Source organism: Narcine bancroftii, chromosome 5, assembly GCF_036971445.1.
Source record: "Narcine bancroftii isolate sNarBan1 chromosome 5, sNarBan1.hap1, whole genome shotgun sequence".
Taxonomy (NCBI): Eukaryota; Metazoa; Chordata; class Chondrichthyes; order Torpediniformes; family Narcinidae; genus Narcine; species Narcine bancroftii.
In genome coordinates, this window is record NC_091473.1 from 198,443,329 (window position 1) to 198,505,626 (window position 62,298).

At 47.2% G+C, this 62,298-nt stretch overlaps 1 protein-coding gene across 1 annotated transcript; it reads right to left on the minus strand.

Annotated features, from left to right (window-relative positions):
- Positions 1 to 23,577: 23,577 nt before the first annotated feature.
- LOC138765447 (polysialoglycoprotein-like) lies at positions 23,578 to 60,457 on the minus strand. Its single transcript, XM_069942487.1, has 7 exons — positions 60,280 to 60,457; positions 57,575 to 58,938; positions 52,015 to 52,088; positions 47,461 to 47,597; positions 46,773 to 46,915; positions 45,508 to 45,660; positions 23,578 to 26,112 (listed from the first exon to the last, which is right to left on the minus strand). Exons 1-7 carry the CDS (start codon positions 60,455 to 60,457, stop codon positions 26,056 to 26,058), a joined length of 2,106 nt encoding a protein of 701 aa, XP_069798588.1. The 3' UTR covers positions 23,578 to 26,055.
- Positions 60,458 to 62,298: the final 1,841 nt, after the last annotated feature.

Sequence of the window (62,298 nt, forward strand, 5' to 3'; positions counted from 1 at the left end):
TGTTTCCTGCTTTTTCTTTTCAATGGAAGTTGCAGGATGTGGCCAATGCTGGCAAAACCAGCAGTTATTTCCTATTCTTGCAAAATCAGGGAAGGGCTTGCAGAATCGTTGAGGACCCCTTCCACCCTGCACGCAGCATCATCCAGCTGCTCCTGTCGGGGAAGAGATACAGCAGGATCAGAGCCAGCACCACCACGGGCAGTGAGAATGCTGAACAACTCTATTCTAATATTAAAAAGATATTTATTTTAATGTATGTACATATGTAGTGTGATTTCTGTGGTTTGTACCGTGGACTGGAGAATGCTGTTTTCTGGGGTTGCACTGGTACAAAAGGGTGACAAATAAACGAACTTGAACATGATTCTCAAACCAGTCCATGTTGTCGGGAAGAGAATTGTGGGATTTAGTTCCAGTGATAATAACTTTTGTATTTCCATGTCAGAATACCAGGATGTGGCCTGGCTTGAAGAACGTGTCTTACAAGGCAAGGTTAGTAGAGCTGGGACTTTTCTCTTTGGAGCGGAAAATGATGAGAGGTCACTTAATAGAGTTCTACAGGATTCTGAGAGGCATAGATAAGGTAGGCAACCTGTTTCCCAGAGGAAGTCTGCACACGGTGAGGGGAGGGAAGTTTAGGAGAGGTGTCAGGGGTAAGTGTTTTAACACAGGGAGTTGTGGGGGCCTGGAATGCATTGCCAGGGATGGTGATGGAGGCTGGAACAATGGGGGCATTTAAGAGACTTTTAGACAGGAACATGGATGGAAGAAAAAATGGAGAGTGTTGGGTGTGAGGTGGGGAAGAGTTGAGTAGGCCAGCACAACATTATGGGCTGGAGGGCCAGTACTGTTCTGGAATAGTATATGATTTAGACGTTGCTGCCCTCCACTTTCTTAGTGATTTATAATTTCATTTATAAAAGCCACTTACCTGTAAAGAGTTTATTGGCTGTCATGCCATTTGGGTCATACTGAGGTTATGAATGGTGCTGAACAAATGACTTGGGGATCTGAGTTACAAGGAAAGGTTGGCAAAACACAGGATTCTGTTGACACCCTGGTTAAGTAAAAAAACACAAATATACTGGAGAATTGGAGCAGGTCAAACAGTGCCTTTATGTAGCAAAGGTGAAGATACATCACCAATGTTTCGGGCTGGAGCCCTTCATCAAGGTGTGGGGGAACATGAGAGATATCCGAACTAAAGGGGGAAGGAGGAGGGGGGCTAGAGAGGGTGGGAGATGGTAGGTGGGAGGGCGGGGAAAGATTGTAGGGGGGGGGGAGGAGTCTCTGACTTTATTCCCTGGAGCGTGGAAGAATGAGGGGAGATTTGATAGAGGTATTTAAAATTATGAGGGTGTGGTGCGCTGTTAGACAGAATCAGACTCACACTAGGTAAAGACTGTACAACAGGCTTTAATCCACAAAGACTTCCACAGAGCCATACTGGCTGTGGCTGCAGCAACTCTGGAGGCCGGTGCAGGCTTATATCCTGGAGGGTGATTGACACCCAACCGGGTGGGGCTTGATCCATTCAGGCCGACTGATTGACAGCTGGCCAGATGTTGTCCTGTCCCCTCACACTCCTGCAGGTACAGAGGTTGCCCCCTGCAGTAGGCCAGTGGTGTACCACCACAATCACCCCCTTCTTTAAAATTGTCCCGGGGTGGGGGGGGCAGTAACAAAGAATCGCACCCATTATGTACATACAATATTTACAGATTGAGACGATTCAGCGGCCATCGGAATCTCTGTGACCATCGTAGGACTGGCTCCTGGTCACTGGTCAGAGGGGAAGTGGGGGGGCTGGCAGCAGGGGTGTGTGTGGCTGGTATGGTGCCGTGCGGAGGGGTGGCCAGGGTCGACGTATGCAGGTCGTATTGGATGGGTGGGGGGCGGGTTCGTCTCCTAAGGCTGAAGTGGGCCCCTGGTGGTCAAGAAGGCCCTGCGTGCCCCATAGCTGTATGGGGATGGGGGTGTATGCCTGGTCAGCGTTATCCTGGGTTGGAGGGTGGCGTGGTGTGGTGGGTGCTCCTGCTGGTGCCAGGTCCCTGGTTGAGACGGTGTCCTCCCTGCCACTGCCAAACCTAACATAAGTGTAGTTATGGTTTGCATGAAGGAGGAAAACCTGCTCCACCAGGGCTTCGGACTTGTGTGTCCGTACATGTTTATGCAGAAGCACTGGTCACGGGGATGTGAGCCCTGCTGGGAGGGTCATTCCAGTCGCCGACCTCCTGGGGAATGAGAACAGACGTTCGTGAGGGGTCTTGTTGGTAGCTGTGCACAGCAGTACCTGAATGGCATGGAGCGCCTTGGGCAGGGTGTTCTGCCAGTACTCAACAGCCCACCCTTTTGACCTGAGAGCCAGGAGGACTGCCTTCAAGACCACCCCATTCTTGCATTCCACTTGCCCGTTGCCTCTCGGGTTATAGCTTGTCGTGCAACTGGTCGTGATGCCCCTTGCTATCAAGTACTGGCGCAGCTTGTCGCTCATGAAACTAGACCCCCGGTCGCTATGGATGAAGGCAGGGAAGCCAAATATGGTGAAAATCTGCCCCAAGACCCTGATGACAGTGGCCATGGAGGTGTCCGGTCAAGGGATGGCGAAAGGGAAGCGTAAGTACTCATCCACTACTGTGAAAAAGTTGATGTTTCGGTTCGTGGGAGGCAGGGGCCCTTTGAAGGCTTCGACATGCAGGGCTGCTGCTTCCAGGGTTTGGACCACTTCCACAGTCCTGGTTAGGGCATAGATGTTATCTTCCAGCAGCTTCTGCCAGATGGCCCTCGAGCGTAGCCCTCAGACGAAGGCGTCCCAGATCAACCTCTTGACCTCCTCTACACCTACCCTGGGTTCAGCCAGACACTGTCGGGCCAACTCTCGCCAGTGTCCCAGGTAAGACTCAGCCGTCTCCCCAGGTTGCTGGGCTCGGGTATTGAGGAGGTACCTTGTGCAGACCACATTCATGGGGAACTTAAACATAGAAGATAGGAGCAGGAGTAGGTCATTCGGCCCTTCGAGCCTGCTCCGCCATTCAATGAGATCATGGCTGATCTTAAAGTTCAGTACCCTGTCCCCACCTTCTCTCCATAACCCCTAATTCCCTTATACTGAAGAAATATATCTAATTCCCTCTTAAATATATTCAATGAACCTGCCTCTACTGCTCTCTGTGGCAATGAATTCCACAGAAATTTCTCCTAATCTCGGTCCTAAATGGTTTGCCTATTATCCTCGAACCATGGCCTGGGTTCTGGACTCCCCCACCATTGGAAACATCCCTTCCGCATCCATTCTGTCCAGTCCTGTCAGAATTTTATGTCTCTATGAGATCCCTTCTCAATCATCTAAACTCCAGCGAGTACAATCCCAATTTGCGCAATCTTTCCTCATAAGTCATTCCTGCCATTCCAGGTATCAGCCTGGTGAATCGCCTCTGCACTCCCTCCATTGCAAGAACATCCTTCCTTAGATAAGGTGACCAAAACTGCACACAATACTCCAGGTGGGGTCTCACCAAGGCCCTGTACAGCTGCAGTAAGGTATCCTTATTCTTATACTCGAACCATCTTGATATGAAGGCCATTTTAACCTTTTTAACCTTTTTGCCTTTTTAATCGCCTTCAGTGACTGGTGCACAAGAACCCCAGGTCTCTCTGCACTTCCCCATCTCTTAATCTATTGCCATTCAAATAGTAATCTGCCCTCTGGTTTGTATTACCAAAGTGGATAACCTCACATTTATCCACATTGTAGTGCATTTGCCATGTATCTGCCCAGTCCCCCAATTTATCCAAATCACACTGGAGCTTCCTGACCCCCTCTTCCGTGCACACAACCCCTCCTAGCTTAGTGTCATCTGCAAATTTGGAGATATTACATCCAATCCCCTCATCCAGATCATTAATGTAAATTGTGAACAGCTGGGGTCCCAGTACAGATCCCTGTGGCACCCCACTGGTCACCGCCTGCCACTCAGAAAACGAGCCATTTATCCCAACACTCTGTCTTCTGTCTGCCAGCCAGTTCTCAATCCACACCAATACCTTGCCCACCAATCCCATGAGCCTTGATTTTGCATGCCAATCGTTTATGTGGGACCTTATCGAAGGCCTTTTGGAAGTCCAGGTATATCACATTCACTGGCCCCATTTATTTTACTTGTCACCATCTCAAAGAATTCCAATAGATTTGTCAAGCACGATTTACCTTTTGTAAATCCATGTTGACTCTGTCCGATCCCTTCTCTGCTAGTAATATGCTCCGCTATCACATTCTTATATTTTGTACAAGTTCTCGAGAGTGTCCATTGCGCTCTTGTTTGTGGAGCAGCCTTTGGTTAGCTGGAAGGCACGGGGACCCAGCTTTGACTGGAGTAGGACCAACCTCTTCCCATTGGAGTCCAGGATGTCGCCTTCGTGTGCCTCAACCACGTGCTGGCCGATCTCAAAGTGCGTCTGGGCTTCCGGGTGGCGTGAGTCGACCTCGAGGCTCCCTACACTCAGGAGTTTTTCCATGGCAGCCATGGGAAAATTTTATGGATTAAATTTTGGTGCGCCGTTAGCCAGAATCAGACACACACAAGGGAAAGACTATACAACAGGCTTTAATCCACAAAGACTTCCATAGAGCCAGGCTGGCTGTAGCTGCAGTAACTCTGAGTGAAGCCTCGGGGGCCAGCACAGGGTTATATCCCGGAGGATGATTGACACCCGACTGGGTGGGGCTTGATCCCTTCAGGCCGACTGATTGACAGCCGGCCAGGTGTGGTCCTGTCCCCTTACACTCCTGCAGGTAAGAGGTTGCCCCCTGCAGTAGGCTGGTGGTGTACCACCACAGAGGGGTACAGACAGAGTAAATGTAAATAGGATTTTCCCACTGAGGGTAGGTGAGATACAAACTAGAGGGCATGGATTAAGGGTTAAAGGGGAAAAGTTTAGGGGATCTTCTTCACACAGAGAGTGGTGGGAGTGTGGAATGACATGCCAGCTGAACTGGTGAATGCCGGCTCAATTTTAACATTTAAGAAGAACATGGATGGGAGGGGTATGAACCAGGTGCAGGCCAGTGGGACCAGGCAGAATAATAGTTTGGTACAGACTAGAGGGGGTGAAGAGCCTGTTTTCTGTGCTGTAATGTTCTGAGTTTCTCTTTATTGGCAGAATGGTTCAATTTCACACGGAAGGTACAGCATTCCAACAACCAAAGTTCCCTGAGTCCTTGGTTTCTGTTTTCCTCCAAGCGTGTGGTATCAAGACAACCACTGAAGCTCAGGAGGGCAGACGATCAGGCCTCTTGTCAAATGCATGGATGCAATAGAAGTCAAACTTGTTTCTGCTTCCCCGTGATGTAAAACATGTTAACACAAAGTATAATGAAGATGCCTTGGAGAAAAAAATACTGAAAGCTATAGAAGAGAAAAGAAATTGATTGAAAATGCCAGAGGAACTCAGCTGGTCTTGCAGCATCCATAGGAGGTAAAGATGTGTTTCCAATGGTTCGGGCTTGAGTTTCTCTTGCTGCTTGCCATCTGCACTCCCCACCTCTCTGAGGCTCCATGACCATTTCTTTATTCTCTCTGTATTGCACAGCCAGTTTATTTACATTAATTATATTCTTACTGTTCCTTACTTGTTTACGTGCACATTGTGTACAGTTTTCTTTCCCCAGTACTAATGGGTAGTAATTCTGCCGCGCCCTCAAGGAAAAGAATCTCAGGGTTGTATGTGAGAAGAAATCTGAAATCTGAATCTGAATATAGGTGCCCAGGCTCACAGCTGCATGTCCTTCCTGGCCTTGAAGAAGGGCTTAGGCCCAAAATATCAATATATATCTTTACCTCCAATGGACACTACGAGATTGACTGAGTTCTGTATTTTTAAAAGAAAATGTTTGACCAGAAATGTGTTCTGTAGTAGTAGAAACAAATCTTTGGTGGTCGTTTAATAATGTTATGGTTCTGGACATACAGAGAGGTTTAAAAGCCTGATAGCTGTTGGAAAGAAAGAGCTCTTGACCTAGAAGCCTTCCTGTTCAACCAGGACATTACCCACCATGAACCTTACCATATAACCATATAACCACTTACAGCACAGAACAGGCCAGTTCGGTCCTACTAGTCCATGCCGTAGCAAATCCCCACCCTCCTAGACCCACTGACCAGTATCCAGTATATACCCCTCTAGTCCCCTCCTATCCATGTAACGATCCAGTCTTTCCTTAAATGTAACCAATGATCCCGCCTCGACCACGTCTGCCGGAAGCTCATTCCACATCCCCACCACCCTCTGCGTAAAGAAATTTCCCCTCATGTTCCCCTTATAATTTTCCCCCTTCAATCTTAAACCATGTCCTCTAGTTTGAATCTCCCCCTTTCTTAATTGAAAAAGCCTATCCACATTTACTCTGTCTGTCCCTTTTAAAATCTTAAACACCTCTATCAAGTCCCCTCTCAATCTTCTACGCTCCAGAGAAAAAAGCCCCAGTCTGCACAACCTTTCCCTGTAACTCAGACCCTGAAATCCTGTCAACATTCTCGTGAACCTTCTCTGCACGCTCTCTATTTTGTTTATATCTTTCCTATAATTTGGTGACCAAAACTGTACACAGTACTCCAAATTTGGCCTCACCAATGTCTTGTACAATTTCATCATAACCTCCCTACTCTTGAATTCAATACTCCGATTTATGAAGGCCAACATTCCAAATGCCTTCTTCACCACACCATCTACCTGAGTATCAGCCTTGAGGGTACTATTTACCATAACTCCTAAATCCCTTTGTTGCTCTGCACTCCTCAATTGTCTACCATTCAATGTATATGACCTATTTAAATTTGCCTTTCCAAAATGCAGCACCTCACATTTATCTGTATTAAATTCCATCAGCCATTTCTCAGCCCACACCTCCAGCCTTCCTAAATCACCTTTTAATCTATGGTAATCTACCTCACTGTCCACAACACCACCAATCTTTGTGTCATCCGCAAACTTCCTTATCTAATTCTCTACCCCTACATCCAGATCGTTAATATATATAACAAATAATAGTGGACCCAGGACCAAACCCTGAGGAACTCCACTAGTCATCGGCCTCCAATTGGACAAACAATTATCTACCACTACTCTCTGACACCTTCCATCCAACCACTGCTGAATCCATTTCACTACCTCCTTATTTATACCTAATGCCTCCACCTTTTTTCCTAACCTCCTGTGGGGAACTTTGTCAAAAGCTTTACTAAAGTCCAAATAGACAACATCCACAGCTTTCCCTTCATCAACCTTTTTTGTAACCCCCTTGAAGAACTCAATCAGGTTTGTCAAGCATGATCTACCCCTGACAAAACCATGCTGATTACTCCCTATCAATCCTTGTACCTCCAAAAATTTGTAAATAGCACCCTCAGAACACTTTCCATCAACTTGCCCACCACAGACGTCAGACTTACAGGCCTATAATTCCCAGGTTTGCATTTGGACCCTTTCTTAAACAGAGGAACCACATGCGCCACCCTCCAATCCTTTGGTACCACCCCCATGGCCAGTGACGTCCTAAATATCTCTGTTAATGGCCCCACTAACTGTCCACTAGCCTCCCTGAGTGTCCTAGGGAATATTTTGTCTGGTCCGGGAGATTTATCCACCTTTATCTTTTTTAACACAGCCATCACTACCTCCTTGGTTATCCTTATATGCTTCATGACCTCCCCACTATTTTTCTTTACTTCAACTGGTTCAACATTTTTTTCCCTAGTGAATACCGAGGCAAAGAAATCATTCAAAATTTCCCCCATTTCCTCAGACTTCTCACTCAGCCTACCCTCGCTATCTAGAAGGGGTTCAATTTTACTTTTAATGTACTTATAGAAACCCTTTGGATTTATTTCTACTCTGTCAGCCAAAGCCTCTTCATGCCTTTTTTTGGCCTTTCTAATTTCTTTCTTAAGATTCCTTCTACACTCCTTGTAGTCCTCCTTCAACTTCTCAGCTCCCTGCTCTTTATACCTCTTGTACACCTCCCTTTTTCTCCTAACCAAATTTCCAATATTCCTCGAAAACCAAGCCTCCCTATGACTTCCAGCCTTTCCTTTGATCCAGACTGGGACATAACTACTCTGTACCCTCAAAATTTCTTTTTTGAATATCCTCCATTTTTCATTAACATCCTTACCTGAAAATATCCTGTCCCACTCAATTCTCCCCAAATCCCTTCTTATTCCTACGAAATTTGCTCTTTTCCAATCCAGAACCTCAACTTTAGGCCTCTCCTTGCTCTTCCTTAAAACTACCCTAAAACTAACAGAATTATGGTCACTAGACCCAATTGGTTCTCCAACATTAATGTCCGCTTCCTGACCTAGCTCGTTCCCTAACAGGAGATCCAGTATTATACCATCCCGAGTCGGTTCTTCTACTAACTGATTTAGAAAACAATCCTGAACACATTTAACGAACTCCAGCCCATCCAGCCCTCTAACCAAATGGGTATCCCAATCAATGTGTGGGAAATTAAAATCTCCCATGATCACTACCCTATGATTTTCACACATATACATTATCTCCCTACAAATTTGTTCCTCTAATTCCCTTGGCCCATTTGGTGGTCTGTAATACACCCCTATTAGCACCCTCTTGCCTCCTCCACCCCTCAATTCCACCCAAACAGCCTCACTAGTCGATCCCTCCTTACCATCCTGCCACCTCACGGCAGTAATGACCTCCCTAACAAGCAGAGCAACTCCTCCTCCTTTTTTTTACCCCCTGATCTATCACATCTAAAACAAATGTATCCCGGAACATTAAGTTGCCAGTCCTGCCCCTCCTGTAGCCAGGTCTCACTAATTGCCACAATATCGTGACCCCAAGTATCTATCCATGCTCTCAGCTCATCTACCTTGTTCACTATGCTTCTTGCATTAAAATATATGCATCTCAGAGAATGACCCTCACATATATTCTCTTTTTTACCTTCTACCCTAATCTCCATCCTACCTTCGTTATCTTTTTTATTCCTAGCTAGGTGGCCATACTCCCTGGACACTGCTCTCACCCTCTGTTCCCCACCCCCCTGCCAAACTAGTTTAAACCTACCCCCACAGCTCTAGCAAATCTACTTGCCAGCACATTGGTCCCCCTCCAGTTCAAGTGGAGTCCGTCCCTCTTGTACAGGTCCGACCTTCCCCAGAAGAGATCCCAATGATCCAGAAATCTTATCCCTTGCCCCCTGCACCATCTCTTTAGCCACGCATTCATCCTCCACATCCTCCTATTTCTACCCTCACTAGCTCGTGGCACGGGCAGCAATCCAGAGGTTACTACCTTGGAGGTCCTGTTTTTTAACTTTGTACCTAATTCTACATAATCCTGTTTCAGGACCTCATCCCCACTTCTAACTAAGTAATTGGTCCCCACATGGACCATCTGGCTGTTCTCCTTCCCCTTGCAGAATGCTATGTACTCGATCAGAGATATCCCTGACCCTGGCACCAGGGAGGCAACAGACCAACCTGGATCCCCTATCTCGTCGCACAAACCTCCTATCTGTCCCTCTGTCTAATGAGTCCCCAACTACAAGAATCCTATTCTTATCCTTCTTTCCCTTCTGAACCTCAGGGGCAGCCCCTGCGCCAGATACCTGACCCCCACGACTCGTCCCTGATAGGCTGTTCCCCCCAACAGTATCCAAAGCCGAATACATGTTGCTGAGGGGCACTTCCACAGGGGTACTCTGCACTGGCGCTCTCCCTCCTTTCCTCACAGTCACCCAATTCCCTGACTCCTGCCTTCTAGGGGTGATTGTTGTCCTGTAACTCCTCTCTACCCTATGATTTTCACACATATACATTATCTCCCTACAAATTTGTTCCTCTAATTCCCTTGGCCCATTTGGTGGTCTGTAATACACCCCTATTAGCACCCTCTTGCCTCCTCCACCCCTCAATTCCACCCAAACAGCCTCACTAGTCGATCCTCTGCTTCCCTTATGATCCTCAGTTCATCCAATTGCAGCTCAAGCTCCCTAACATGGTCACTCATGATATGCAATTGGATGCACCTTTTGCAGGTGTAGTCATCAGGAACAGCTGTGCAGTCTCTGACTTCCCACATCCCACAATTGGAGCACTTAACTACCCCAACTGACTCCATTTCCTCCTTTCTTACTATAATACCCTTTACTAATAAGCTCCTTCTTAGTCCCTGCTCACCGAAGTCCCTCGAACCAAAGTCCCCACTCCTTCACTGGGCCACTCACTCCCTGCGCCGCTCCTCGCTGGCCGCTCCCCCCTTTTCTACTCTTTTTATTTGCCCCTTACCAATGAACCCCAATTAACGTTGTCTCTGCATTGTCTGCGGTGGAGTGGAGAATGCAGATGTGTGGAGAAGGATGCAAGGGATCCTTGTCATGGTTCATCCTCAGCAGCAGCTCCGATCTACAGACCGTTACCAGGGACACACACAGAGTCCAGCATCCAGAACTGCCGGAAGACCATCGACTCAGTGAAAGGCACCCTTTGGGCTGCCCGAAAGCTGTTGGTCTTTCAGCGTGTGGAGATGCCGGTGCAGGAGTACTGGTGACTGGCACATTCCAGGCTGCAGGAGTACATGCTGAGGGACTCACTGAGGCTTGGCACAGACAATGCGAGGGTGCTGTGGGAAAGGACCACCATATAGAGTCCTTCCATCACCAGGCATTGAGGGGCTGAGACCGAGGGGAAGCCCCTCAAACAACAGAGAGGGGAGTAATGACAAGGTGCCACAGTGGTGGTAATGGGGTAAATAGGAATGGATGGATAATGTCCAAGGATGGAAACATATGGATACGACACTATGGGTGGGAAGAGACTTGGAACCTTGAGGAAAGGTTCAGGCCCAAAATGAAAGTAATATATCTTTACCTCCAATGGACACTGAGAGACCAACTAACTTCCTCCAGCAGTTCTGTGCTTTTATTGGAGACCTTGAATGGTTCTCGTTTTGTAAATAATTTATTGTGAATAAAACCTAATTTGGGTGAAATAAAAGGTTTCTGCCTGAAGGGTGCAGTGAGAAAAGAATGTGGCCAGGGTGATGGGGGTCTTTTCTAACGTTGGTTGGCTGTTTACTTGAGGCAATGCCTCAGATGGGCATCTTCGAAGGATCGGAGGAGGGTGCTCCTGAAGGACCCAGTTGCATCGAACACTTTCTATGTCTGTCTGCCTTCCTGGGCATTTGAGTTTCCAAAACAATTAATTCCATGTCCTCGTCTCTCTCCGAATGTCTCTGGGCAGCACGGTCAGCGTAGCAGGTTACGCAATGCTATTGCAGTGTCAGTGACCCTGGTTCGAATCCGACACTGTCTGTAAGGAGTTTGGACATGGGTTCCTCTGGGGATTCCGATTTCCTCCCACCCTTCAAAATGTTGGTGGATGTAGGTTAATTGGGTGGCACAGACCAAATGGGCCTGTTACCGTGCTGTTTGTCTAAATTTAAATTTTTTTTAAAATGTTGACACCTTTCAGCAGACATGAGGAGAAAAAGCAATTAAACCTAAACTTAGTATTTACAGTATGAAAACTTTTGTCAGCTGTAAAATTTGTTTAATTTTTAGATTCCTATGTGGAGGATGACCCTACAGGACGTTGACCAGGGCAGCAGACCAGTGAGGGGCTCAGCGGCTGAAAGGACACACAGGGTCTGCTTGTGGTAAAGGTCAGACACACCTATTGGCCGGTTGTACCTGTGGCCCCTCCCCACAGGCTCCTGTATAAAGGTGACTGCTCCACAGCCCCCTGCAGCTCAGTGCAGGACAGTTGAACAGTAGGGATGTGCTATGTCCTCAAGTGAATAAAAGCCTATTGGTTTCTCCACAATAGTCTTTCGAGTGATTGATGGGGCACCATTTTAATTCACTTGAAGTTTTCTACAATGAAGCAGATCCTCAATCCAGAAAAGCTGGAAATCGACCCTGAATCACCTGAGGTGTCTCCCAGCTTCGAACTTTGGCTGTGCTGTTTTGAAGCATTCCTGCAGGCCCCCTCCACCTTTGTGTGATTGCAGTCCCGGGTCGACACCCTGGTGAACTCCATGATCAGGGATGCCACATCGTACCAGGAAGCCATGGACACCCTCAAAGGGCAATACCTGCGTAAAATCAATGTTGTCTATGCGAGACACCTTCTAGTGACCAGGAAGCAACAACCAGGTTAATCAAACGCCGAATATCTTCAGGCCCCTGTGAGCACTCGGCAGGGCCTGTGAATGCAAAGCCGTATCTGTTGTGGAGTATACAGAGGACCTGATACAGGACACCTATGTCACGGGGATCAGGTTGAACTTACGTCCTGGAGCAAGGGAAACTCAGTCTGCGGAGAGCAGTCGAGCTGGCAGGTTCGCTGGAGCTGGCTTTCCAGAACATGGAGGCTGACTTGACCGACAACGTGGCTGCCTCATGGTCACCCTGGTTGCAGCCATCCTGGGACATGCCACCACCCCTCTGCTCCACTAACGACCAGACTACAGCAGCAGTGCTCCGCGAAACCCTACCAACACTCTCGACCAGCTGTGGTGAAGACCCGACCACAGCTGTGGTGTTCCGGGAACCCCCAAAGTGCTACTTCTGTGGTCTGGGCAAGCATCAGTGGAAACGCTGCTAGCGAAGGATTTGACCTGCTCCAGCTGTGGACAAAAGGGCCACTACGCCAAAGTGTGCAAGTCCAAACCCCTTCCTAGCAGCACCACATGTGGATCATGGGGGCCATCTTCCGCAACACTGCTATCACCCAGATCCAGCAGCACCATGTACGATCCATGGGGGCCGCCATCTTGGATTCCATCTTCAAGATCAAGCAGCACCATGTGCGATCCATGGGGGCTGCCATCTTGGATGCCATCTTCAGGATCCAGTAGCACCACGTGCGGGCCCTGGGGGCCGCCATCTTTGACGCTGCCATCTTCTACTGCAGCGAGGTGCAACGACTCAACTCTAGCCTCCATAACCCTCAACCAGGACAGTCTGCACCAACTCGCCAGGTCGATGATGGACATCAAGGTAAACGGCCACATGAAGAGTTTCTTGTTCGATAGCGGGAACACGGAGAGTTTTATACACCCAGACACAGTGCGGAACCTCTCCCTCACGGTACTGCAGGTGAACCAGAAGGTCTCCTTGGCATCCAAGTTGTATCCAGCAAGCGTTCAGGGTTTCTGTATTGTGACTTTAATGGTGTGGGCTACTGTGTATGACAACTTTCGGCTGATGGTAATGTCGCAGCTCTGCTCTGCTGTACTGTTGGTGCTTGATTTTTAAAAGGGTGACGATAGCATTCGATGGGCCCCATCCACCCCTCACCATTCATAACCAGAAATTCGATAGCCAGCCCCCTGCCATTCACGTCCACCAACCAAACCACTCATCATGCATAACTTGCGGGCTCTCTACAATTAAAGTCCCCCATCTGTCGCTATTCATCAATCTCACCCCTGACTGCAAACCCGTCACAGTCTAAAAGGAGACTGTACAGCATCGGGGACAGGGCCTTCATTTGGGCAGAGGTACAGCGCTTACTTAAGGAAGGGGTTATTGAAGCCAGCACCAGCCCTTGGAGAGCACAGGTAGTGGTAGTGAAGAACAGGGCAAAGAATAGAATGGTCATCGACTACAGTCAGCCCATCAGCCAGTAGATATACTCAATTGGACGTATACCCCCTTCCGCGAATCGCCGATATGGTCAACCAAATTGCCCAGTATCAGGTCTTCTTGACCATTGATCTTAAGTCAGTATATCATCAGATACCCATCCGCCCAGGTTCTTTTTTTTTTTGAAAATTTTATTTAAGAATTTTACAAAATATTACAAAAAAAAGAAAATACAAGATACAAATACAGATATATAAAAGAAGGAAAGCAATAAAAAAATTACTGATAATGATAATAACCCCCACCCAACCCCCCTCCCTCCTTCTACTAACTACATCATCTTGACTCCCTCCCTCACCCCTCGGAGCCTTAAAATAAATCATACATTTTAAATTAATTTATCAACATGTCAACTCGTTACGTAACTCTTACTTAAGATCAATAATCATACAATCCAAATATAAACTCCACATTTTAATAAAGAAAGAATAATTATTTTGCAAATTATAAGTTATTTTTTTCCAAATATAAACACGATGGCAATTCATTATGCCATCTTTGTATATTCAATTCCACATCATTTTTTCAAGTTATTGCTATACATTTTCTTGCAACCGCTAACCTTACCGCAGAAATGCCAATTGTGGTTTATCAACCAACCCCAAGGCCCCAAACAGCATTTATATATCCCAGTAAACACTGCAAATCAATTGTAAATAAATCTCTCAAGAATTTAATAACTTTTTCCCAAAAAGGTTTAACTTTCATACGTGTCCATACACGATGCACAAAAATACCTGTCTTTTCTCCGCATCTAAAGCACAAATCTGTTGGTCTAAATCCATATTTCTTCAACTTCTCAGGAGTCAAATATAATTGATAAATAAAATTATAATTATCCACCCAGGTTCTGACACCTGGTTTCTCTGAGCCAGTCTCCAGCAACCCATGTGGGTCCTTTCTCTGCAAGGCACCATCAGCCTGCAGCCCGCGTGGGTTCCTCAACCACCGTGTCCCTCGCTGGTACTCTGCCATTGTAACCATACTGTAGGGTCGGGCCCTTGCTGTACTGTCCCATTCTGTTCCCATTTGCCCATTTCCCTTATCTAGATTCATGTAGCATCTTCCAGCGTCTCACTGCCCTGCCCTCTCCCCCGCTGAATTCATCTTTCTATCTGTCCTGTTCAGCCTTTATCTCCTGTGAGGTCCACACCCCCAACAAGCTCCATCTTTCCTCCCTCATTCCTACTTTTAGCCTTGATGTTACCCTCCTCTTCTGCCTCTTATTTTCTTATCTTTTTCCAGCTATAGCCCCCACACACACCAGCTTCTGTCTATAAACTCCCTCCCCTCACAGCTTCCTCCACCTACCTTCATCCACCTCACCTCATCAAGTCTATTGTCACCTAATTGCACAAGAACAACCCGACGAAACAGTGTTTAAATTTTAATTTCTGGCCCATGAGCCCGTGCTGTCCAATGACACTCAATTAACCTACACCCCCGCTACGTTTTTGAAGGGTGGGAAGAAACCAGAGCCCCCGGGGAAAACCCATGCAGACACAGGGAGAATGTACCAACTCCTTACAGACAATGTGGGATCGGTTACTGGCGCTGTAACAGTGTTGTGTTAACCACTATGTCAACCATTCTCTGACCCTTGGTGCAAGACATGCAGACGTACAACCAGATATTACATACACATACATAAAAAATACATATGCTGGACAAGAATTCATCTGTACAAATAAATAAATATTATTTTGTACATATAAGAGTCTAAGGGTGAGTGTCAGCAGTTCCTTTGGAAGTTCAACATTCTCAATGCCCGTGGGAAGAAGCTGTTCCTCAGCTTGGTGGTGCTGGCTCTGATCCTCCTGGGTCTCTTCCGCGACGGTGTGCAGGGTGGAAGGGGTCCTCAGTGATTTTGCACACCCTCTTCAGATGATGATCCTTATAGATCACGTCATTGGAGTCGAGGAGAGGCTGTAGTCCTGTGGATTGACCTCCGATCCTTTCCTCTGTAGCAACTGTACCGCTCTGCGATGCAGCCAGCCTGGACACTCTTGATAAAACTCTCGTGGAAGGTTCCACCCATCTCCCACCAACCCTCGTCTCACCTCTTCCCCTCACCTCTTTACACTGGCCATCTTGCCTCTACACTTCCAGTTCCAATACAGAGACTTGAGGCCGAAGCACCAAACATCTATTTGCTTCCACACGTGCTACTTGAAATTTGACTTCTCCAGTTTCCATTAGCCATAGCCCTCCCCCCTTCTTTCCCTATTTCTCCTTTCCTCTCATGCTCTCTCTCTCTCTCCTTTCCCCTCTGCCTCCTTTCCTCCAGATCTGCATTCACAGAGCCACCCCCCTCCTCCTATCAATTCTCACTTTTCCTCTCCATATCCAATTAACAGCTTTTGTCTGTTGTTCTGCACTCCTCCCCCACCCATTCTTCCCTTCTCTTCCCCCCCCCCCCCCCCACCACACCCCGGTCTTTTAATTCAGCTGCTCCTATTGGGGAAGAGAGAGAGGAGGATCAAAGCCAGCACAGCTTCTTCCCTCAGGCAGCGAGAATGTGGAACGACTGAGAAACTGCTCTACAAACCCACCAAATCTCTAATATTTGTTTAACAATGGAGAATATCAAATATTTATAATAATTGATTGGGTTTAAGAATGGCGTCAATGACCAGGATTAAGAACGATTGAGCACATGATTTGAATAGATAATTCTCGGACGAGGATTGGGACACAACTCTTAACCCTAATCCAATGCACGGCATTGTTTGTTGCAATTTAGGGTGGTGCACAGAAAATACGTGTCTAAAGTTAAATTATCTCATTTTTATCCTGATATAGATCCACTATGTGATAAGTGTAAAATTTTTGAAGCTTCATTGCTTTGGGAGTGTCTGAACTGTTTTTGGAAAGGTATTTTCCAAACTTTATCTACAATTCTTAAGACTAAATTAGAACCTTGCCCTTTGATTACTTTATTTGTTGTTTCTCTAGAAGAGGATATATCTCTGTCCTCAACCTATAAGAGAATCCTCGCTTTTGCTTTGTTGACAGCAATTCTAATGAAGTGGGAAGATGATGTTTCACCCACTCACATGAAATCACGCCTTATTTAAGTTCGGAAAAAATAAGATCTACTATTAACAATGCAAAGTGTGAATTTGATAAGATGTGGGGCCCAGTCATGGATTATTCTCACCATCGGAGGGTTGAAGTGGTGTGGATGCTCTGGGCATTCCCTGCCTGGTGTCTGGGGGCCGATATTAGATTCATATTTACAATATATACAGATCACCTTGTTCAGAGGGTGAGGGGAGATTAGTCGGCAGAAAAAAAATCATTTTATTATTGACAAATAAGCAAAGGGGCTTCAGATCACAGATCATATCACAGAACAGCATTATCACGTGATCGGAGAAGAATAAAATAAGGGAATTTTATGCCTATTATTTGTATAATTTTTGTATTCAAAAAATTTCGAACAATTAGGTTAAGATCTTTAACAAAATTTTGAGGTAATTGATATTCATTTCAATTCAATTCACTCCACCTATTAAAGTTATAGGTAAATCATTCCACCTATTTAAATCATCTTTAATTTTACTAAGTAGCAGTAAATAATTCAATTTATATAAATTGTCTAAATTTTTATCAATTTTAATACCTAAATATTTAATCAGAATTTGTGTCCACTTAAATTGAACAATTTGTTTAGATTGACCATAATCCCCCTCAACGAATGACCCCATTTCTGTTTTCAATATTATTTTTGGGCACAGTATGAATTTTGATTTAATTGTTTAATTTACTATAATTATAGAATTTGATGTCCTGAATGAAATAAGTTTTGTAATAATGCTTCCTAATTTACAATTGATATGTGATATGTCTAAAATATGGTTTGATTTTTGTTATCATTAGTTTACATTGTGTAAAGGGTTTTTTGTTAAACTCAATAAACATATTTCAAAAAGAAAAAAGAAATCAATATTTATTTATTTTTGTACATATGTACAGCTGAAACTCTGTACACACCAGTCTTAATATCTTTGCTGGTCCATTTGTGTCTGACTGTCCTCTGCTGCTTCCACGTGTCCGACTGACCCTGAGAGGGGTCGGCTCGAGTCTATAGACAGGTCAGTGATTGACAGCTGGCCAGGTGTGGCCAGCCTCCCAGGTTGCCTACCTGCAGGTGCAGTGGTTTCCCCCTGCAGAAGGTTGGGAGGAATGCGGCCAGTGTAGTGGATATATCATCACAGATTGGTAAACTAAAAATGCTGGGCAGATGAATTTGCTGATTAATGGGCAGTGTGGACACTGCAACTGAATAAGGCAATGGGAAACCCCTTCAATGTTTTCCCCCTTGTATAGTCATGAACTCAACATGACTGCACCGAAGGAGGAGAGGCAACAACTACAATTCGGAGGGTCAGGGATTGTCACGGATGGAGAGACATGATCACCCACACCAAACGGAAAGGCACCTGAATGATGTATTGTATGTTTCTACGTGTGTTTGCATGCTGTTTCTTAAACTTAAATATATCTTTACCTCCCATGGACACTGCGAGACCAGTTCAGTTCTTCCAGCATTTCTGTGTTTTTAAATTTAAATGTTTGGATTTAGACATAAAGCATGGTAACAAGCCACTTTGGCCCATGCGTCCGTGCCAGCCAAATACACCCAGTTAACCTACAACCTCTGGTACGTTTGGAACATTAGGAGGAAACTGGAGCACCTGGATAAAATCCCACGCAGACACGGGGAAACGTACAAACTCCTTACAGACAATGCAGGATTCAAACCCCGGTCCCGGCTGCTGGTGTTGTAAAGGCGTTGTGCCGCCCACTACAATCACAGTGAACTAGAGTTTACTATAATCACAAGGCCCTTTTACACTGTCCTTGAAAGATGGTAATTAACAGCTTTTAAACTGCTTCACTTACCTGTGTGAACGCAACAAGCACGGGAAGGGGGGGGATCATTTTCATCCCGGTAATTACCCGACAAGTTTGTAGTTACAGAGCCCACATTTCACATCGGCTCCAGTGTAAAAGGCTGACCCGCCTTCCCGGGGCACCAATCCTGTTACGCTGCAGGACGCACCTCCTTTGCTGGATCCCTATGTAAAAGGTCGGTGGTTCAGTGTGAACGCTCCAATCCAACCCAACCTGGCTTTATACACGGGTCCTTGACACACCAGTTTAGTGGGATCTCTGTGTAGAAAGGCCTAAAGTGTCTGAAAACTCTTGTGTTTCACTCCTGTTGAATTTCTCCCCTAGATTGTGTTTTGCTTCTGGTCTAGGTTGAGAGGTGTGTTCGGATTGTTAACAATGCTTCCCAAACAGGCTCAGGAAGACATGATGAGAGAATACCACGCTTGTTTTCGATTTCTGCTCAGGAATTCTCAAACCAATGTGATTCCAGAGTTTTTACCTCTCTCCACCCCTTCCCTCTCCGTTCACAGAGCCATCACCCTCCCCCTGTTTGCTGGTGTGCCCTCCCTCCCGTATCCACCTATGACCTCCTGCCTGTGGACCTGAACTCCTCCCCCTGCACCTCCCCCACCATTTGGTTTGGACGCCTGCCCACATTTGACTCAGACCTTGATGAAGGGTTCAAGCCTGAAACATTGGTTATCTTTCTTTATCTTTGCTCTATATATAGAAACTATGCTGTTTCCCCAGCCATGTGTTTCAATTTAATTTGTAGGTTTCTGGAGCTTTGGGGGCCGACGGATCGAACAGGAGTCTGTGCGGCTGCGGAGGGCGAATCCAAGGACACTCAGTGTCTCTGAAGGGACCCTCTTTTGCTTCTCTTTCTCCTATTGTTAGGAATTGAAAGGGTTCTGCGGTCCAATATTGCTCCCTGTATCAGAAAGCCATATGCAAATATAGTTCACCTTTAAATGTCAACACATTTGTGTGAAGTGCCAGGCAACACTACTGGCAAGTCTGAGGTCTCGGTGCCAGAAGACTCACCCCACCAGGTTCAGGAATGGCTGCTACCCCTCCACCATCAGACTCCACAATTACAAACTCAATTACAAGCTTTATGTTCCTGTTAGGTTAAAAGGAGGGGCAAAAGGTTTGAGAGAGCCGTGGTTTTCAAGGAATATTGGAAACTTGGTTCGAAGAAAAAGGGAGGCGTACATTAGATATAAGAAGCATGGAGTTAAGGAGATGTTTGAAAGATACATTGAATGTAAGAGGAATCTTAAGAGAGGAATTAGGAAAGCTAAAAGAAGGTACGAGAAAACTATGGCAAGCAGGGTGAAAACTAATCCAAAAGAGTTCTACAAATATGTTAATGGTAAGAGGAAAGCTAGAGACAAAATTGGTCCCTTAGAAAATCAGAGTGGAAAACTGTGTGTGGAGCCTAGAGAAATGGGGTAGATATTGAACAGTTTCTTTTCTTCGGTATTCACTAAGGAGGATATTGGGAGATGTGGGATAAAAAAAGCAAAGTGGGTAAATATGGGGAATATAGAGATTACAAAAGGTGTAGTTTTAAGGCTTTTGAAGAATATAAAGGTGGATAAGTCTCCGGGACCAGACGGGATCTTCCCCAGGACATTGAGAGAAGTGAAGGAGGAAATAGCAGAGGCTCTGGCGGTAATTTTCCAAATGTCATTAGATATGGGGATAGTGCCGGAGGATTGGCGCATTGCGCATGTGGTTCCGTTATTTAAAAAGGGTTCAAGGAGGAAGCCTGGCAACTATCGGCCTGTAAGTTTGACGTCTGTGGTAGGTAAATTAATGGAGAAAATTCTTAGAGATAGTACTTATAAACATCTGGATAGACAGGGTCTGATCAGGATTTGTGGGAGGAAGGTCATGTTTGACCAATCTGATTGAATTTTTTGAAGAGGTGACTAGGAATGTGGATGAGGGTAGCACAGTGGATGTTGTCTATATGGACTTCAGTAAGGCCTTCGATAAGGTACCACATGGAAGGTTAGTTAGGAAGGTGCAGTCTTTAGGTATAAATTTTAAGATAGTCAAATGGATTGAACATTGGCTGAATGGGAGAGGCCAGAGAGTGGTAGTGGATAATTGTCTGTCAGGTTGGAGGCCGGTGACCAGTGGTGTGCCTCAAGGATCTGTATTGGGCCCATTGTTGTTCGTTATATACATTAATGATCTAGATGATGGGGTGGTGAATTGGATTAGTAAATATGCAGACGATACTAAGATAGGTGGAATAGTGGATAATGAAGAAGGTTTTCAAGGATTGCAGAGGGATTTGGGCTGCTTAGAAAAGTGGGCTGAAAAATGGCAGATGGAATTTAATGCTGATAAGTGTGAGGTGCTTCATTTTGGTAAGAAGAATCAGAATAGGACATATGTGGTAAATGGGAGAGCATTGAGGAATACAGAAGAGCAGAAAGATTTAGGAGTAACGGTACATCGTTCCCTGAAGGTAGAAACTCACGTGAATAGGGTGGTGAAGAAGGCTTTTAGTATGCTGGCCTTTATCAATCATTGCATGGAATATAGGAGTTGGGAGGTGATGTTGAGATTGTATAAGACGTTGGTGCGGCCTAATTTGGAGTTCTGTGTGCAGTTCTGGTCGCCTAATTATAGGAAGGATATAAACAGAGTGGAGAGAGTGCAGAGAAGGTTTACCAGAATGTTGCCTGGGTTTAAGCATCTGGAGTATGGGGAGAGATTGGACAGATTGGGTCTTTATTCTTTGGAGCGTAGAAGGTTGAGAGGGGATTTAATAGAAGTATTTAAGATTATGAAAGGGATAGACAGAATGGATGTGGATAGACTATTTCTGTTAAGAGGAGGAAAGATTAAAACAAGAGGACATGAGTTAAGAATTAAGGGGGAGAGGTTTAGAGGTAACATGAGGGGGAACTTCTTTACTCAGAGAGTGGTAGCTGTGTGGAATCATCTTCCGGGAGAAATAGTGGCGGCGGAGTCAATTGTATTATTTAAGAAAAGGTTGGACAGGTATATGGATGAGAAGAAGATGGAGGGTTATGGGCATTGTGCAGGGAGGTGGGACTAGAAAGGGGTGTTTGGTTCGGTGCGGACTAGAAGGGCCTAATGGCCTGTTTCCGTGCTGTAATTGTTATGTTATGTTATGTTAATCTGGGACTCTGACTTTATCGGTTTTCTTTTTATTCTCCCTGTATTGCACAGTGAGTTTCTGTATGTTCATTTCCTGTTTACACATTGTATGCTATGTACAGTTTATTTTTTTGCACTACCGATCAGTGGTCATTCAAGGAATCTCAGGGTTGTATGTGATGTCACGTATGTACTCGACAACAAATCTGAAATCTTTGTCTGCCGTATAGCAGGCAGAAGGCAGTTTCATGAAATATTACACATTCCGTACTATTATATGACCATAAAGGAATCCTGATCTTGATTTGGCAACAGTGAGTCAGAACACTATGCAACATGGAAACAATACCATTAGCCCCACCTCTCCATGTCAACACATCTCCTCAGCTGGTCCCACCTGGCTGCATTTGGCCCATAGCACTTTAAACCTTTCCTATCCACGTACCTATCCAAATGCAGACCATTCCATATAAACCTATATAAACCCACACAATATAACAAACCTTCCTTTCCACATGCCCCTAACCCTCTTTTTTTCTTGCATCCACGTGCCTGGGGTAGAAAACGATATGGACTGGGTGCAGGTCAGTGAGACCAGGCAGAATATTAGTTCAGCAGAGACGAGAAGGGGCAAAGGTTTGCTGTTGATTTCTATGATTTGATGTGAAATACTCCTGATGGAGTGAGACAATGAGTAAATTTCATGGTCCAAAGCAGGTTATCTTCCTTCCCATCCTTCTCTCCCCCTCTCATTCTCCCTCCCTACCTCCTACCCCTCTCTCTCCCTCCCCCTCTACCCACTCTCTATCACCCACACTTTCTTTTACCCTCCCACTCTACCCCCTCCCCTCACTCTCCCCTTTTTCTCCACCCCCTATCCCTCTCTATCCCCTCCCCTCCATCTCTCTCCCCTCGCACTTTCCCCTCCCCCTCTCGTCCCTCTCTCCCTCCGCTGTCTTTCCCCTCCCCCTCTCTACCTGTCCCTCTCTACCCCTACCCCTCTATCTCCCCCTCCCCCACTCTCCACCTCTAACCCCTCCCCACTTTCCATCCCTTCCCCCTCCTTTTCTACCCCTTTCCTTTCTTGACCCCCTATATCTCCTCCCTCCCTCTATACCCCCTAGCCCTCTCCCCTTCCCTCTCTAACCCCTCCCCATCTCTCTACACCCTCCCTCTTTACCCACCTCTCCCTCGCTCTACCCCTAAATCTATGGCCTCCCTCCCTGTCTACCCCCTCCTCCATTCTCTCTCCAAATCTCGAACCTCCCCCTCGCTCTATACCCCTCCCCCACTCTATACCTCATCCCCCACTCTCTCTATACTCCCTCTCAATCCCCTCCTCCACTCTCCCCAATCTCTACTCCTTCCCTCCTCTCCCCCTCCCTCTACCCCTCTATCTCCCCCCCTCTCCCTCCAACTCTAGCCCCTCCCCCTTTCTCCCTACCCCCTCCACCTCTCCTCATTCTCTACCCCCCCTCCCCATTCTCTCTACCCCTCCCTCTCCAACTCTAGCCCCTCTCTCTTTCTCCCTACCCCCTCCACCTCTCCTCATTCTCTACTCTCTACCCCCTCTCCCCTATTCTCTCTACCCTCACCCTCTACCCTTTCCCCATTCTCTCTCCCCCCTCTCCCCATTCTCTCTACCCCTCCCTCTCTTCCCCTCTCCCCATTCTCTTCCCCTCTCTACCCTCTCCCCATTCTCACTTCCCCTCTACCCCCTCCCCCCTCTCTACCCTCTCCCCATTCTCTCTCCCCCTCCACCCATCTACTCTCTTCCCCCCCCCCCCCCCAAATTGTAAAGAAAGGGAAAATTCATTACAACAATGTGCCAGATGCAACTTCAGGGACCTTGAAACCAATTTACAATATTTATTTATTTTAGATGATTTTCAAGTACAGATTATACCAACATATTTAACATTTTCTTAGCTTATATAAATTTGACAATTTTCCAAAAGGCTTGTACAATGCACATGAGATGTTTAAGACAATTATTTCAATGAAACAGAATTTTAATACAAAAACATGGATTTGCTTTAAATATAGTTTGTAATCCTCAAAAGGGAAGTGGAGCTGTATTCAGCCAGGTTATAAATATTGTAATGAGCAGGTGAATATTTATTTGAGGTAAGTGGGGGGGGTTAAGAGCAGAGATATACAATAAATAGGTTCCCGCACAATCGTTTCACTGTTACCAATAACATGAGGATTTCAAACAAAACAAATTTACAACTCAGCCCTGAAATCACAATGTTAAATCCCATTCCTTTCCAAATAACAAAGTCTTAGCTGATTAATTGAGTTAGTGCTGACCATTTATTTCATGAATTTGGTTTCAATAAATCGGTCTAGATCACAGAGTTTTGTGGTGTCAATCTCTTTTCTGATTGGAAGTCAAGCGGACATTTGAAAATGCTGATGTCAGCATAACCTAATTTGTGCATCTCCAATGAAAAGATCATGAACAATAATGATCCAGAATATTTCCTTCCTAGAAAGGTCTCTACCCAAGTTGGGACATTGACCATACCCAATGGAAAACAAGGATATCCCAATGAAGGACACCAATTGGGAGCCGACAGTGTCCAATCACTGGAATTGGTTAAGGTTTGGAGGCTATTCCTTGGCCCACCCTTTCTCACAATTAAAGGCTTCAGACAACAAAGGATCCTCACAAAGTGAATCGTAATCTTTATAATCAATGGGCAAAAATGGAAATGAAACAAAGTCATTTAAAAAATATTGAGCATAAACCACAATGGGTTTTTACAGCCCCAACCTTTGAAAAGCTCCATCATTCAACTCGTTTTACAGCCCACAGAAGATTGCGGAGAAAAATAATTGGTTGGTCCGGAGCTCAGCTATCCTGAAGGCAACAATAAAAGTTTCATTTGAACAAGTGGCGGATTATGCATGCACTTAAAATTTGGCACCTAGCATTCAAGTTTTGGGCTCAGGGATGGATAGTTTTCATTCACCTTCCTCTTCCTCCTGTCCCCCAGGATCAGTAGTTGGCCAGGAACAATGACAATGTGCAAAACTGAGAGAGCATTTCCAAACTGTCCTCCGTGTTTTACATTCCATTCAACGAGAAGTGTTTCAAAATAGAATGGGCAATGTATGGGGGAATTTTCTCTTGGAGAATATCTTTTCCCACTTTGCAAGTCAAATAACCTCAGAATGTCGTCTCAGAGGTGGAATTCGGGGCAATAGGACAACCAGGTGAGGAACACATCAGAGGCAATGAACATGCCGCACAAACCAACTCCTTCCTACGCTGTAAACCTGCAACGTACCCAAAGGATTTGTTTATGTATTTCCATTTGTAACTTGGTATGTGGTGGACTGGCTCTTCACAAAATCAATCGTGTGCCATAGAGGGCTTCTGTTCCCTTTCTTAAAATTTAAGGGATGGAGAATTATGGATTTCAAATTTTCCATAAACAATTTGTAATGGATGGACTGGGAGCCTGCCTAAATCAATGGTCTGGAGAATTCCGCGACTGAATTGGATGCTGAGGCTCATGCTGCAGTCTGCGACTTGAAGGATACCATGTGAGCTTGTTCACCCTCAGGCACACTATGAAAATAGCTTCCATGCTGCAGAACTGGGCAAAGACTCCCAACTTGAAGCAATTAGGTGACAAAGCTACCCTAGATAGAGATAGAGAGAAAAAAAAAATCACAACTCTTGTAAAAAGCTTCGACTCAGTCTGGGCATGTGGCCTTCCTTCCTGCTGCAGAGAGCCAATCCGATATTTCAGAAGCTCCCTCGTCTGAGAAGCATACTCCTTTCCTGCCACGCAGTCTGCACAGGAGCCAATGATCTGTATTCAACGCTGTGGTGTTTGTGAACTGGGATTGTTCCTGTACAGCGAGTGAGCCTTCCACAATACTTGCAACTCACACAAGCCATCGTGATCTTTGGATGGTATCGTTGACACCATGGAGCCTGGGGATTTATAAGCTCTCCCACACCGCCATATTCATTCTGAAGTAGAAATCAGGACATTCTCACCCTTCCACCTCTAAGTGATCGTACAGTATATACTCTCATTGTCTCCCATCCCGTCACAGAAAAGGCCCCACTCTCTCTCCTTAAAAACCCCCCATATTTAGTTAAAACAGGAACGTGCAATACATTTCACCATGCATCCTCCACACTCGTGGCTCTATATAACTCAAACCTCATCACAGGCAGAGGAGGAAATCCAACTATCCTTTGTAAAGACATCTTAGAAAGTTTTTGTAAAAGATAACATAATGGGTATAAAATCAAGTTTCATCACTGCCCACTTCTGGTCTGAGTCGGAGGCAGCTTCCCACGTCCAGATCACTCACAAGTTGTCGGACTCCGCAGCATGGTTGGTGTAGGAATACATGTTCTTACCATTCTGAGATACCAAAAGTAAATGACATCATGTTACACAATGCACAGTAAAACCTTGCTTGCAACATTAAATCACAGCCACCGCCCTCCGTCTCCCCATCTGATTTCATTCCTGGCAAGTGAAACGCTTCAGGATTTTGGACAGGATATTTATCAAATACAGTAAAACCCCAGGTATCCAGCATCTACAGGGATTGGCGAGTTTTCCAGTTGGTTGAGGCTCACTCTTACAATGCCCTGCATTAGGAATAAACAGTTTAAAAGACAAAGGTACTAAACTATCCTTTCACTGAACAAATTTCACTTGCATGAATATATAAACCTTGAAGCATTTCCTTTATTTTCAGTCACCTTCTTTAGAAACATTTACCCTTCGCTGCATCCTCCCCCTGCAAGGATCCACCCGAAAAAACAAACAATAACATCATCGTTAACCCCCACACCCCCCCCAAGTTTACAGATAAAGCCTTTATAATATACTAATAAAGACTTACTGAGCAGGGATAAGGAGACCCTTTAAGAGAGTCCCCCCATCCCCTCCCCCCCCCCACCACATCGACCAGCTCTTCATCCTGGGCGACGCCATTTTATACAAATACAACTTTATTCAAACAGCTGCTATGAGCAAAACCCATCCAAGGCCTTTCGCTGGCTGAACCTTCACCAAAGGTTTATGTGTTACTACAGAGAACACTCACAATTTACACGAGTCATTTTTACACCAATTCATCCTTTAGTACATTCAACCAGGGGGGGGGGGGAGGGGGGAGAGTTCAGAGCAGGGGGTCGTTAAAAATCCCAATTCCATCTGTTGTGAAGCAGGAATCAGGGAAAGCAAATCCCCACAAACTGGATCAGCAGGTTTGAAGGTGACACAAAGATTGGAGAGCCAGGGGTTTCAAAGCTTGCAGAGGGATGGAGAGCAGCTGGAAAAATGGGCAGCAAATGGCTGATGGAATTTAATGCAGACAAGTGTGAGAGCTGCATTTCGGAAGGACAAACCAATATAGGACACTGAGGAGTGTGGCAGAACAGAGGGATCTGGTGAAACCGGTGGACAGGGTTGTGAAGAGAGCTTTGGCCTTCATAAATCAAAGTGTTGAGTTTAGGAGTTGGGATGTTAGGGTAAAGTTGTATAAATCATTGGTGAGGCCAAATCTGGAGCATTGTGTGCAGTTTTGGTCACCTAACTACAGGAAAGATATCATTAAGATGGAAAGAGTGCAGAGAATATTGACTAGGATGTTGCCCGGACTTGAACTGAGTTACAGGGAAAGGTTAAACAGGTTAGGACTTTATTCACTGGAGCGTAGAAGAATGAGGGGAGATTTGATAGATAGTAAATGTAGTGTAACAGAGTATATAGAGGTGTTTGGGAGATAAATTGGGAAATGTTTGTTAGAGCAGGTCACACACAAACACTTTAAAACAGAATTTTTGCAGGAGCTTTTGCAAAAGGCTCAGACACATGATGGGCTGTTATTTGCAAAAGGCAACAAATGTAACAACAGGCAGTAGCAGCTTTGTCTGGAAAAGAGCATTTACCGTCTGGAAGGTCATGATCTTTGCAGGCAGAGCAGGAAAAAAACAGGCTTTGCTCTCAGAGTGGGAGGGAGTGAGAGAAAGAAGGACACACACAGACATCAGTTCCAGAGGGATGAGCTGGCAAGCTTTGGAAGACGGCCTGGTCAAAGGAGAGGACTGGCTGTCCGGTGTTTCCCTTGGAATAGGAGAAACAGAAAGGAACTCTGTGGTGACCTGAAAGAAAGAGGTTATCATCTGGAGAACCCTGAAGGGGGCAAGTTTCGTCAGCAAGACACCAGAGTGGTTGATTAAAAAGGAATCAGTTGTGGATGTCCTGGAACAAGGAAAACTCTCTCTGAAAACCAACAAGAACCCTCTTGAGTGGTAACCATTTACCTGTTAAGCACCAAAGCCTGGTGAACTTTATTAATGCTAACTTCTGTGCACAGTACAAGAATTGCCTGCAACCAGTGAGATTGGACTGTGAACCAAAAACTTTGCTGAACTTTGCACATTACACACACCTGAGCTTAGAATTAGAAAGGGGTTAAGTAGGCTGTGAGTTAATAGAAATAAGTTAAAGTTTGATTCTATTTTCATGTTCAAAGATAATTAAAAGCAACTTTTGTTTAAGTAACTCTTTGTCATGGTGCAGATCTATTACTGCTGGGTTTTGGGGTCCTCTGGACTCGTAACAGTAGGTCAGCTTTTTCCACTGAGGGGAGGTGAGATACAAACCAGAGAACATGGGTTGAGGGTGAAAGGGGAACAGAGGGTGGTGGGGGTGTGGAATGAGTTTCCAGCTGAAGCAGTGAATGCCGGCTCGTTCAACATTGAAGAATTTGGACAGGAACATGGAAGGGCCAAAAGGCCTGTTTTAGGTGCTGTAATGTTCTATGGTTCTTAATGAAAGGACTACGTACAACTGACACCTCACGATAAGACACAAATTGTGGATTTATCACACATGCACTTCCATCTGTTTTTCTTAAATACCTTGCTACATTCAAATGGAAGTAGCTGTACAACAATGTATGTCTGGGACGGTGGAAATTTTGGACAGTCTTCAACATCTCACTCCGGCAGGGCATGGCACCCACCTGTTTTGAACAGGTGTAAATCGTACAGGTGCCTAAGTAGAGTGCGGTTACCTGCCTAAATGACTATCGACCAGTAGCACTCACATTACAGTGATGAAGCGATGAACAGTGATGAAAGGCTGGTGTTGAAGCCTGCCAGCTCCTGTCTGAGCAGTGACGTGGATCTGTTCCAGTTCCAGTTTGCCTATCATAGCAACAGGTCTATCACTGGCCCTACACAAAGCCCTGGAATAACTGGGCAGCAAGATGCACACATCAGTTTGCTCTTTATCAACTACAGTTCAGCATTTGGCCCACAAGTCTGTGCTGCTCAGTCACACCCAATTGACCTACAACCGCCCCCCACCCCCCCCACACCCTGGTACGTTTGGAGGGTGGCAAGAAACCCAAACCCTGCAGACACAGAGGGAACGTGCAAACTCCTTACAGACAATGCGGGATTCTAACTCCAGTCCCGATCGCTGGCGCTGTAGCACAGTTGCGCTAACCATACTGCCCGTGGTGCTGTGGCGCAACGCGGCTACACCACCAACCATCGGGACCAGGGTTCGAATCCAGACAGTGAGTGTGAGGTTGTTGTTGGTGCACCGTTCAGCCAAGTTTTCAATCTTCCTCCTGTACACTGACTCATCCCCTTACTTATAACAACCCACTAGCCTGGTATCGGCAGCAAATTGGAAGATGGCGTTATTGTCGTACCAAGTAACACAGTCATAGATGTAAAGAGAGTAGAGCAGGGGGCTGAGAACACGGTACTGATGGAGATTGTGGTCTGGAGGTGAGGAAATCAAGGATCCAGTTACACAATGGGGTGTTGAGTCCCAGGCCCTGGAGTTTGCTAATCAGTTTTATGGGGACGATGGTGTTAAAGGCACTGTTCCCATTACTGTGCTGAATGTCTACATTTAACCGCCACGCTGTTTACATTTCTTTATTTGTTTACATTTGTATGTTCAGTACAGTTCTGTTTTTCACTACCAATAAGTGGTAACTCTGCCTGGCCCGCAGAAAAAAAGAATCTCAGGCTTGTATGTGATGTCATGAACATACTCTGACAATAAATCTGAATGAGTAAAAATTAGACATTTAATCAGTGTTTCACATTAATTTGCAAGACGAGAATCAGTTCGACACGGTTAGAAAAAGTGAGAACGGAGTCTCTTCAGCCTTGAATGTGCATTCACACTAACCCTGCATTAGATTCAACATTGTTTTGTCACATAATAGAACAGAACATGCAATATTGCACAAAATTTCCTTCTACCTGCCATAACGCAAACAAAAGAATCATAATGAGCTTTGCCCGACGCCCCCAACAACAGGAGAAAGAGAAGCCAAAGAGAGTCTCATCAGAGTCATGGAGTATCTGTGGATTTGCCTCCAGCCCGCCCACAGCCACACAGACTCCTATTTGATCCATCAGCCACCCGAGCTCCAGATCCAAACCTCCAATACGATCAGGAAGTCTCCAGCCATTCGGGAGCTCTTTTTGCCCTCAGCCCCCTCTCAAATCCCAGTTCTGATGCCTGGTTCCCATGAGCCAGTTTCCAGCAGCCCATGTGGGTCCTTCCACAAGTTGCCCGCAGCCCTTCAACCCTGACGTTGTGCCTTCTTGTTCTACATTCTCCCACCGTGGGAAACAACCTTTCAACATTTTACATCCCTCATTTCTCCAGAATCTCCACCATAACCCACCAGTGGCTGATTGCAGCAGGAAACTAACTCACTAGCCCACATACATTCATGGAAGCGACCTCAGTGAACCGATTTCAGGCAGGGAAGGGAACTAAGGGATATGGGGAAAAGGCAGGTCGGTGGAGATGAGCTGATCATCAGATCAGCCATGATCACATTGAATGGTGAAGCAGGCTTGATGGGCCGAATGACCGACTCCTGCTCCTGTTTCTGATGTTCTTAATGAGGGAGGAAACCAGAGCACGTGGAGGGAATCCACACACTCATGGAACATATACACACTCAACAATAAGTGGCGCTGGAGTACATGGATGGGATGGGTGTTGAGGGCTATGGTCCAGCTAAAAGAGAGGGGTCCGTAAAATCTGTGAGGACCCCTACCACCCCATCTGAGATACAGGAGGAACAGCTTCTTCCTATGGCCAGTGACTGCCTGGACCGCTGAAAAAACTCCCCGTTTGATGAGACTGTTGATTAATAATATTTGTAGACATGGACCGTACTTGTTGTGATGTTGTGATGTCTGTACACTGTGGACTGAAGAATGTTGTTTCGTCGGGTTGACCTCACCCAATTGGATGATAAATGAACTTGCACCTCATTGGGACCAGGCAGAATATTAGTTTGGCATCGATTAGATGGGCTGAGGGGCCTGGTTCTGTGCTGTCGACTTCTGTGGAGGTCAGGATGGAACGCGTCTTTGGCGCTGCAAGGTGACGACCCGACCACGTACTCTCAAGGCCAACAATTCAATCCAGTCGGAGAAAGCTGAGGTTAGATTGTTTTTTTTCCCTTTAATTACCAGCTTTTAAAATCAAGGCAAAATCTCAACGGGAGTTGCCCTTGGCTACCAGGACACACTGCAATCACTGCTGTTCAAGGTTCCTTTGACGTAAGCACAACATTTGCTTTCCTTTGTTTGTCCAGTAAAGCCGATCACCTGGTGCTCCTGTCAAGGAGAGGGAGAGTCCCTTCAGAGGGAGTCAGAGGCATAGAGAAGGTTCCTTTGGATGCTGCCACCTCCTCCGATCTCCTGCGCGCCCGTAACCTTCACAGCCTCACGTCCTGGCGCCTGCCCCCCATTTTCCACACCTTGCAGGGTGCAAGCCAAAAACGTCAGTTACGTATCTGTGCTCTATAAAGTGCACCATGTGACCTGCTGACCACGTCAACCACGGTGTCTCAGACTCTCTCCTGTTTACACCCTCATGGCCTCCGTCTGGTTGGTTTTAGGGGTGAACCAGAACTGGAAGCATCCAAGTGCCCCTCCTCAGCCCGAATCCATACTCCTGAGGTGATGAAGAAGCTGTTAACAGCCAAAGCCCTTCGGGAAGTCTGCCCACCATCAGCAGCTTCACGACTCCCCAACCCGATGCTTGTTTTCAGCCCGTAAAAGAGAAGCCAAAGAGAGTCCGTATAGAGACTCCCGTAGGACCAAAATCAAAATGGGCCATTCAGCCCATCGAGTCTACTCTGCCATTCAATCATGAGCCGATCCATCTCCCTGCTCAGCCCCACTGCCCGGCCTTCTCCCCGTAACCCCTGATCCCCTGGCTAATCAAACACCTGTCCATCTCTGCCTTAAATACACCCAATGACTTGGCAACTGTCTGCAGTAACAAGTTCAACAGATTCACCAGGCTTCAGCTGCAGAAATTCCTCCTCTGTTCTAATCGGTCGCCCTTCAATCCTGAAGTTGTGCCCTCTTGTCCTAGACTCTCCCAACGTGGGAAGCAACCTTTCTACAACTACTGTGTCCATGCCTTTCAACATTCAAAATGCTTCAATGAGATTCCCCCTCATTCTCCGAAATTCAAATTCCAAGAGCTGTCAAATGCTCCTCATGTGACAACCCATTCACTCCTGGGATCATCCTTGTGAACCTCCCCTGAACCCTCCCCAACATCAGCACATCCTTTCTTTAATGAGAAGCCCAAAACAGCTCGCAATTCCTCACGTGAGGTCTCACCAGGGCCTTATAAAGCCTCAACATCACATCCCTGCTCCTATACTCTGTTCCCCTTGAAATGAACGCCAGTATTGTATTTTCCTTCATCACCACCGACTCAACCTGCACGTTTACCTTCAGGCCGTCCTGCATGAGGACTCCCAGCTCCACCTGCAGCTGGGGATTTTCAATTTTTAAATTTAAATGTAGACCACAGCAGAGTAACAGGCCCTCCCAGGCCACGAGCCCGTGCTGCCCAACCACACCCAATTGGCCTACAACCCCCAGATCATTTTGAAGGGTGGGAGGAAACTGGAGCTCCTGGGGAATACCCAGGCAGACATGGGGAGAATGTACTACCCGGGTCGCTGGTGCTGGAACATTTTCCCTTCTAGAAGATAGTCTGCCTGTTTATCTTGTCCAGCAAAGAAGCCTTGGTCCAGACGTTGGGCAGATAACCTGGAGGTCGGGTGGGGGGCGGGGGCTACATCATCTCCCCTCACCTTTCTCCCCGTTTCCAGTGTCCGCTGTTGTTTCCAGTGACCCCTCGTGAAATGCTGCCCCTGTGCCCAGACACTGCCACCATCATGAATTTCGTTCATCCCACTTCTGACACCATGTTTCATCCTGTATTCGTATGTGTGCATTCTTAGACAACACATGGATGAAGGAAAAGGTTCTTTACTTGAACATTGTCATAAACAGCCCATGAGGCAGGTCATGAGGCTGCAAGTCTCCATTACAGATCTTGCATCCTGTGGCTTGCTCTCCGTCAGGCCCCTGCTGGGATCCAAGTCTCATCAAACGATAAGGCATTGCTAGTTGCATCACAACCATGACACCATCATTACACAGATCTCCACGGTTACTGTCCCCTAAAATACCACAAGCTCCACATTCCGCGCATGCGTAACATCAACTCGTCCAGCTCACAGAAACCAGAGGCAGCCTGGAAGCCCTTTAAAGCAATGAATTTAAATGATTAGTAGCTTCCGTGGAAAATCACTGGAGACAGATGGTGATGACCAATTACTCTGCACAATCCCTCCCACCCACTTCGAGAGGTTTTCCTCAGGAGAGGTTGTTAAACATCTCTTGAAGCTCTGCGCCCAATTAGTGGAATCTGTACTAAAAAAAGTGTCCACCTTACTAATTGGAGAGAGAATGACAAAATGATTTGGTGATTTTCAAAATCTAGAATGAAAAATAGAACATCTTCAATTACGCCTGAAAACGAAGGCGTAATAAGTTGGGCTTATTGTGGACTGCTGATCACGAAATACACCTTAAAATTTTCCCATCACATGCCGTTTTTAAATTTTAACCTATTTTTGTGATTTCCTGTCATATTTTAAGTCGATTTCAAGCGGACAAAACCACAAAGTGCAATATGTCATTGAAAATTCATTCCCTGTATCCGCACGTGGACTCCTTCCTGGCCAATCTTGGTGCAGTGGGTGGCAAACAGGGTGAAAGGTTTCACCAGGACATTGCAACTATGGAAAAGTGATATCAGGGCAACTGGAATCCATCAACGCTGGCCGACTATTGTCAGACATGAGAGGCATCAGATGCTGAGTATAAAGGAAAATCAGCGACAAAACATTTTTCGGTGGATTGCAAAGTGTCAGCATCTTGATGTGATTAAACATGGTAAATTCAATAAAAGTTAATTTAATCTTTCTCCAACTTCCTACGTGATGCAGCAAAACATCAAGAGCTGATCCATTTTCCCCACTCAGCCTGTCTCTTCCTGCCTTCCCCCCACAACCTTTGATCCCCTGATTGTCAATCTCTGCCTCAAATGCACCCGATAACCCGGCCTCCACAGCCGCCTGTGGCAGCAAATTCCAGAGGTTCACCACTCTCTGGCTAAAAAAAGTGTCCACCTTACTAACTGGACACTCTTTAACATTCAGAACGGTTTTATGAGGACCTCCGCGTTGTTCTGAACTCCAAGGTGTTCAGTCCAAGAGCCGCCGAATGTTCCTCTTATGTAAATCCCTTCATTCCTGGAATCAAATACTGAAGGTTAGCTCAACGCTGTTACAGCGCCAGGGACATGGGCTTGATTCCAGCGCTGTTCTTCCTGTGTCTGCAGGGGTTTCCTCTCACCCTTCAAAACGCACAGGGGGTTGGAGGTCAAAAAAAAGAGCAAAACATCAAAGGCTGTAGACACGGTGGGAAAGTAGAAACATCAGCTGGAGAAAGTGTCCTTTATGGAGCAAAGATAAAGATGCAGAACCAACATTTCAGGCTTGATCAAGGTACGAGGAAAATGTTGGCAGGCGCCCAAACAAAATGGTGGGGGGAGGGGCAGGGGAATGGTCCCATAAGTGGGAGGTGGATAAGGGAGGGTGGGCACAGCAGCAAGCAGGGGGAGGGGTGGGTGGTTCTGAGTGGAGAGGGAAGGGGGTGGAGAGCTAGAGGAGACTGAGGGATGGGGAAGAGGGCCAGCAGAAATCAGAGAAGTCAATGTTACTGCCATCCAGTGAAGTAAACACAAGGTTCGTTGTCAATTGGGCAGCGTGGGCTCATTACTGTGCTGTACGTCCACATTTTAAATTTAAAGAGGATTTCCTCAGTCTTCTCCTGAAGGGAGAAGCATTGGTGTGCAACTGACTGTCCCAGGGCAGGTCGCTGTGTCCCACTGATGTGGACAGGGGTGTGAACTCTGCCCCCTTCACAATATTGACATTGAGTGAGAGGTTATCTTGGCACCGTGCCATAGACCTTCAATCTCTTTCATGTATGGCGCCTCGTTGTTCAAGTCACGCTTATTGTCATCTGATTGTACAAGTCCAACCCGACGATACACCGCCCTCGATGCAAAACACGCAGACATGCAGCCAGACATGACACACAGACAGACAAACGGTACATAAAATGGGGACTAGTATTTATAGGGACATATAAATACATTTGGTTGGGTAGATAGGAGTCTCAGATGGTTAGTGTGAGCAGTTCATATTTTGGTTGTTCAGCGTCCTCACTGCCCGTGGGAAGAAGCTGTTCCTGATTTGATTGAAGTAAAGACACACCGAAATGTTGGAGGGACTCAGCCGGTCTTGCAGTGTCCATAGGTGTACAGATATATCTCTGGTGTTTCGGGCCAGAGCCCTAACTTAAGGGGTAAACAGAGAACAGGAAGGTGTCGGAATAAAGACCAAAAACTGGCCGAGGGAGGGGTCCAGACCAACCTAATGAGTTAATTGGATAAGAGGTGAGAGGGACAGACTAGCTGGGGTAAAGGCCACGGGGGAAGATGAAGGTGGGAAGAGTTGCTTAATGGAAACTGATGAAGTCTATGTTAATGCCATCCAGTTGAATGGTGCCCAGAGGAAATATGAGGTGTTGTTCCTCCAACTTGAGGGTGTTCTCAGTCTGGCAGTGCACAAGAACATGGACAGACATGTTAGCAAGGGAATGGGACAGGGAAATCGAAATGGGTGGCCACTGGGAGATCCAGGCTATTGCGGCGGACAGAGCTGAGGTGCTCAACAATGTGACCTCCCAGTCTGCGTCCAGTCTCTCCATTGTAGAGGACCCCACAACGGGACTCCAAATGCAGTAGATGACCCCTTGCAGATTCACAAGTGCAGTAATGCTTCACGTGGGGCCCCGAACAGTGTCTGCTTCCATGGTGTCCTTGGCAAATTTGAGGTTGGAGATGGAATTGTATTCAGCTGTACACATCAAGACAAGTTTACAAACAGGAAATAAGACACACCCATCCACCCTCTGCCTCCACTCCCAGACGTCATAAATCACTGGGAGCATTTAAAAGAGGATTAGCTGGGAAACGACGACATCTCTCAGATCAGGGAATGGAGGGCTTTGGGCGATGCAGCGATGGGGAGAGGAGGGGTATCCGTCGGGATCACAGGGAAAGGCAAGACAAGCTCAAAAGGCCAAGTCGTCCAATGCAGACAATAGATTCTTAATTTCTTCTTCATAACAATAAAAGTTTGGCACTGCTGGAACCGCTGTATCAACAGCGATGCTGTCGGTAGGGACCTGGGGGAGCAGGGAGTGGAGTCACAGCGCTGCTCCGCAGGGTCTAACCGCCCGGTTCTGATGTGGGCGGTTCCAGTCTGGCTTTAAGCAGCCAACTCCGTTTTTAATTGAAATCCCGCAACTACGCCCAAGATGGCGGCGCCTATGATCGGCAGCATCCACAATGGGTTGCAGACTCTGGGGGATCACCAAAAGCAGGGAGAACCTCCCAACACACACCCCCCCCCCCCACAGTGAGGAGACAACTCCCCCCACGGGAAGAAGGCGACCGCGGCAGTGGACCAGCGAGGGGCTCAGGTCCTGAAAAGCCCAGACTGGCTGCAGGGCAAGAAGGGCTTCTGAAGGGGGCTCAGGCGCCGAAAGCTTCCTGATTGGAGGACAGAACCTGTAGTTCGGACAGCCAATGGATCAAACACGAGTCTGTGTGGTTACAGAGGCTGAGGGAGGCGAATCCACAGACACACAGTGGCTGAAGGTACTCCCTTTTGCTTGTGTGGGACAGCGGCCACACCGATGCCAACTCTTTGTCTCACGGCAGACAGAAGACAATTTTGTGTCATATTTTCCGTACAACAATAAAGGAATCTTGAACCTCTTATGCCAAAACATTTTCACAAATCAACATGAAATAAGGACCTCTGCAGACAAACTAATTGCGGGTAAAATGCTGGGAGGTAAAGATGTAGAAAGAAGGGCTCAGGCCCAAGTCGTTAATTATACATCTTTACCTCCTGCGGATGCTGTGTGATGTGCTGAACCTTTCCACTGTTCCACCAGGTTCCCGAGATCTCCTGAGCGGTGATCAATATGTTTATTCACTGAAGGGTTAATGGGGGGAGGGGGGGGAGGTGAGGCAGAGGGACCTGTAGGACTTGGTTTCCTCACTCATTAGGACCTCCTTATTTGACATCTAATTCCAAGATTCCTTTATTGTCATGTAATAGTGCAGAACATGTAATATTACATGAAAGTGGCCTCTGCCTACCGTAAGGCAAAGAGTCACCGTGAGCATTGCCCGGTGCCCCCGACAATAGAAGAGAAGCAAAGGAGTCACTGAGTGTCCGTGGATTCACCTCCTGCAGCCTCTGTAACCGCACAGATTCCCTGTTCGATCCATTGGCCGCCCAAGCTCCAGATCTGAACTTCTGACACGATCAGGAACCCTTCAGCACCTGAGGCCCTTTTCGTGACCCTCTCGAATCCCAGTTCCGATACCTGGTTCCCATGAGTGTGGGGTCCTTCAAATGCCGAGCCTCTCGCTGGTCTGCTAGTGTGGTCACTGCCCTGTAGGGTCGTCTCCTCTTCTTCTCAACAGTGGGGGGGTGGGGGGTGGTCTCTCCATTTCTGGTGCCCTGCGCTAGTCCACTGCTCTCCCGGAATCTGCAGCCCCTTGTGCTGCTGAGCAGAGGCATCACCATCACAAGTTTTAGTTTAAAAACCCTGTTGGCTCCTCTAATAGGCCGTTTGAAGCCTGTATGGAGCCTAGAGGTTGGACCCTTGGGAACAGCACTGTGTCTCCTCTCCCTGGCCCTACGGTCCGCACCAGCAGCATCGCCGCCGTTACAGCAGGTCCAGCAGTCCTGCCATTTGTTAAAATTTGAAGTGTTTCTAAGGATGCGCTGAAGCCTTTGGCCTGAGACCAACCCACACCCCAAAGAGAATACTTCCAATCGGCCAAAGATGACACTTTTCCCTACTGAAACTAATTCATGGGCATGAGGAATGTGTCCTCGGTGGAGCAGGTCTTCGGGGAACCATTCAAGCACAAATCACGAATGCTAATGTCCCACTGCCAAGATTTTCCAAATTAACGATATTCCTTAGTATTTCACCAAAAACATTCCAACACAACCCGTCCCTTCGTACCTGAAAGTTCATGGAAGTTGGATAAAACTCCATCCCCACCGTGGGACCTGTCAATGCACCTCGGCAGATAATACCCCTGGAGTTTTTAATCCCAAAAACATTTACAACCTGTAAGGTCAGTGATTTTATTTTGTTAATACAGTAAAACCCCTGGTGTCTGGAATTCAACCAACCAGCAAAAAGAAATCTAGAAAATAAAACCATAAAACATTACAGCAGAGAAACAGGTCCCTTCGGCCCATCTAGTCTGTGCAGAACCATGTTTTTTTTTGCATCGTCCCACTGACCTGCACCCAATCCAATATCTTTCCTAACTCTCCCATCCATGTACCTGTCCAAATTCTTCTTGAATGTTAAAACTGAGCCCACATTCACCACTTGAGCTGCCAGCTCGTTCCGCACTCCCAGCGCTCTCTGTGCGAAAAAGTTCCGCCTCATTTCCCACTAAACCTCTCCCCTTTCCCCTTTAATCCCCTGGATTATATCTTACCTACCCTCAGTGGAAATTTAAAAAGATTAAAATAATAGGTAAAAATACACATTTAAAATTCATCACTGTTCTCTGTAGTAACACATAAATCTTTGGTGAAGGTGGGAGCGAATATTCAGCCAGCGAAGGGCCTTGGTCAGGCTTTGCTCATAGCAGCTGTTTGAGTAAAGTTGCGTTTGTATAAAATGGCGTCACCCAGGATGAAGAGGTGGTCAATGGGGAGACTCTCTTAAAGGGTCTCCTTATCCCTGCTCAGTTAGAGTCTTTATCTTCATTAGTATATTATAAAGGGTTTATCTGTAAACTTGTGCGGGGGGGGTTAACGATGTTATTGATTGTTTCTTCGGGTGGCTCCGTGCAGTGGGAGGAACCTGCAGATGCAGCAACGGGTAAATGTTTCCAAAAAAGGTGACTGTGTGGTGATATGACCACCAGCTGACTGCAGGGGGCAACCTCTGTACCCGCAGGAAGACCACCTAAGGGGCTGACTCCACCTGGCCAGCTGTCAATCAGCCGACCCGAATATAAACCTGAGTCGGCCCCTCCTGGGCCAGTCACAAGGGGAGCCATCGGGAGAGAAACTGGTGTGCAGACCTTTAATGGATTAAAACCTGTTGTACAGTTTGTCCTGGGTTTTGTGTCTGCTTGCTGCACCACAGCGCACTGCAGACTGAAAATAGAAAGTAAAGGTTTATAGATTCATGCCAGTGAAGTTTGTTCAGAGTAAGGACAAACTAGGCCAGTGGTTCTCAACCTTTTTCTTCCCATTCACATCCCACTTTAAGTAATCCCTATGCCATCGGTGCTCTGTGATTAGTGAGGGATTGCTTAAGGTAGGATGTAGGTGGGAAGGTTGAGAAACACTGCTCTAGTCCCAATTGTTACTGAAATATTTTGCTGGAGAAAAATTGTCATTGGCCTATTTCCTTTGGAGTTATGAAACCGTGTACTTAACAAGTCAATTAGAGATGATTTAAACAGTGGTGTTCAAACTGTTTCTTTCGACACACATACCACATTAAGCAATTCCTTACTAATCTCAGAGCACCGATGGCATAGGGATTACTTAAAGTGGGATGTGAGTGGAAAGAAAAAGGCTGAGAACCACTGGTCTAGTATTTTTGTCTTTTAAATGGTTTATTCTTAATGCAGGGGTTTTAGTTAAGCATTGTAAAAGACTCAAGCAACCATTAAATACACCTATTTGGCATCTACCAGTTCCCCACAAATGCCGGATAACAGGGGTTATACACATTCCCCACTCCACCATGGCACCAGCGCACAGCCGGAATTCTTCAAAGCAATCTTGTAACCTTCCCCCATCCACTGCCTGCAGAGTTTGCAAACATGACGCCCCATCCAACTTGTGGGCCGTCACCACCCACACAAATCAGTGCCGTGCGGTACAAGCCCCTCGGCCCAAGATGCTGTGCCGTATGAAAGAGGGCTCATCTCCACCTCTGTGATAGTCCAGAACTCCAGGCCTGCCCAACTTGATAAGCTGCTGTGCCTTTTGTAACCTCGAGAAATTATTCCAACATTCTCATCTCGCCCACTGCATCCTCCCGGGCCAGCGCCGTTAGTACATCGCCGTGTCTGCGCGGTCTGTAAGGAGTTTGTACGTTTTCCCCATGTCTATGGGGGTTATAGCTCAATTGGGTGTAATCAGGCAGCACAAGACCATGAGCCAAAATGGCTTGTTACCAAGCTGTAGGTCTAAAGTTTACAAAATTAAAATTTTTAAATTTAAATCATTTTAATTTCTCTCCCTCACTACCCATTCCTTCCGTCAATGGAAACTGCCCGAATGATGTTTTTTTTTAAGATATTCCGAAAATAATTTCCAATCCTCAATCCTGTGTTTTCATCCCCACCTTTAGTCAAGGCGGAGGACCCGAAGCAGATTGGAGTACAAGGCCGATCACCGTTTCCGTACTCTCAGCTTGAAATGGGTCAGCCCGAATCTCCACACTCAGGACCATAACCGGCTTTTCTGAAGACCAGAAAAAACTCGCAGGGATCATTGTTGCCCGTACAGATCGGGAAGAAAGTGCGTGAAACAGGAAAGTCTTCAGATGCTGTGAAATACTGGAGGCACTCAGCCGCTTTCGCAGCATCCATGGGACCGACCATGGAACATTACAGGACGGAAATAGGCCCCTTCTACTCTGTGCAGAACCACTTTTTTTGCCTAGTCCCACTGACCTGCACCCAGTCCCAATCCCTCCATGTCCCTCGCATCCACGTCTAAATTCCTCTTAAATGTTAAAATTGAGCTGCCTTCACAACGTCAACTGGCAGCTCGTTTCACACTCCCACCCCTCTCGTGTTCCTCCTAAACCTTTCCCCTTTCACTCTTAACCCGTGTCCTCTGCTTTGTATCTCACCTCCCCTCAATGGGAAAAAAACCTACCTACATTTACTCTAATAAAGTCCTAACCTTTCCCAGTAACTCAGTTCCCGAAGTCCAGGGAGCATCCTCATAAATCTCTGCCCTCTTTCTATCTTATTGATATCTTTCCTGTCATTAGGTGACCAAAATTGCACACAATGCTCCAAATTTGACCTCACCGATGTCTTGTACAACTTTACCCTAACATCCCAACTCCCAATACTCAATACTTTGATTATGAAGGCCAATGTGCCAAAAACTCTCTTTACAACCCTGTCCACCTGTGACGCCACTTTCCGGGAATTATGTATCTGCATTCCCAGATCCCTCTATACAGCCGCACTCCTCAGGGCCCGACCAATTACCACAAATGTCCTTTCTTGGTTTGTTCTTCCAAAATGCAACACCTCACACTTGTCTGTATTAAACTCCATCTGCCATTTTCCAGTTGGTCCAGATCCCTCTGCAAAATTTGAAAACCTTCCTCGCTGTCCACAACGCCTCCAATCTTAGTGTCATCTGCAAACTTGCTGATCCAGTTCACCACATTAACATCCAGATCATTAAATATGAACACCAAACAACAATGGTCCCTATGCAGATCCCTGAGGGACACCACTAGTCTCCAGTCCTAGAAGCCATCATCTCTCTGGCTTCTCCTGTCCATCCAGTTCACTATTTCAGTGACACTATGGGCCTGAGCTGTTCCTCAAGGTTGGAGTAAACAGCAGGCAGGTGCCTGAATTAAAAGACTGAGAAGAATGGGAGGGGGAGAATGCAACCCAAAAGACAAAGGGTGTTCATTGGATATTTGATGGTGGTTTGATAAGATTTGATCGGGCCCTGTTGGAATCAAAACGTCTGTTGGTCTGTATGACCCCCTTCCACCCCCAATTGTGAAGGTGAGGCAGGAGACGACCCTACAGGATGTTGACTGCAACAGAGGACCAGCGACGGGCTCAGTGGTTGGGCTGCAGGCTGCTGGAGACTGGTTCATGGGAACCAGGTATTGGAGCCAGGATTCAACGGGATGCTGAGGGGAAGAAGAGGTTCCGTGGGGCCTCGGGCACTGAAGGCTCCCTGATCGTGTCAGAGGTTTGGATCTGGAGCTCGGGTGCCTGATGGATCGAACAGAAGTCTATGCACTGTGAGGCTGCAGGCATGCTGGAGGCCAGTCCACGGACACTCGGTGTCTCTGAAGAGACATCTCTTTTGCTTCTCTTTCTCCTATTTGCTAGGTGCGCTGGGCAATGCTCGTGGTGACTCTTTGTTTGCCTTACAGCAGGTCGAGGTTGATGTAGATCACATAGATTACATTTAATTGTTACGTGACAATTAAAGGAACCTTGACCCAATGGGGCCAAACAGCCTCCTATTTGAAAATCTGTACCTCAGAGGACATGGTCATCAAGAATATTCAAGGACAGAAAAGATTCAGGTTTGAACTTCGAGTGTGTCTGCAGACACGGTGCTCGAAGTGAAAACACAACGCTGGAGCAGGTCAAACCGTGAACTTCATGGAGCAAAGATAAAGATACAGAACCAATGTTTCAGGCCTGAGCTCAAGATAGGAACAAAATGTTGGCAGGTGCCCGAATGAAATGGTGGAGTCAGGAGGAGGCTGGAGGGATAAGGGAGGGAGGAGACACAAGCAAACAAGGGGGGAGGGGTCCCTCTGTGAATGGGGGAGGAGAGCTGGAGGAAAGGAGACAGAAAGATGGGGGAGGGCAGGGAGTGGTCCAACGAAAACTGGGGAGCGATGTTGATGCCATCTGGGTGGAGAGGGCCCAGTTGGATGTGTTGCGCCTCCAATCTATGGGTGGCCTTGGTTTGGCCATGCACTGAGGCCAGGTAGAGACATGTTGGCACGGGACTGGGGGCGCAGAATTGAAACAGTTGGCCACTGGGAGATCGCTGCCACCGATGCGGACGGAGCAAAGGTGCTGTCCCAGTCTGCGCTTGGTCTCTCCGACGTAGGGACGGCCAACAACAGGAGCCCTGGATGCATGAGATGAATGCTCGGGCACGTGCCTACATTTTGTTTGGTGAAGGGCTCAGTTATGTGTTTTTATCTTTGCCATTTCAAGGACACTGTTTGGCCAGCTGAGTTTCTCCAGTTTGGACTTCAGGAGGGATGGAGATGAGGCAAGTGAGAGGAAGTTGTGGCCCAATGTCCATTCTGTGGGCAAGCAGCTGAACTATGTAGCTGGCTGCTACCTGCTGTCAATGTAATGACCCTCTTACAGCTTTCAACTCCACGTGCATTTACCACAGTCGAGTTCTCTGGTCACCGGGCTTTGAGGGGTTGAGACTGAGGGGACCCGCCTCAAACAATAAAGGGGGGGAAGTAACAACAAGGCACCACAGTGGTGGTAATGGGGTAAATAGGAATGAACTGATAATGTCCAGGGATGGAAACGCATGGATACGACACCAAGGGTGGGAAGAGACTTGGAACGGTTTTCTGTTTGGTAAAAAAATGTGAATAACATCTATTTTTGGTCTAAGACACGCATTTACTGACACACAAAAGAGGCTGAAATCCAACCCTCAAGCTAAGAGCTCAGGCCTGACTGGCATAGTCCAGACAATCGAATCACATTCTAATCTAAATCACTGCCTCCAGCAGATCACATCAACAGCACAGGTGGTGAATGTGGCCCAGAGTGAGTTGATCCAGGCTCCAGAGTGTAAATAGGAGGAAGGAGAAGCACAATGCAAGGAGGGTCCCAGTTCACTCCTGGCAGGATCAGCTGGTCAAACAGAAACAGGCCTGAGAAAGTGAGGCAGGGCCCAGCTGAGGCCCCCAGCTCTCTCAAATCGTGTTCGAACCCAAAACAAAAATCTGCCCTCGTTGAGACAGCAGTAAAACACAGAAATATTGTTGTCATTTGGCTCTGTGAAAGGAGACAGAGGGAGAAGGGGAGAGAGAGACACATACACAGACACGGTGGGGGGGAGGGGGGTGGAAAGAGAGACCTGGGGTGGGGGGGGAGGAGAGACAGGGGGAAGAGACCAGGGTGGGGGAGAGAAAGTAGGGAAGAGACCGAGGAAGCAGTGAGAGAGTGACTGGGGGATGGGAGGAGAACGGTGGGGGGGGGGGGAAGAAGAGAGACACCGAGGAAGGGGGGGGAAGGGAGAGAAAGATTAAAAAGAGAGACACCAAGGAGGGGGGCAGAGTCAGAGAGAAACCAAGGAAGAGGGGAGGGGGGGGAGAGAGAGAGAGAGACCGACTGAGGAGGGGGTAGAGAGAGAGAGAGAGAGAGAGAGGGGGGGAGCGAGCGAGAGAGCCCGAGAGAGAGAGAACATTTCAGTGTCTTTTTAAACTACCGTTGTCCCCGTCTGACTGGAAGAAGCAGAGGTTGTGTACAAAATGTCCATCTCGCCAATTTAAAATTCACAGCAGCAGACAGCAATGACTGCCCCCTCCTCACCCACAGAATTATCAAGCAAATTAAAGACAGCACACGTGTTGCTAATGTTGATTCACAGATTCCTGCAGCTTCGAGTGACCCAGTCACTTCTTCCCCCCCCCCCTAGCTCCAACAATTTTTTCCCCTCAACTGCCCCCCACTTCCTGCTGAAAACCAACCAGAACCTCAGTCTTTTATTTGCTTCCCCTTTTCCACTTTCCATTTTAAAAATTCAACCTACAGTATGGTTACAGGCTCTTCCCGCCTGTGCTGCCCAATGAACCCACAACGTCCGTACGTTATTGGAGGGTGGGAGGAATCTGGAGCCCCTGGAGGAAACCTGGGCAGATGCGAAGAGTACGTGCAAATTCTTTACAGGCAGCGCGGGATTCGAACCCAGATGCTGGCGCTGTTCCAACTCACCACGCTGCCCTACATTTCAATCCACAATAGTGTGATCCTTTCAAATATTCACTCTCCCCCCCCACCCCCCACATTTGCTCACAACTCCCCACACAGTTATGAAACTGACGTCAGACAGCTGACTCCGAATATTTATTTGGAAAAGCCACAGATGGTGCAATAATCCATGTGCTTTCATCACAGACCCACACCCATTTCTCCTTCAGGACAACTGAGTCATGGAGCCACGTTAGCTTCTCACACACAATTCACCCACTGGCTTTGCTTCAGGGACCAAAGGATGAACCAGGGAAGGAAATGTAAAAACTTTATCGCATCAAAGAAAAACTTTCAATCTTCAAATCAACTCTGTGATATAAAGAAAATCGTTTACAACAGTGCTGCTTTTATTGCACACCCATGTTACCACATCTGTTCTCTGCAGCTTGGCCTGCAGTTCTGCAATCTTCTTGTGGAATTTTAATCTTTCTGAAGGGTTTTGTGGCCATGCCAACCTCGCCGCTGCCCCTCCTTTCACACAGGTCACCCTACCTGGGAAAAGAGCTCCTTATCGCTTGGCGACGTGAATCTGCTGTGCGAGGTGTAGCGTGGGTAATCATTCCGGTCGGCCATCGGGAAGTACGACCCTCGAGAACCAAACAGTTCGAACTGGTCGTGTCCTCTGCGTCGACACCAGCAAATGATCTGAAAGTTAGAGCAGAGCAATGCCAGTGAGAAGGCAGACAAGTCGCAAGCCCTGTAAACCTGCTCCATCACTAGGATCCTAGCCGGCCTCTGACCTCAGCTCCATCCACCCACCATTTCATTCTCAGATGGACCCACCCCACAAAATTGACAGAGAGCAGAATCCCAGTGATTCTCCACCCTCAGTGGAAAAACTGTTCTTGTCGGCAGTTTTCTGATGGTGTCTCTGGCTCCCAGAACTTCCACCGGAGGAAATGCTGCTTAGAACCTGCCAAGCCCTTCAAGAGACTCTCAAATAGAGTCCTGCATTCAGCAAACCCAACATTGCAGAAACCGCTCAAATTCATTTTTGCTTCAACCTTTTGATGGCAAATACACCCTTTCTTAGATACGGGGACCCAAATGACCTCATCAAAGACTTCATCAAAGACCTCCCCATTTGAAATTAAACCCAATTACTGCAGTACTTGGACCCTCTTGCGATGAAGGCAAATTCCTTTTGTCTTCTCAATTGCCTGCTTGGCCATAGGAACAGGGTATTGGAACCAGGATTCGACAGGGCACTGAGGGGGAAAAAGGCTCCCAAAGGGGCACTGAAGGCTTCCTGGTCGTGTCGGAGGTTTGGGTCTGGAGGTCGGGTGGTTGATGGATCGAAATAGAATCTATACGGCCACAGAGATCGTGGGAGGGCTGGATGAGACTCTTTCTCTTACAGGCAAATCTAATGAGGGCTCTTTGGCTTACAGCAGGCAGAGGGAAATTGTGTATAATATTACATTTTCTGTTTTATTATGACAATAAAAGAATCTTGAACAATGCATATTCAATGGGTATTCAGCTCCCTCTGATCAACAGGGCCCAATCTCTGACAATTTAGAAGGTACATTTCTTCCCACACACGCTCCCCGACGAGCTAAGTATCCCAGCATTAACGTCTCGACCACTAACAAAAATACCGTTGGGCCGCGTTCCATTTGAAAAGAGCTTTGTTCATGGCCGTGGGAAAGATTTCAGGTCATCAGTCGACACCCAGCCGCGGCTCCGGGTGGCGCATGGCAAGGAGTTCATGGCAGAGCCAGAAAGGATACGGTGCATCAGAACCGAAGACTTACAAAGAGGAGGAGGATGAGGATGAGGATGAGGAGGATAACGCAAATGAGGACCAGGAGCGCGATGCCCCATCCAGGTACGCCGGGCGGCTGGGTAATGGTGGTGGTGCTCACACTGACACTGGCAGTAGGCCCGATCTCTGAAACTGAACAAGGACATATTAAAATAATTACCCCACACATCTTTCCTCTACCTGATACAAGAATGAAGTGTCTGGGCCAGCCAGCCACACCCCTACCAACGTAGCAAGAGGGTGCAAGGTTTCATCCCCAGCAGTAGTGTGACAGAGGACTCTCTGAACTCCGGGGACGCCCAGAAAGACAGACATGCAGAATTTGGCAGAAGGCGCCCTTTGGTCAGCCTGAAACCTTACAGCGCGTGGAGATGTCGGTGCAGGAGTGCTGGCGACTGGCACATTCCAGGCTGCAGAAGTATGGGCTGAGGGCTTGGGGTGCTGTAGGGAAGGACCAGAGTCTAGGGTCCTCCAGTCACTGGGCATTGAGGGGAAGCCCTTCAGGCAACAGACAAGGTGTGAATGGAAATGACTGCAACACTATACAGGGATACAACACCAAGGGTGGGAAGAGACTTGAAACCGTTTTCCTTTTGTAAACAATTTATTATGAATAATATTTTTTGGATTAAAAATATCAATCCTGCTCTGGCAAAAATACTGGCAAATATTATTACCTTGCAAATCTTTGACCTGGAGATTGTTAATGAAGTTGTTATGCACCGCTTTTGTAAAACTTCCCCAAACGGTTTCCTGGGTGACAATTGCATTTGTTTGGAAGCTGGATTTTGTCTCAGCGATGACTGAGCCTTTACTTTTTGGTGCAAGAAGGAAAAAGAAACGGTCACAATTAATGATAAGGCACCGCGGCCATTCGTCAGGGAGCTGTCAGGTGTCAGATAGAAACCCCACCTTGACTCAGCTGCTCTGTCAGGTACCCAGACAAGCATATATATATCATTTCTGACCCAAACCAAGCAGATTTTATAGGAGCCCAGCAACTCTCAAAACCAGCTTCACACGAGGAAAAACAAGCCCACAAACTTCAAGAATTATTCCGAGTGTAGAGGGCAGATTGCAGAATGGTGGGCAATCAGGAATGCCCGTCCAACCCTGACCTTCGTTGGGAAATCTTACCACAACTGAACCTTGGAGAGTAAACACTTGGAAGAGCAGACGAAGGTGGGTGGAAGAGCAGGTAGTGCGGAGGAAACATGGAGGCTGCAGAGGGACTTGGACAGATGAGGAGAACGGGCAGAGAAGAGGCAAACAAAATATAATATCAGAAAGTGTCTTTCCCACACTTTGGTGGGGAGAAATAAATGGGCAGGCTATTTTCTAAATGGGGAGAATAATTGAAAATCCCCAGATGCAGGGGGAGCTTGGAGTCCTTGAGCAGGACGGCCTGAAGGTAAACGTGCAGGTTGAGTCGGTGGTGAAGAAGACAAATGCAATACTGGCGTTCATTTCAAGGGGAATAGAAAACAAGAGCAGGGATGTGATATTGAGACTCTCTAGGGCTCTGGTGAGACCTCACGTGGAGTATCGTGTACAGTTTTGGGTGCCTTATTTGAGAAAGGACGTGCTGGTGTTGGAGAGGGTTCAGAGAAGATTTACTGGAAAGATCCCAGGAATGAAAGGGTGAGTGTATGAGGAATGATTGTCGGCAATTGGACAGTACAGAAGGATGAGGCATTTCGAATACTGAAAGGCCTGGAGAGAGTAGATGTGGGCAAGATGTTTCCCAGGGTAGGGGAATCTAGGACAAGAGGGTACAACTTAGGATAAAAGGGCATCCATTTAAAACAGAGATGCTGAAAAATTTCTTTAGTCAGTGGATTAGGAGTCTGTGAATGTTGCCACAGGCGGCTATGGAAGTGAGGTCGTTGGGTGTATTTAAGGCAGAGATTGACAGGTATTTGATTCGTCAGGGCATCGAGAGTTACAGGGACAAAGTTGGGGAGTGGGGCTGAGTAGGTGGATGGATCAGCTCATGATGGCATGGCAGAGCAGTCGATGGGCCGATTAGCCTGCTTCTGCTCCTATATCTTGTGATTAAGAATCTTTGGAATTCCCTACGGAAGAGTGGAGGAGGCAGGGTCATTCAGTGTATTGAAAGCTGGGGGCAGGCAAGTTGCAGTAGGGCAGTATCCAGGATTGTAGGGGTAAAGTTGGAAGAAGTGTTGCAGAGGGCAAAGATCAGGTTAGCCATCACCTCATTCCAGGAGTACATTGCCCGTTTACTTTTCCACTATAAACATGTGAATTCTCAGCTCCAGTGACCCTGGAGTCCACACAAAACCCATGGACATGTGGTCCATTTGGTGAAATTGTGGCTGCAAGATACCTCCTGTCAGTGGAGGGGGTTGAATTTATGGATGAGATGCAAGAGAGAGCAATGTCATCTATATCAATGATCAGGATAATGTGGTGAATTGGATCAGCAAGTTTGCAGATGACACTAAGATTGGAGCCGTTGTGGACAGCGAAGGTTTTCAAAGCTGGCAGAGGGATCTGGGCCAGCTGGTAAAATGGGCTGAAATATGGCAGATGGAGTTTAATGCAGACAAGCGTGAGATGTTGCCTTTTGGAAGGACAAACCAAGAAAGGATGTACACAGTGAATGGACGGGCACTGAGCAGTGCGGTAGAACAGAGAGATCTGGGAATACAGATACACAATACCCTGAAAGTGGCATCACAGGTGGATAGTAATTACTGCACAGTAATTAATTTGGATTGGATTAGACGACATTCAAGGATCCCAGAAATATCGTAAAATTGTTATTCTTTCAGGGAAAACTTCACTGGTCAGGAGAATTTTTTAAAAATGAATTGTAATTTTAACCTCATAATTCTAGCATACAGGCTCCAAATTTGTGGAAATAAGGAATATTTTCCCCTCAAATCATAGGTAATTTTTTTCTAAAGGAAGACAACTTTTGATTCTCAGTGTGCCATCTATCAAATGTTAATGAGGCATCGGATTTCCATGTTGCAGCGATATATTTCCTCGCTATTACCAATTTCAATTGAGAATCTGACAACAATAATTTAGGAGTAACATTTTCAAAATTTTCTAACAATAATAATTCAGGATTTAATGGAAAAATCACATTATTCGCTGAAAAAATTTACTAACAGAAACCCAAAAAGAATTGGCCTTCAAACAAGACCGCGTGGAATGTAAAAAAGAATTCCAATTTCTTTTCCACGTCTAAATCTGATCCAATAAATTCAAATCTCCACTACTCAGTTTCTGAGGTGTGGATATACAATTGATGTAAAAAATGATAATGAATTAATCTATTTCTCACTTTAATAGTGTTAGACATAACTTCTTTACATAGATTTTTGCCAATCCCTGCTGATCTATGTCCAAATGCTGTTCCCACCTTTCTTTTGAATTGAACAAACCTACTTTAGGAGTTTGTTCTTGTAACAAAATTATATGCAATTGAAATAAAAATTTTTAGTCATTCCGTCAACTATTAATTCCTCCAAATTTGAAAGATCTTTTAAAACCATTTCTGATCCTAATTTTTCTCTTAGATAAGCTTTCAACTGAATAATAAAATAACGTATGATGAGAAACATATTTAATTATTAGTTGATGAAAAGACATCAATCGACCGTTATCGTAGCAATCTCCCAGTTTTAGAATTTTTTAAAAATTATCTTTTGAAAAAAAATAAAAGATTAATTAATGGCATGAAAGAAGATTTCCATCAATTTCTAACTTAACTTTAATCCAAATATTAAGCAAATATTTTAATATCAGAGCATCTTTATCTATTGTTATAGATTTTGGCTCCAATTAATAAATAAACTCCTCTGGTATGATTTCTTTGGAAAGATGATAAGAAAGTCATTAGAAAAGTCAACATGGAATTATGAACAAGGGGGACTACAACTTCCTAATTTTAAAAATTATTATAAGGCAGCACAAATGAGATTTCTAGTCTCCATGTTTGTTAAAACTAAACCATCTTGAGTAGACATTGAATTAAAGGTAGATCGACTTTTTCCACTGAGATACAATCCAGAGGGCATGGGATAAAGGGTAAAGGGGAAAAGTTTAGGGGGAACTTCACACGGAGAGAGGCACGAGTGTGGAACGAGCTTCTAGCTGAAGTGGTGAATGTGGGTTCAGTTTTAATATTTAAGGGAAATTTGAACAGGTACATGGATGGGAGGGGTATGGAGGGCTATGGACTGGGTGCAGGTCAGTGAGCCTAGGCAGAATAACAGTTCAGCACAGACTAGAAGGGCTGAAGGGCCAGTTTCTGTACTGTAGTTGTTCTTATAGTCCTATAGGGGTGAGGAATTTTTAAATTTAACTAAACATCATGGTAACAAGTCCATGAGCCCCTGCTGCCCAACCACACCCCATTGACCTACAACCCTCAGTACATTTTGAACGGTGGGAGGAAACCGGAGCCCCCTGGGGAAATCCACGCAGATACAGGGAGAACGTACACACTCCTTACAGGCTATGCTGGATTCAAACCCAAGCCTCAATCGCTGGTGCTGCAACAACGTTGCACTGACTGCTGCACTAACAATGGGAAAGGGACTGATTGGGTGGCCCCATGAGCCAGCAGAGCCTTGATGACCCAAATGGCTGCCATTGTGTGACAAGGAAATATCGATAGAATTTGAATCATCGTTCATTTTAGTTCCTTTGTCACAAGAGTTGCTGGATGCTAATGTGCCAAAAAAAAAAACCCAGAAGACACCTCTTCTTTAGCAGGATATTTGACTGTTGGAATCAAAGTCAACTCCCAAATGTTCCCTCCACCCTCTAAAAAAACAAATTAAATCGGACAACACCACACTTCCTTAAAGAGTGAAACATGGAGGTTCTGCAGACGCTGTGATTGAATTCAAAACACACAGAAATGCTGGAGGATCTCAGCCAGTCTCGCAGCGTCCACAGGAGGCTGAAACTGACGTTTCGCGCCTGAGCCCTTCTCCAAGGCGCACAAAAAGCAGGTGGACGTCTGAATAAAAAGGCCTGGGGGGTGGTGGTGGGTGGGGGGTGGGGCAGAGGAGCGTATAGCAGGTGAAAGAAAATTTTGTGTAATATTATATTTTATTACATGACAATTAAAAAAAATCTTAATTACGTTCATGTATGTGTGTGCACCGTGGTCCAGAGAAACGCTGTTTCGTCTGGTTCTATATCTACAGTCAATTGACAATGAACTCGGTTGAAAACGAAACCCTTACCTGAATCGCGAAACCACTGAGCCAAGATATACATTGCGGAGGGAGCATGTGGCACATTTGTAAGCGATATTCATCTGCAACAGAAAGTTTACAGTCAGCTTGAGTGCCGTTTGGATTTGGAAAGCTGCGTTATTCACGTGAAGAGGGTGAGGCGGTGCACCAGCAAGGGAAACTGGGGCGGGACACAGACAGGCATCCAGAACCACTGGAGGACCAGCGACTCGGTGAAAGGCGCACCTTGGTCTGCCGGTCACCTAGAATACTACAGCGCAGAAAACAGCCCATTTGGCCCTTCTCATCTGTGCTGAAATATCATTCTGCTCGTCCTATCAACCTGCACCCATTCCATAACCCGCCAGACCTCTCCCATCCATGTATCTATTCAATTTATTCTTGAAACTCAAGATCGAGCCCGCATTCACCACATCAGATGGCAGCTTGTTCCATACTCCCACCACCCTGAGAGAAGTTGCTTCCCTTAAACCTTTCCCCTTTCACCCTAAACCCATGTCCTCTTGTATTTATCTCTCCTATTTTAAGTGGAGAGAGCCTACTCACATTTACTCTGTCTTGTCCTCTCATAATTTTGTTGACCTCCACCAAATCTCCCCTCATTCTCCAACGCTCCAGGGAATAAATTCCTAATGAGTTTAACCTTTCCCTGTAACTTAACTCCCAACAGCTATATCCTAATAAATCTCCTCTGCACTCTTTCTATCTTACTGATATCCTTCCTGTAGTCTGGCGACCAGAACTGCACAGTACTCCAAATGTGGTCTTTCAGCACACCTAGATGTCAGGGTGGGAACGCTGCCGACCGGTACATTCCAGTGCTGAGGCTTGGCACAGCCTATATGAGGGCACTGTGAGTCCTCCTGGCACTGGGCATCGAAGAGCTGAGACCGAGGGGAAGCCCCTCAAACAACAGAGTGGGGAGTAATGACAAAGCACCACAGTGGTGGTAATGGGAATGAAGGGATAATGTCCAGGGATGGAAACTTATGGCTACGACACTAAGGGTGGGAAGAGACTTGGAATGGTTTTCCTTTGGAAATAGTTTATTGTGAATAAAGTCCATTTTTGGATAATTAAAAGTTAAAACCAGGCAAGGACTTGCACAGTAAAGAGCATGGCCTTGGAGAGTGTCTTCGACAGTGAGACTGATAATTTTGGTACATAGTTGCCTGAAAGTGGTGACTTGGTTGACAAAATAGCTAAGACGCTATTTGTCCATGACCTCATGCACTGCCAGACCAAGGCCACCTGCAACCTGGTAAACAACATCCACTATTCACTCTAACCGCATGGCATTAATGTCAACTTCTCCAATTACCCTTCAACCCTTCCCCTGAGTCCATTCTCTTTCCCTATCCCTCAGTCCCCTTTCCTCACTGCTACCCCCCTCACTTCTCAGCTTTTTGCTTGTGTACTCTCCCACCTATATCCAGTCGACGCAGAAAGGTTATGTCCCACGGTCGGAGAGTCCAGCACAAGATGGCACAACTTCAGGAGTGAAGAGGGTCTGCTTAGAACAGAGATGTGAAGAATTTCTTCAGCCAGAGGTTGGTGAATGTGTGGCATTTGTTGCCACAGGCGGTTGTGGAGGCCGGGTCATTGGGGATATTTAAGGCAAAGATTGATAGATTCTTAATTAGGCCAGGGCATCAAAGATTATGGGGAGAAGGCCGGGCAGTGGAAGTGAGGAAATGGATCAACTCATGATTGAATGGTGAGGCAGACTTGATGGGCTGAATGGCCTATTTCTTCTTTAGTCATAGGCTTTCTGTTCACTTCACGCAACAGATCTTTTTTTTTTGTTGGTGGGGAGAAGAACGGAAGAAATAGACAGAACTTGACCACTTCACAGGAAAGGGAGTCCCATAAACTCTTGGCCAAAGACAGGAAAAGGTTGAGAATTGTTGTTCTGGTGCACAGGGGGCCAAGGGGGGGGGGCAATAAGGAGGTTTACAAAATAATGATGGGGTCGATAGCGTGAACAGTCAGAATCTTGCCCCTTGGGTAGACAATTCTAGGGCCAGGTATGATGCCAGGAGACAGACAACAGTGTTTGGTATCTAGGCCGATTGTAGAGGGCCACCCATCCTTAACATCGGTACAATGTATCGGCATCAACAGCTTCACGACTCGAGTTCTAATCTAACCACGTGTCATGTGGCTTGAGAGAGGCAGCCACGAGATATTTGATGCAGCCAGATGCCCTCAGAGATCCTTCAAAAGCAGGGATCACAGCGTGGGGAGGGTGGGACGGACGGATGGGGGGACAAATTGTTTTTTTAAAACTCCACACTGACAATTGGAGGCGTCCAGGACTTAAAAAAATGTTTACATTTAAATTCTTTTTTTTTTAATTACATTTTTAAATGTAGACACACGGCAGGGTAACAGGCCCAATGACACCCAGTTGGTGAAAATGTGGCTGAAAACTATCTCACGTCGATGGACGGGTGTAAGAGAGCAACGTTACACGCAAATTTGAATGTAGTGATTCCCTACGGTAATGGGCCATTTTGGCTCACGAGTCCGTGCCACCCAATTACACCCAATTGACCTACAACCGCCAGGACATTTCACATGGTGGGTGGAAACCAAAGCCCCTGGGGAAAACCCACGCAGACATGGGGAGAAGGTACATATAGACAGCGCAGGTTTCGAACCCCGGTCCCGATCGCTGGCACTGTAACAGCATTGCGATAACCATGCCATTCAGAAGTACCCGGATGGAGATTCACCTCTTCCCTCTCCACTGTTTGGGGCCCCAAACAGCCCTTCCAAGCGAAGCAACACTTCACCTGCGAATCTGCAGGGGTCGCCTACTGGATATGATGCTCCCTTTGAGGTCGCTTCTTCATCAGGGAGACTGGATTCATACTGGGAGGTCGCTTCGGTGAGCACCTCAGCTCTGTCCGCCACGATAAGCGTGGATCTCCCAGTTGCCACCCATTTCAATTCCCCATTCCATTCCCTTACTGACGTGGCTGTCCATGGTCTTGTGCATGGCCAGACTGAGACCACCAGCAAATTGGAGGAACAAGACCTCATCTTCTGTCTGGGCTCCCTCCAACCGGATGGGATTAATATCAATCTCTCTGATTTCTTTTATACATTTCCTCACCCCATCTTTCCTACAGCTCTGTATTCACAGAGCCCCCCCCACCGATCAATTCTCACCTCTCCCCTCCCCATGTCCAATCATCACCCTTTGTCTGTTGGACTGTGCTGTTCCCCCAGGCAGGATGGACTCGATGGATTGAATGGCCTATTTCTGCTCCTAGATGTGACGCCCTTGCTCTAATGGCCGCCCCACCAAGACCTTGTACTACAGTAAGACCTTATGTGCAAACCCTCCTATAATGAAGGTCAATGGGTCACCGAGAAGGTTAATAGAAGGCAAAGATTTGTGCGAAATAGGGGAAGATTTAACAAGGAGGAACTGACGGCTGCCCCCTTCACACAGAGGATGTAAAAGGGGCTGCAGCAGGGACAAATTTCAACATTCAGAAAACATGTCGATGAACAGGAAAGGCTTATGATGTTGCCTGGACTTCAGGGACTGAGTTACAGGGAAAGGTTAGGACTTTATTCCCTGGAGCGTAGAAGAATGAGGGGAGATTTGATCGAGGTATTTAAAATTATGAGGGGGGTAAACAGAGTAAATCTAGGTCGGCTTTTTCCACTGAGGGTAGGTGAGATACAAACCAGAGGACATGGGTTAAGGGTAAAAGGTTTAGGGGGAACTTCTTCACACAGAGTGGTAGGAGTGTGGAACGAGCTGGCAGCTGACGTGGGGAATGCAGGCTTAGTTTTAGCATTTAAGAAGAATTTGGACAGTTGGATGGAGGGATATGGACTGAATGCAGGTCAGTGCGAGGAGGCTGAATAGTTCGGCACAGACCAGAAGGGCCTGTTTCTGTGCTGTACTGTTCTATGGTTCTAATGACAAGGTCCAAACACAGGCAACCTAGGTTAGTCAGCATGGACAAGATGGATCTTGTACTACATACAGTAAGACCTTATGTGCAAACCCTCCATGCAATTCTCCAACATACTGTCTGCTTTCTCAACAGCTTCCTTCACTTGTTGTCCCCGGCACCTCTCAATCAAAGTTCCCTGATCTACCCGAGTTTAACTAGACCCTGCCTCTCATTTTCGTTACCAAGTGGACCCACGTCGTGATACATTCAAGGCCAATATACAGGACCTCTGCCGTTCTACAAGGACATCTGGGGAATCATCGGCATACTTCTGACATTTGTGCTTCCATCTGAGGGCTGTGATCAGCCATTCTCAACCTTATTTTCTAGCTACGGCTCCCTTGGAGTCTGCTCCTAGGTTACGTGCCCCGTTTCCCGCAAAGCAGCCAGGTTTATTTGGTTTTGCCCGTACTTCTCTCCTACTGACCACGTGAAAAACTATTTGCCCTACTTGAAGGTGCCGTGGACCCCCTGGGGCTGGGGGGGGGGGGAAGAAGAGTCATGGGCTTCCCTCCTCCCCTTCCCATTGGGAATGGCTGATTTAAATAACCCTTTCCCTCTTATTTTCTTACCAATGATGTTTGTCCACATCAAAATACAGTAAAATCTCTGGTCTCTGGCATCTATGGGGATTGTGAGATGCCGGATAAGTGAATTTTACAGTTGCTTGAGACTGTGTTGTGCCAATTTAAAATTTTTGAATTTTTTACCCATTTATTTTATGCATTTTTTTTTGTTTGCCAGTTTAAATTCAAGACAACTGGAATTTTACTGTACATTTAAGGCCTATTAACAGGACCTCTGCAATTGCAAAAGTAGGTCTTGGGAATCTTTGGAGTATTTCGCCTCTTCTCATTGAAATTTAGGAGAATGGTGGGGAGGGATGGGGAATCTTATTGAAACATTTCGAATGTTGAAAGGCGTGGACAGAGTAGATGTAGAAAGATCGCTTCCCCGTGGTGGGAGTGTCCAGGTCAAAAGGGCACAGGGCATCCAGTTCAAACCAAAATATGGAGGACTTTCTTCAGCCAGAGGGCAGTGGATCTGGGGATTTTGTAGCCACAGGCGGTTGTGGAGGTCATTGGGTTCTTGGTTAGTCAGGGTTTCAAAGGTTATGGGGAGTTTTTTAAAAAAATGTAGACATACAGCAGGGTAACAAACCCTTTTAGCCCACGCTGCCCAATTACACCCGATTGACCTACAACCCCCAGTACATTTTGGAGGGTGAGGGAAAACCGGAACCCCTGGGTAAAACCCATGCAGACATGGGTTTTCCACGGGGGGGAGAACGTACCAATTCCTTACAGGCATTGCGGGATTCGAACCCCGATAGCCGGAACTGTAATAGCATTGCGCTAACCACTACGCAAGCTGGACAGCTTGGAAATGGATTGAATGGCGGGGCAGACTCGATGGGCTGACTGGCCTATTTCTGCCCCTATGTCCTTCAGTCTTATCTCAGACATATTTCCAACTGAGGGTTTAGAATATTTACTTGTGAACTTGTGGAGATTCTAGAGTTGGGGTAACCAATCCAGGCAGTTTTGGCTATTGCCATTATGACTCACCGCACCAATTACTTCCTTGCTCAAGGCCTTGTATTCTTCAGAGTTTGGATCTTTCAGGATGTCAATAAAAACCACATTTAAAATTGTGAAGGTTACGTTGAAGTCAGACGTTGTGGAGGGGGTTGTTGCATTGCCTGCACGGGAGGGGGACGTCACATTTTCTGCAGGGGAGGGCGACGTCACCTTCTCTGCAGGGGATGGTGTTGCAGATAGGGTCGTCACATTGTCTGCAGGGGATGCTGTTGTGGAGGGAGTCGTTGCATTCTCTGTAGGGGAGGGGGTCGTCGCATTCTCAGCAGTGGATGATGTTGCGGAGAAGGTCGTCGCATTCTCTGCAGGGGACGGTGTTGTGGAGGGGGTCGTCGCATTCTCTGCAGTCGAGGGGGTCGTCGCATTCTCAGCAGTGGATGATGTTGCGGAGAAGGTCGTCGCATTCTCTGCAGGGGACGGTGTTGTGGAGGGGGTCGTCGCGTTCTCTGCAGCGGATGATGTTGTGGAGGGGGTCGTCGCGTTCTCTGCAGCGGATGATGTTGTGGAGGGGGTCGTCGCGTTCTCTGCAGCGGATGATGTTGTGGAGGGGGTCGTCGCGTTCTCTGCAGCGGATGATGTTGTGGAGGGGGTCGTCGCGTTCTCTGCAGCGGATGATGTTGTGGAGGGGGTCGTCGCGTTCTCTGCAGCGGATGATGTTGTGGAGGGGGTCGTCGCGTTCTCTGCAGCGGATGATGTTGTGGAGGGGGTCGTCGCGTTCTCTGCAGCGGATGATGTTGTGGAGGGGGTCGTCGCGTTCTCTGCAGCGGATGATGTTGTGGAGGGGGTCGTCGCGTTCTCTGCAGCGGATGATGTTGTGGAGGGGGTCGTCGCGTTCTCTGCAGTCGAGGGGGTCGTCGCGTTCTCTGCAGTCGAGGGGGTCGTCGCGTTCTCTGCAGTCGAGGGGGTCGTCGCGTTCTCTGCAGTCGAGGGGGTCGTCGCGTTCTCTGCAGTCGAGGGGGTCGTCGCGTTCTCTGCAGTCGAGGGGGTCGTCGCGTTCTCTGCAGTCGAGGGGGTCGTCGCGTTCTCTGCAGTCGAGGGGGTCGTCGCGTTCTCTGCAGTCGAGGGGGTCGTCGCGTTCTCTGCAGTCGAGGGGGTCGTCGCGTTCTCTGCAGTCGAGGGGGTCGTCGCGTTCTCTGCAGTCGAGGGGGTCGTCGCGTTCTCTGCAGTCGAGGGGGTCGTCGCGTTCTCTGCAGTCGAGGGGGTCGTCGCGTTCTCTGCAGTCGAGGGGGTCGTCGCGTTCTCTGCAGTCGAGGGGGTCGTCGCGTTCTCTGCAGTCGAGGGGGTCGTCGCGTTCTCTGCGGGGGACGGTGTTGGGGAAGGGGTGGTCGCGTTCTCTGCGGGGGACGGTGTTGGGGAGGGGGTGGTCGCGTTCTCTGCGGGGGACGGTGTTGGGGAGGGGGTGGTCGCGTTCTCTGCGGGGGACGGTGTTGGGGAGGGGGTGGTCGCGTTCTCTGCGGGGGACGGTGTTGGGGAGGGGGTGGTCGCGTTCTCTGCGGGGGACGGTGTTGGGGAGGGGGTGGTCGCGTTCTCTGCGGGGGACGGTGTTGGGGAGGGGGTGGTCGCGTTCTCTGCGGGGGACGCTGTTGGGGAGGAGGTGGTCGCGTTCTCTGCGGGGGAGGGGGTGGTCGCGTTCTCTGCGGGGGAGGGGGTGGTCGCGTTCTCTGCGGGGGAGGGGGTGGTCGCGTTCTCTGCGGGGGAGGGGGTGGTCGCGTTCTCTGCGGGGGAGGGGGTGGTCGCGTTCTCTGCGGGGGAGGGTGTGGTCGCGTTCTCTGCGGGGGAGGGGGTGGTCGCGTTCTCTGCGGGGGAGGGGGTGGTCGCGTTCTCTGCGGGGGAGGGGGTGGTCGCGTTCTCTGCGGGGGAGGGTGTGGTCGCGTTCTCTGCGGGGGAGGGGGTGGTCGCGTTCTCTGCGGGGGAGGGGGTGGTCGCGTTCTCTGCGGGGGAGGGGGTGGTCGCGTTCTCTGCGGGGGAGGGGGTGGTCGCGTTCTCTGCGGGGGAGGGGGTGGTCGCGTTCTCTGCGGGGGAGGGTGTGGTCGCGTTCTCTGCGGGGGAGGGGGTGGTCGCGTTCTCTGCGGGGGAGGGGGTGGTCGCGTTCTCTGCGGGGGAGGGGGTGGTCGCGTTCTCTGCGGGGGAGGGGGTGGTCGCGTTCTCTGCGGGGGAGGGGGTGGTCGCGTTCTCTGCGGGGGAGGGGGTGGTCGCGTTCTCTGCGGGGGAGGGGGTGGTCGCGTTCTCTGCGGGGGAGGGTGTCGTCGCGTTCTCTGCGGGGGAGGGGGTCGTCGCGTTCTCTGCGGGGGAGGGGGTGGTCGCGTTCTCTGCGGGGGAGGGGGTGGTCGCGTTCTCTGCGGGGGAGGGGGTGGTCGCGTTCTCTGCGGGGGAGGGGGTGGTCGCGTTCTCTGCGGGGGAGGGGGTCGTCGCGTTCTCTGCGGGGGAGGGGGTCGTCGCGTTCTCTGCGGGGGAGGGGGTCGTCGCGTTCTCTGCGGGGGAGGGGGTCGTCGTGTTCTCTGCGGGGGAGGGGGTCGTCGCGTTCTCTGCGGGGGAGGGGGTCGTCGCGTTCTCTGCAGGGGAGGGGGTCGTCCCATTCTCTGCAGGGGATGGTGTTGTAGGAGGGGTCGCCGTATTCTCTGCTCTGGATGATGTTGCAAAGGAGGGTGACACGTCCTCAAAAGGGGCACTCCCACTCTGGACTGGCACTGAGTTGGGTGTTGCATTCCCTGAAGCAGTTACACTTTCTGCTGGGGAAGGTGCTGCAGAAGTCGTTGCCAGTTCAGAGATGGAGGGTGATGACATGTTTGCTGTCACGTCCTCTGAAGGGTCAACTGTGGACAGTGTGGCACTGGAAATTATGTCATTAGCCATGGTAGTAACATTCCCCGCAGTGTTGGAATTCTCCGATGAAGGACTCACATTGGTGCTCTCTGCCGTATTCTCTACCAGCACTGAAAATACAAATGCACACAGATCAACACATCTGTGGGGCAAGGAATCCTCAGAAATAAATTATTTCCCTCTGTCCACCCCACTCTCGTGATCAATTCTTACCTTTCTTCTCCCTGTCCAATTATCGCCTCCTGCCTGTTGGCCTGTTCTCCTTCCCCCTCCCTCTCCCCTTCACCCGAGTCTTTTAATTCAGGCCCATTCCCCCCCCCACCACATCGACCTGATTGACCGGGGTCGTCGGCTGAAGACGGTGGGCAAAATCATCGAGGATCCTTTCCACCCCGCACACGGCATCTGCCATCGGGGGAAACGATCCAGGGGGTTCACAGGCAGCACCACCAGGTTGGGGAATGGCTTCTTCCCACGGGCAGCTGAACGACTGATGAACTGTTTATTGAATCCCACTGGGACTCTTCTTTTCACAACATTTACTTATTATTATATAAATGTACTATATATGAATTGTGTGCTTGCCCGTTTTTGCACTGAGGACCAGAGAATGCTGTTTTGATCTGTTGAACAATAGGAGGATAATAAATTTGAACTTCGATACATCTTTACCTCCTTCAGACACTGTGAGACCTTCTGAGTTTCACTATTATCTTATAGTCTGAGTTAAGTAGAAATATCGGTCTATATGATATTGGTGTTAATGGATCCTTCCCCGTCTTTAGTATTACTGTAATTATTGCTGCCTTACATGAATCTGGAGAGTTTTGTGTTTCTTCTACCTGTTTCATTACTTCCAGGAGAAGAGGAATTAATAACTCTAAATGTTTTATAAAATTCGATTGGAAATCCATCCTCTCCTGGTGTTTTATTCTTTGGCAGCTTTTTTAATATATCTCATACTTCCTCTATTTCAAATGGTTTTATTAGTTTGTTTTGTTCCTCTTCTTGCAATTTTGGCGGTTCAATTTTAGCTAAAAACTCTTCTACTTTATCATCTTTCCCCTCATTCTCAGTTTGGTATAATTGTTCATTAAATTTCTTAAAGTTCTCATTAATCTCCATTGGATTATACGTAATTTGTTTGTCCTTTCTCCTTGATGCCAATACAGTTCTTTTTAGCTTGTTCTGTTTTAAGTTGCCAGGCTAATATTTTATGTGTTTTTTCTCCCAGTTTGTAATACCTTTGCTTTATTTTCATTATGTTCTTCTCCACCTTGTATGTTTGTAATGTTTCGTATTTTATTTTTTTGTCCGCCAATTCTCTCCTTTTCATTATATCATCTCTTTTTACTAGTTCCTTTTCTGTACTTACTATCTCCCTTTCCAACTGCTCTATTTCCTGATTGTAATCCTTTTTCATCTTAGTTACATAACTTATTATCTGCCCCCTAATGAACACTATCATTGCATCCCATAATATAAATTTGTCTTTCACTGATTCTGTGTTTATTTCAAAATATGTTTTAATTTGGCGTTCAATAAACTCTCTAAATTCCTGCCTTTTAAGTAGCATGGAGTTTAACCTCCATCTATATGTTCTTGGTGGGATGTCCTCCAGTTCTATTGCTAATAACAGGGGTGAATGATCTGATAGTAATCTAGCTTTATACTCAGTTTTCCTAACTCTCCCTTGAATATGGGCTGACAACAGAAACATATTAATCCTTGAATATGTTTTGTGCCTACTCGAATAATATGAATATTCCTTCTCTTTTGGGTGTTGCCTCCTCCATATATCCTTAAGTTTCATTTCCTGCATTGATTTAATCATAAATTTGGCTACTTTATTCTTTTTGCTTGCCTTTTGT

Bases quoted from the DNA above. Each gene is read 5' to 3' on its own strand.
- LOC138765447 (XM_069942487.1), bottom strand. From the start codon at position 60,457: ATGGCTAATGACATAATTTCCAGTGCCACACTGTCCACAGTTGACCCT. The intron at 52,089-57,574 runs GTGAGTCATAAT...TTTCTGTTGCAG, and splicing joins GCAAGGAAGTAATTGGTGCG to ATGAATATCGCTTACAAATG. The intron at 47,598-52,014 runs GTAAGGGTTTCG...TGCACCAAAAAG, and splicing joins TCAGTGGTTTCGCGATTCAG to TAAAGGCTCAGTCATCGCTG.